This window comes from Labrus mixtus, chromosome 3 (genome assembly GCF_963584025.1).
Source record: "Labrus mixtus chromosome 3, fLabMix1.1, whole genome shotgun sequence".
In the NCBI taxonomy this organism is placed as follows: domain Eukaryota; kingdom Metazoa; phylum Chordata; class Actinopteri; order Labriformes; family Labridae; genus Labrus; species Labrus mixtus.
Genome location: NC_083614.1, coordinates 25,793,656 through 25,865,744, shown reverse-complemented (window position 1 = coordinate 25,865,744; position 72,089 = coordinate 25,793,656). Strand labels below are relative to the sequence as shown.

The following is a 72,089-nucleotide window of genomic DNA, read 5'->3' as shown; positions in this document are numbered from 1 at the left end:
TGGCTTTTGTTTGTCATAATTAGGTTGTTTATGCTATCGTTAATCAGGCATTGTGATGAAGACTATTTTCAAAGGGCATTCCCTGGGTGCACACTTGTGGATTTGTATTGTTGTAAAAGCAGGTAATCTATCACCTGACATTCTAGTATTTAAAGCGCTGTTTAAGGAGTGCATCCTCTGTTTACTGATGAGAAGACGCTCTGTGTTCCCACACACAGAGTGAAAGGGATCAGGCTGCAGGGGTGCCAGAAGACCTCACTTGCTATTCCCGTAATGTAACATGAGTGCAGATTATCTCTGAAGATTTGGCCCTCGCTCCATTTTATTTGTCATTTGCATCCTCCCACTCCTCCGTTGGACCTCCATGCAAGCACGCACACTTCCCATACTGCCAAATTATTTTAATATATGTTTTCTTTTTGTTATAAAACGTGATGAAGTACACTCAACTGTCCAGAATTCGACTGTCCAGACTGCTGGTTTCCTGTGTTGCCACTTTAAGAGATTCTGCGGCGACAAAAATAAATAAATGAAGACCATACAGGGATGAGTGTGGTCTTCTGGTCCGGTGTCAAACACAGGAAAGTAGCCCTCTATTAATCCTCTTTGTTTCTGAGCTCTATTGTATTAGCTCTTATATTTCCATCCTGTCATTTATGTTCCATATTTGTCTGTTCTTTGAAGTTTTTTCAGCGCCGAGCAGAAAGTTTGAAGACAAAGAGGGAATGCAAGACGAGAAATTTCCAACAAGGAACATCAAGAAGACGCGGTGAGAATGTGCATTTCCACTTTATTTTCATCAATCCGTCGAACTGTTTCTAGTCGTACTCGATATGATAACAGTTCATTCACCAAGTTAAACCAAACCTATTAGCCCAACGCTGTTCAGCTGGCGGGACAAAGTCATTTGCATCTTTCATTTTTTTTATTTGTTCCGCACATGTAAAAACACACAACCTTCACAGAAAATTATTCAAATTTTTTTTTTTTTTTTTATCCCAATCCATGTTCAGAAAGCGCTGGCTGTACACTCGGGAGTGTTTGCATGAAGCGTTGTGTGCTGAAAAGAAAAAGCGCTGCACATCCGTCCTGTCTCTATGACAACAGTCTGTTCACAACGGCCGCTGTATGACCGACCCTACTCTGTTACTTTTTACTGAATGTTTTTTTTATCTGAGATCGTTTTTTAGCCCAAGAGACACGGAGCAAAGAGGATGTGGGTACAAGACACGATCGGTAGGCGGCAAACCTACGGGGAATATCAAACTAACATTTTGAAAAGAGCTCCGGTGACGTCAACAGCGCCTTTCTGAAAAATTTGTATTTTCAACTTCAGTGGTCAGAGCGGCCGCACAAAACAGGCAGAGCGCTGGAAAGAAAAAAGGGTGCTGGGCGCTGTGCTTTTTCTCCAGGCTGCTGCTTTCTTCTGCGAACGCTCTCTCCTCATTGAAAACTATTTTTAAAAGAAAAAAAAAAACTCTAGGTGGAGACGGGGCCTAAGACCACAATGGAGGAATAATGATGCTTTGATGAGATTGTTCTCTATCTCTACCATGCTAAGACAGCTGAAAGAAAGGTGGTCAAATGTGAAGCTTATTGGTTGTCATTTACACTTTTGAGGTCTCCAGTTTTGATCTGATGCCAAAAAAAAGCATTTTTTAAATAATGTGTGAGCATGATCAGAGTCAAATGAGGCAAGAAACATTGCATCCGACAATAGGACAAGCAGCACAATCAAACATTGTAATTTAAACTTCAGAAAACACCTGCACAAATACGTTGTTACTAATCATTTCCGCATCCTAAATTAATTAATCAAACTGTTTAAATGGAAAAACGTCTCATGTTTTATGACGTCATTAAACTGCTGTTGTCTAACGTTATAACCTGAATACATCGGCAGGCTTTTTAATCGTCCAACAATCATCTTAGCCACAGATATTTAAAGCACACCTCAGCAACGTCATGTTGATGCCACGCTGATGGCTCCACGGCGAGATCCGATTGGCTGCTATTAAAAGAGTATTATCCTTATAAAATGGTTTTATGTGTCATTATCCAATATGAAGCTGTGTTTCGGCTCTGTGGACTGAAATGGTTAATTTTGTGCATTCAAAGTTAAAATCATGGGGCGCCCATAGCCTAGCGGTGATGACGCGTGCCCCATATATGGAGTCTGTAGTCCTCATCGCTGTGACTGTGGGTTCAAATCCCACCTCTGCCCTTTGCTGAACTCCTTCCACCCAACACTTCCTGTCTCTCTCAAGCTGTCCTATCTTAAAGTAAGTCTGTAAATTTTCATGGATGTTGACAGAAAACATTTTAGGGACTACTTTTTAATTCACTCTAACACATTTTGCCAATTCTCAACTTACTGCTTGTTTTTTTTTTGTTGACATCTCTCTGTTCCCAGATCTCAGAATTGCCCTCAGTGAGTACAGCGCACAGATATAAATTACACTCAAAACCCTCAAATATAAGACCCAATTTGTAATGAACTAAAAGGATCCATTATTTCCAAATGAAATCCAAGCTGAGACTTTGATTTGAGTCTCCTCGCACGCTGTGAAGACACATTAGTGACATTAGTGAGTCAAGTCTAAACAACATAATCTCATTAAGTTATTATTTTTTGATCACACGCACAGTGATTGACATGAACTGGGCTCCTTTGCACCGTACTGCACATGTGAAAAGACACGCGAGGCCCCACACACACACGCAAACAGCAGATTGCTGCAGGCTCCCGGTCCGCTGTCTGCCAGGTGGTGGGAGGATCAAAGTTCAGATTTTGAATGCTCTGTAAAGGAACAGAGACGGAAGAACAGACAGATATATAGATAGAGAGACAAAGCATTGATAAAGCCCATCAGGGTTTATATTAGCCGGAAAAAGAAGAGGAGGGGGAGTTTACAGAAAGGCGTGGGGGGGGGGAGGTTACGACGAGTTTGGCAGCGGGAGCATCGAGACATGAAAATGATCTGTGTAATTTATTGCATTCACACGGCAGCTGTTCCCTCTGATGCACCACTATCCTGTTATGTCGTAAAATATGTTGCAAGAGTATGGAGGGAATTCTATATATAGAGAGAGAGGATAGAAGGGGATATAAGGTGAGCGTCTGGATCGGAAGTAGAACCAGCGACCAGTGTGGCAAGGACTGTCACCAATTGAGCTAAACCAGCTCCCAAGTTTGAAAACTTTGATTCTACTAAATCATAATGTATTACACTGTTAGACCGTACGTTTAGCTTTTTAAGCTGTAACATGACCATTAGCTTGGAATTTACTCGTTAACATCGTTTGTGCTGGACTACTTAAAACATGGACGTAGTCACAGTGACGACACTCTTCGGTTTCTGAAGCCAAACTATGGCGGTTGCCATATTGGAAATGTTATCTCCACCTTTCTATCGACAAATTTGGAACAAAGAGGTGGAGTTGAGGCAGGGATTCAAAACAGACATCAGGGTGGGATCATCCACCCATCATTTTCACCTCTCATGTTGTCAGTCTGTGAAACCTAAAGAGGAGCTTTGAATGATTTGCAGCTCAAAAACCTCCTGATTTATCTGATACTGGCGTCAGTAAAACACTCATTTCAGCCTCTGCCTGAAATGGTTAATTTCAGCTGCTGTCTCTTTAAGCCTCCCTACAGGGCAGAACACTGTAGGGCTGCCAGGAGAGGGCTGCTCTCGAGTGTTGGGAGAAGAGAGTCTATGTAAGGGTTTCAGCGGCTTACGTAGAGGCTTGAATTCCTCTTGAGATTCTTGGTTTCATATCGGGGAATTATTGTGTTAACAAGCCCTCTGCAGACTTATCCTGGGATTACTCCAACAAATGTTTACCTCGTGATATTAAAACTTTGCCCACGTTTAGTATGAGCATCCAGCTTTGTAAAACGATATGTGAGTTTTAAAACGGGGATCAGCAAAAGAGGTAAACTTTATGGTTCCTCGCAAATATAGCTCCAACACTACCTGTCAGTCATCTGTCAGCCAGGCCCCTAATTATGCAAATTAACTATTAACTCTTAACTCTTAACGCTTAGCCTCACTATGATCAAAATGGATAAGTTATATATATAAAACAAATTCACCCCCTGGACAGTTTTTACCATCAACTTAACTAGCCTTTTAGGCCAAAATCTTGAATTCTATTAGGCTGTGAACATGTTTATTTCTGCTGCAAAAACTTGGGACCTAATGGGGATTACTTGGCTTCATCAGGCAGCCCCAAGTGGACACTCAAGGAACTGCAGTTCTTTGCACATCCACATTTGCTTCATTTTTTAAGACCAAAGATTGCTGCTTGCAAGCTTGTGTACCTTTATCATACTCTAATGTTAGAATTATGTTATTTTTGGCTAAGAAGGTGGTTGAAAGCTAACTTTAGCAGGCGTCTATAGGTAGCTTGTGATTTTCAGATTTGGTATTTCAACATGAAATCTGTCCCGTTGTGCCTCAGGATTTTTAACGCCTCTTTGTTCCAGTTGGCGATGTACCTTGAAGCTGTGAGATGATTAAGATTTGTCCGATTTCCTACATTCAAAGGACTTACAGCATGGGACAATAAGTATGACATGAGAGTAAAATGACCCTCATGTGAACATGGTCAATAGAGGAAACAGTTTTCTGCTGCATCCAGCCGCATTAGTCAGGTAGAAATCAGATGTCCTCCCCCTCTCTCTCCTCCCTTTTCCTCCCTCCTTGGCGAGGGAAGCAGGATGTCTTTCATCCAGTTCAGCTGAGGGATCAAAGCTAGAAAGGCTACTTGGCTGAAACTGACCTCAATTTGCACCGCTGCGCACTCCGCACCTCTCCAACATACACAATCCTATAGTTCTCCTTACATCCCCTCCGCTGCCTCCCACTGAACCACACACAGGCTGCTTCCCTTCCTGTACGCCGCACTACCTCATCCACTTAACACGGGAAATCTCTCGCCACCTCCAGCCCATTAATAGTACAATTTATAGCCGCCACGCCTTCAATCTGCTCTAATTATTTTATATAAAACTACATCATCACATCAGATGTGCAGATCCTTACATATGTCTGAGCGTACCATGGTGGTGTTTGTGTTGGTTAAATAACCTGCTCACAATAGCTTTACCCTGCTCTGTACTTCAAAGAGCAGCCTGTGTTTAGCTTCCTCTCTGTGTCTTCTTTCTCCCTGTTTTCACTACAAACAGCCTCTCTGTCTCAACTCCCCACACACACACACACACACACACACACACGCACGCACACACACACGCACACACACACACGCACACTGTCATGTATACACGTACAGTTTATGTGTACACATACACACGTCCTGGTATTTAATGGTGCCAAAATAAGTCAGAAATCCGATTGCACTTTACTCAGCTTTTCCTCTTTGAGTGTTTGCGTCAGTCCTAAAACCTGAACACACACACACACACACACACACACACACACACACACACACACCACACACATGTACCTGCTTTATGCACTGTCTGTGATATCTCTTTTCGGTCACACGCTCATGTAACAAAACAATCCAGTACAGCACTGCAGGACAATAAATCTACCTCTTTGTTTTGATTGGGTCTGTGTCAGAGAGAGGTGTGGTTGTTGTCAGCTTTGTGTAATTATTTGACCTTTTACGTGACCTTCTCGTCGTAGCACATCTCTGCCCTGCTTTTATTTCATTGTGTCTGGATTCTTGTATTCTATATCTTTGACTTTTTCTTCAATGATCGTCTTTAAATATGACCGTATATCGTTTATCTTTATTTTCCCTTTCAAAAGATTGTCAAGAGCTTCATTAACAGAATTATGGAAATTATGAGGACTGGATAGGTCTAAGGTTTTTGTTTTGTTTGTTTTTTAATTTGAATTGTAATACTTTTGGCACCTTCAAAAAATGATGTCTAAGCACTGAAACCAAGAAATGTTCACGTGTGCTTATGTTGAAGGTAATGTCAAGTTTGGCTTCTGACAATTTTGACATCTTTTCCTATTATTGAAATGTTGGCGTCTTTAAGCAGAACAGATTCCTGATCAGTCACAGGATGCCCACATACAGGATATTTTAATTAGACTTTTATTTTAATGTCTTGTTTTTGTTTAATTTTTACATCCCTCTCCTTCTTTTCTTTCTTAATGTCTTATTTTTGCTGGATATCATATTTCTTCTCCTGCTCTTCTTCATGTTTTTAATGTTTATTTTTTTAACTCTGTGAAGCGCTTAGAAGAACGGTGCTCCCTAAATAAACTTTCCTGGCCTGGCCTATTGGAAATAAAGAGCATTGTAGGATTTCTTTTGAATATTTCTACCTAATTATTGCTCATATTTAAAATCTGATTTGTGTTTTTGAATGATGTTAAAGTGAGAAATGTGCCAAAAATCCAATGTCAAGGTGGACCCTCTTAAATCATTTTGGGCTTTTTTTCTTGATGCTTACTTACTCCTTTCATGCTGCAATGTTATCTTATTATTTACATCTGAAGGTTTCTGTTGCAGGAAAAAAATATGTGTAAAGAGGCTTGATCAGTGGGGTCCTTCTGAGTTAACTCTTCTTGAATTTGTATCACCTTAAAAATGTTTCTGAAACTTTCTGAATTCATCTTACGACCTCTCATCTACTGAACATCCATAAGCTCTTCTCCTCCTCCGCAAACAGGACCGCAGAGGAGAGGCCCAGTTCAGAAATGTCATTCTTGGGCGCCCCCTCCTGGCCTGTAGTCACACTTTCGTTGCAGGATTTATGTTGGAGCGGCACAAAAAAAAGAGGGAAAATCTGAGGACAGACGTGGAGAGAGAGGCTTCCCGCCAAAGCCTGAATCCTCACTCATTGATTTAACAAAGGAAATGAAGACATATTATTAGATCATTTGCGAGCCAATATGCTGCACATAAAGTCCAGTTAATATTCACTGAGGCCATTTGAGTTCCTCCTGAGTGTGTTGTATCCCTGCAGACTGATCCATGGGATAAAGAAACCTCCATATGCAGCATTAGAGTTAAGACCCTCTCTTCCTTTCACACAGTGGAAAATAAGTATCATTTTATTTTTGGGTTGTCTTGTGGTATTTTGTTTGAATCCCTGCAGGTCTTATTTTATCCTCTTTATTTTTAAATGTGCTCCCTTATTTTCAACTGAGCTTTTTGTTTGGTTTACTTCAAGTTTTTTTTAAACATAATTTTTAAGCATTTCTTTGGTAATTTTAATTAAAAAGCATGCATGTCTTTCTCCTCCTAACAGCCTTAAATCCCATTTTAGATCACCTCATTCAACCACACACTGCAGCTAGCATGCTAAATATCTCTGCATTTAAGTTATCATATTAAAACATAACAAGAAAGACTTTCAAAACAGAGTGGCTCATCATATTCAGTTTAAAAAAAATCTGTAATTCATATCCTTGTTTGGGATTAATTAGTGTCCTAAATAAAACCATAACCTCTCTTATGAAAGTTTGTCAGTGTCCGTCCAATAACTCAAATCAAAATAGCGACCCAGGGCGTATAACATCAGCCGGATGGGTGTATCACTTTATTTTGCTCCCCTCTTGATTGCGATTGGCACGGCCTCGTCCAGCACACAAATAACCCCCAGCTGTAACCAAGTCCACCTGTTTATAAACACAAACAGTTATGAACACACTCGGACATGTCACAACTCGTCAAAAGCCAGAACACACACACACACACACCGCGGCATGCATGGATGGCTTCAGCTGGCCTCTGCGGATGAAAGCTGTTTCCGCTCAAAGCAGGGATGAACATGTAACAGTAAAATGAGAGGCGCTGTTACACAACAACCACTTGGTCAGTCACACAGGCTCTCTGCGTTTCACCATTGTGGATTTTTCATTTCGCTCTCCAGAGTTTTCCCAGAGAGTGTTTCTCCTCTCCAGTTCTCAGGGCCGATCCTGGCCGTGCCTCCTGAGACACAGTAGCCTGTTGTCTGGCCTGGGGGGGGGGGGGGGGGGGGCTGAAGGGGGGGTGTTATGAGAAGGCGAGGAACATGTTATGTTAACCTGGGTGGTAAAAGCCTGAACATATTTGGGGAAAATGCCCCTTTATACCCTTTCACACCCACTACTTTTCTTTGGATTCTTGTGCCTAAGTGTGGGAATTCCTCAAAATCTTCCCTTAAGGGCTTCTCACCAAAGCTGCACAATGAAACTTGGTTTAATAAATGTAGTTTAATCATCTTAAAATGAAAGATTGTTTGATAGAATGGATCAGAGAGGTGTCTTTCCCTGTCACTGATTGGGTAATCTGCAGTCTGAGGCCATCCTGTTTCCACCAACAACCAAACTTTCCAAAGATACTTCATCTTTAAAGTTCAATACTTTATAATACTTAAATTATCATCTCATTATTAAATCGTACAACATTCTCAATACAAGTGTCCAGTATTGTTTGTTACCCCATCCAATCAGCATGCTAGGATCAGTGGCGCTTCTAGAGTCTGTTGGGGTCCTAGGCAAAAATTGACAGGGGGTCAGGAGGTCTCCCGGGGTAAGACATGACTTAAAAATAAGACGTGGAAGTAGCGGACAGAGCACCAGAGTCCGCTATACGAGGCTAAAATGACAATATTATATCAATGCCACATGTAGCTCAACAGAATCACAATATCAACAAAAGATCGACACGGACAGTCAATGCACTGACTCCACTCAGAGTATAAAAACTTCACTCCCCCCTCTCATTGGCTCGAGGTGAATTCTCCGGATAATATCTTGCTGCATTCTCACATCAGACCACTCCGATTGCTGATGAAAAAATACTAGGAATCTGGCTGGAGAAAAGTCTGAGTGAAAATTGGGCTGTTTGGATCAGGAGTGTTTCAGGAGTTTTTTGCAAGTGTGAAAGCGCTAATACATATAAAGGAGAGTAAAGCCCTTCATTTCCCCAGTCGACTTTCATTGACAAACTTTGGTTTTCACAGCAATAATGCATACAACACTTGACAGTGCAACAAGAGTGAGAGCTGTGAGAATGAGTCACTTTAGGGGGGTTTCCTACTGTCATTGACAGCTTTCCTGGGGGGCCCCTTCTGGCCTCGGACCCCAAACTCCAAAGTAGAGGAGAACAAGTGATACGGGAAAGGTGCAGCACTATGAATCACTCCTTTTTAAATTACACACATGCACATATAACAGTATACCTCAAAGTCATTTTATGCATTGTTGTATGAAAACATGAATTGGTGTTGTGTCATCAGTGAAACTCGTCGTGGTTCTGGCCAGACTTTGCTTTAAGTAGCTTTCATTGGAAACTCTTTCAACTGAATAAATGGCTTTCTGGAAACCCTCGACACTGCGTTCTGTTAATTATCCAGAGTAATGAGGGAACACTACAATCACCAGGGGCATGGCTTTGTGGACGAGGATGTTTGTCCGGTGGTTTCAGCTGATCAAATACCTGCTGTACAGATCACATTCTCATCAGCCTTGGGAATGTTTTTTTTTTAGTGCTGCTAAGCTAATGTTAGCATGTAACTTGTTCATTTAACTCTATAAAGCCAAATTATTTTTTTTTGAGACCTCTGCATCCTCAGTGAGATTAATTTTCTTTAAAAAAAACCTGATGAATACAACCGGATACATGAAGCGCACAGATAATTTACAAGGGGACACAGTGGAGATTCCAGAGTCTGTTGGGGCCCTACTGTCACGACCCTCTTCCTCTATCTTATTTTACTGCCAGACAGATAACTCCTCCTCAATTTCCTCATGACAAACTTTGGTTTTCAAAAGGAATAATACACGAGATGCTAAGCAAGGCAATGGATGTGAGTGCTGTCACCAACAGATGACGACTACACTCCTCCTGCGCTTTCTAGCAGAGGCGGTAAAAAAGCTCTTCACAAAATGCCTTCACTAAAGCTGGTGATTGGTTTGTCCTTCCTGGGCTACTGTAGAAACATGGTGGTACAACATGGCAGCTCAACAGAAGAGGACACACTCCCTCTGAAGAGATTAAGAGCTCATGTTTAAGTCACAAAAACACAGGTGATTCTACACGATTGAAAACATACTTATGAGTAGAATTTCTGAGTGTCTGCCAGCTGATCCCTCTTAATCTTGCACACTGGTCCTTTAAGGTCATGGGGGAGATATAATCAGAGGTGTATCAGATTGTTTTTCACCACCTTGCTGTAAAATCATTCCTGTCTTGTGCGTATAATCCATCCACTGTATATCAAGCAATGTGTCAGCAGTCAGACTGAAAGGCTCTCTGTTCCCCTTAACTCTCCCTCGCTCGTTGTGTTCATCGGGATGCTTTTCCAAGCTAAGCCTGGCACAGGCCTGGATTTCCGGAACCCAAAATATGAGCCCAGGAGAACCGGACTCCTCCGGGAAAGGGGAGCAGCAGGAGACGGAGCGCCACTCAGAAGAAAAACAAACTCAAATATCAGGGGTTTATTTAAAAATCTCCCCGTCTTATATTAACAGCATAGCTACAGGCTAGTGATTAGCCACTCATGGGTCAGGGGTGGTTGAGCCTCCCTTAATTTCCCCTGGAATCCATATTTTGTGTTTTTTTACGTGATGCAAAATACAGACGGGGATTGGCTTCATACCTTGAATTAATTGAATATTTTGTGCTTCATGTACGGTTAAAGAGCCTGTTTTGAAAGCAGCTATAGAAGAAGGTAAGGTTGGCATTAAGCGAGGAGAAAACAGAAGTATACTGAACTGGTTTATTTCAGTTTTCTTTGTCATATATGTAGATTTAATGTTATTTTAATGTGCCTCACAAAGAGAGCCCAGAGACCTGCCCAGGTTATTGTAAAGTCAACACTGAGCACATGATCTCACCGCAGCGATCTTTGACATTGAGGGATTCATACGTGTTTGATGTCGTACAGTTGAAGTGCCCTGCGCAGGAAGGAAGTGCTCACCCACTGGTCGCCTGTTCCATCTTCAGGAGCTCCATGGGAGGGAGGGAGGATTTCAGCGCAATATTTACAGTGACCTTTTCCTCTCACTGGCCAGGGGCCCATGGGAAAAAACTGGAGAAGACAAACAATGAACAATAGGGTTCAGGGATGAGCAATGGTGCCAGCGCAGCATGTGCCATTACGGGATGTGGATTACGGAGGGTTCAGGGGTCACAGCAAGGATCAAGGCGGCAGTGGGGTCCCTCAGGAGCACACCTGGGACACCTGCTCAGAGAGCCTGTGCTATTTAAAAAACACAACATGCAGTCACGCGCCATGAGCTCTATGAGGGTTTCATCAGCAGAGGGTATTGTTTGAAGGAAAATGTTTGACGTTTTGTGGGATGGGATGATCCAGTCTCCAATTTTTCAGCTAAAAACATTTTTTCCATCTTAGTTCTTAAAGGCCGACACAAGTATTCAACATCCGCTTTGTAACATTACTGTCTGATGGTGTGACACAATATGAAGAAAGGTCTGAATCTCTGAAGGTATTTTAGGTAAATAGGGCTGAATGCCGCAGTGAGCTGTTGTCTTACAGCAGGGAATGGTAACCTTGGTTACAAAGAGGGTCGTATTAATCTTCTTCTCAATGATGCCATGGCCACAAATTGTAGGATATCTACTCTAGATTCTATATATATATATATATATATATATATATACATATATATTATATGCATGCTTTAAATTGTTTATCATACAAATATGTATTTTTTACAACTCAAATGTAGATAGTGATGCTGAATTTACTGAGCTGAAAACAGAATTAAAACCAAATTTTGTTACTTTTTCAATGCAATATCCAGAGTCCACCTGTTACTAAAATATATTTGACCTTAATTCATTTTTTTTCCAAATGCATTGAGTAATGCTTCATGAAAGATTATTATAGAAATATGTCTTTCTCTTTCTGTCTTTCTTTCTGTCTGTCTGTCTTTCTTTCGCTCTCTCTCTCATCGTCTAATGCATTGTGCATGGTGTTCTATTTATTTATTTATACATTTATTGGCAGCTGGAGTTGAAATCCTTCATGACAGATTTTGTCCTGTTTTTCTAATGTTTATAATTTATTGATGTTTGAATTTAATAAACTTCGTCAACCTGAAACCAGGGCTGGAAAGAAACAAATAGCATTTTCAGTAGATTTTAAAATCACTAATCTTACTTACGAATCATTTAGAGGGATGATATTTTACTTTGCTACATTTGACATAGCATCTGTCACCCAATTAAAAAAAATAATTGCAAAAAGAGGAGGCCCAAACTTCCCGTCAACAATGTGAAGCTGGCCTGTTTTTTTTTTATATGCTTCCACATGACAAGAGAATGATTCCACATTACATCCAATGTTCTGTTGCACTGCAGTTTATAATAAAGGTGCACCTTTGATTAAACAACCTGGTTGGAGATTCATATTCTATTGTTTTTGCACTGCACACAGAGGAAAGATACTGTTTTACTTTGCACCCTCCCATCCCCAGAGTAACTAATCAGTACTCTGTACTTTGTGTAAACTCTAAATTATTTATCTTTTTATTTGACCTGAGTAAGGAGAAGAAGTAGAAGAAGAAGATTAATTTATTAGGAGAGTAGATTTAAAGACTAGTAATTCTGCTTCTCCTTCTTCTTAAGTCAATTTTTAACACACTATAATTATACTTGAGTGCATTACTCTTGTACTCTTTCCACCTCTTCCCGAAACATACAAGTACAACTTCATACCCGCTTGAGCTTCTAACTCTGAGTGTAACATCAGAGGGAAGTGGCTTCTTTGTGAGTTTGGTGAAAACCATTTCTTGAATTGTCCAGCTGCAGCCGGCAACCAGAGATGACCCAAATTAGGCTGCTCATACGTCTTTCATTTTAAACACTTTATATTTTCGCACAGATTTCTGCAAAAAAGAGGATTCTGGAGATTAGATTGGTATCATGGTCTAATCCTACTCTTGACAATAAAGTCAATAAGTTTATTTCACAATAAGTCAGACTATTCCTCAAACTAAAAATCAAAGCAAGTGGCTCTTGTGCTGTAAATTCTTGTAAATATTTCTTGTACCTATAATTGAAATCTTACTTACATTCCTATTCTATTTGATTAATATTTTTATTGCTATATTTCTACTGCTATATTGTATATTTTGGAGCAACTGTAACGATCGAATTTCCCTCTGGGATTAATAAAGTATTTCTGATTCTGATTCTGAAAATGTCTTCATGGGTAAATATATCAGAGAACATCTCTAAAGAAGTGAGTAATGCATCATTGATGAACTGATAACCCTTTGATTTGTCAGCTCAACACTCTTATGTTTGATATGAGGTTGATCTTCTCGTTCATTGGCGAGGGCAGTGCCACTGAGACCGAGATCTAAATCTTGCAGCGTCATTGCTTTGGTGTTTATGTAGACAAACAGCCCCTGTGTTGTATCAGCATCCCTGCAAACTCCCAAGTCACAGTTTGATCCCTCAATTATCAGATTAGCCCGTCTAATTGGACAATATGGTTTCCCCGGGGACTGGGCCTTGCCTTATCACCAAAATACTTTCTGCCCTGCACAATTTGGTGAGATAAATGTAATGGTATCAGTGTTGTAGTGTGTGCCTGGGTGGTCTCTGTTGCATTTCTAATGATGCTGCGCCTTTCCCAGAACAAGTGGAAATACCTCAGTGATGCACCGTGAAAAGAGAGACGAGGAGAGAAGCAGAGCTCTCTCATGGGCCACAGAAATCTCACACAAAGGACATTGAACGCTTCAGAGGAACAGGCTGGCTAATAATATCGTTTTAAATCTTACATTCACTCTGGGCTGAGCAGGTGACTAAAAGATCAAAAATGGTGATCAGGTATCCCTATAGCACAGTGCTTCTTATCACAAACAGGTTTGTCTATGGTTACACTGTAAAGTGACTATGACTGTAAGAACCATGGTTAAGTAAATGTTATTTTCTCTACTGCTATGAAACTGGACAGAATGACAGAATGAAGTGAATGAGAAAAAAGTTGCACATATAAAGTTCCCAAATGTTTTTTCATGATCACAAGTCAAATGTTTGCTAAAAGCAAATTTAGAGCTGTAAACGATTGCTGTATTTTAAATGTCTGTTTCTTATCAGTTAAAATGTATGCATATGTGAAGGTATCTAAGTAAGTGTGTACAGTACATAACTGTGTTGTCAAAAAAATAATAAAAACAAAAACTGTACAATTGTTACCCATTGATTTACTTTTTCCGTGTTCTTTTTCCTCCTGCACCTTTTTTATTATTTGTAAAGGCAAAAAAAATGAAGTATTTCTCTACATTGTATGGCTTAAAAGGAATGAAATAAAAACATTAAATGAAATGAAAAGGATGTATTTTATTATTGTGGTATATGAATTCTATTGAACCCTCATACATGTAGTGTTATGTGGTTTTAAGTTGCTCAATGTTGCATATTTTTACACAATGTGCTCAAAGGACCAACTAGGGACAAGAGTTGGAAATTAGTTTTAGCAATAAAATCTGTAAGTAGCAGTAGCTCAGTATGTAGGGACTTGGGTTAGTAGCTGGAGGGTGGCGGGGTTTAAGTCCCGGTGTGGACCAGATGTGGAAATTTGTCTGGCAGCTGGAGAGGTTCAAGTTCACTTACTTAGCTCTGCTGAAGTACCCTCGAGCAAGACAACCCAACTGCTTGGGCGCTCTTCCATGTACAACCCCCTTACTCTGCCATCTCTCCATAAGCGCATGTCCATAAGACCCTGTTTGTGCATGTGTGTGTATTTCAGCCTATGCATGTAACATGTCTCAACCACAGAGTGTAAAACTGAATTTCCTCTTGAGGGATTAATACAAATATATCTTCCTCAGTTTTAAGCTCTGTATAGAAAGTATGTTAAACTGCTCTGTTCCTATCATATAAAATCAATTCTATTCATTTTTTCTTTATAAAAACATATTGTAAGTCATACAAATATGTAAGTTAAGCTGTATCACAGAATATGCATTTTTTTTAATCTATTGATTAAGTGGGTAATTTTCAGCAGGAACATGATATGTTTTGTTCTAATTAAAAGGTGAATGGTAAATTAGTATAGATTGTAAGTATTAAGAAAATTACAGTACATGCGTATTTAATTTATTTTATTTTCATTTTATGTTGTATTTGCATATGTATTTAGAGCCCTCATGTACACCATAGACTGATGTACACTCAAAACAATTTAGTCTCAGTACTGTATTTTCAAAATAAACTATTGATTTTAACTTTAAAATCACAAGTTCACTTTACATAATTTTTTGAGGCAACGAGCTTCCATATATAAATATATTAAACGCAAACACAACTTCGTAGATTTTACAGTCTTGTCTTAATTGACTGTATTCATATTTTTGTTACCTTTTGTCATGTCATGTGTTTTATTCTGAAAGCCGTGGCTATGCTCAGACACCGGATGTAGTCACGTGACACAGGAAACGGTCGCTGCAGTCGTCCTGCTGTAACCTGTAAGTTCCAATCTTCTTTAACATATTTCTAACACAACTGAGGGTTTATACGACGTTATTATGGTATGAAACGTCACAATTTAACCTGTTTTAAAGACGTTAAAGAACACAAATGACAGTCACTCCGTAGTCTTCCGGGGAGAGCAAGCTAACGATTCCAGTTTAGCCTCTGAGCTAACGGAAGCTCTATGTCAAATTTGTAAACAAATCTGTTTCTCTGAGAATCTTTAATGTTATGTTGAGTTTTTTATTTAACGCTGTGTGGTTTGTTGCATGTAATATAAAACACTAAACAGATGTGGATACTGTAATGATCTTATTTCGTCTTAACGGTGATAAAATTATCCAAACCAAAATGACAAATCTGTCAGCTAAATGTAAGGTAGCGTTTCGTGTGAAATGAATTTGTCTTCTTGATATTTCTCCATGTTCGTCTTACAAAGAGCAGTTTTGTATTGTCTTACTTTGCTTTTTTCTTCTTGTGACCACTGGTTCTGTTGTTGCATTGTGTCTGTCTTTATTCAAACGTAGTGTAGATATATCAACATCTTTTATCTCTATAATTTGCTTGTGTAAAAGTGGTAAATCGTTTTAATTTATGATGGCTTATGTCATGATTACTCGATTCATTAAATGGAAAACTTCACAAAAAAATCACAAAACTTCATCCCTCATTCACTTTACTGTCCTCCAATTAGTGTTAGAGACATATTTGATATCAAATTAAGAAATTGCAAAGGTGTTATAGTAATAACACGTCTGTCATGCTGTGTCGAGCTTCATTATATTACATTATTATATTATGTCAATTACATTTAGAAATTAATTATGATCTTGCTTTTCTTAGGATGGACCTTATAGGGTAGAAGTAAACAGAAGCATATGACGATCATAATTCATGTACAACAACTTCCCAACTTTCTATCAATTAGCAGGAATAAGGAGGGGAAACTCTTAGTTAATGACCTATTAGCTATGGTCATGTAGAGCGCGTATAAAGTACTTATAAGCACTTAATAATGACAAATAAGCAGCCAGTATGCTACCAATTAGCATGCTGATAAGTAACTAGTAAATGGTGACTATTGTGCATTAAAAATGTTTGGCTATTACAAAAACATCTCCCTGAATCTTATAAACATGGCATCATCATGTTTCTTTACTATATGCTCAATTGCTACAATTCAAATAATAACCAAAAATATTTACAATACTAGCTGTCAGGTAAACCAGAACTTTTTATTTTGAAATTGCTTTGAAATTGCACACACACAAACACACACATAGCCCGTTTATTTAGTGGATGTGTCTGCACTTGCTGCAGTGGGCGGGGCGGGAGCTTCTTCTCTGGTCATTTTCAATTCAACATCAGACTCTGCCATGATGGCTGCTGCTCAGTCTTTGTACATACTGATATTGCGAGACAGCTTTTACATCGATGAGTAATATCGTAACATTTTAATATCGCCAGCTCTCATAGCACGAGATCTCACACACCCAGTGTTTCCCCTAGGTTTACAGCGTTGGGGGGGTGGGGACAAGCCGACATGCCGATATGGCGACACGACGACACAAACACTTGAAGGAATCTTGGCGTTCATGTGTTACTTTTAATGACAGCTGTCCTTTTCTATCGGAAAGGTATCCTTAATTGACTTATTTCCCTGATTTCCGACTCTATCCACTATCATATTATAATAATCATATAATAATAATATATAATATATATATATATATATATATTTTTTTTTTTACTTGACCTTCAGGGGGGGCGGGGGGGCCCCCAATATAATGGTAGGGGAAACACTGCACACCCCTGCTATTTAGAGAAGATATTGCGGCATCACTCAGCTGCAGAATTTTAGAATTTACTGGTGAAAACTGGGAGTAGATTTGTGGTTTAAACACCTGCACATACTTTTAATCTGTTGAGATTAAAGTTTGCTCCAAAGGTGCTTCTTCATGGAAACCAAATAATGTTGCAGTGTCTGTCAGCTATGATTGCACTTGCAGTTGTTTTCTTTTAAGTCAAGATAAATATATTTCTCACTTAAGAAACCTTAAGTCCTCCTTGTTGTGATATGGACCCGCCTCTCTCAGCTCAGCCTCATTAAGTGGAATGTTTTCAAACTGAACAATCTGAGTTTCTATAATCTCTACTCCTGTGTACTTTTGTCAAATATTGGTATAACACACTTCGTTTTAATAGGCTTTCTCAAGAGCAACGGTACCTAACCATGTGTGTTTGTTCAACTGATTGATTATATGTGGGAGGGAATAGGAGTAATTGATTGACAGGTCGATTGCTGGCAGGCGCCCTGTCGCAGGACTAGTTTTCATTGAGCTTCTCCGTCATTCATGTCGACATACATGCCAGCGAGTCTTCAGCCTTTCAGTGAGAGCCCTCTGTGGAGCTCCTTCTCTTCCCCAGAAGTCAGCACTACTTTGGGGGCGGCCGAGGGAATGCTACACTGATCCATTTCCTGCCCCCCTCCTTGTGCTCTAATTGAAAAATTTGGGTGGCCCTGCTTGTTTGTTTTGGTGGAATGTGGTGGGTTGTGTTTTTTTGAGGCTCTCCTCAGTGCCGCTGCTCCGTGGACCTCGGGGTTGAGTTGAGCGACGGGGGTCATGCCGAGCCTTGTTTTTTGAAGCGGCACTTCTCTCTCACCCCTGTCTTCTCTCCTCGGTCTGCCCCCACCTGGTAGCCTCCTCCCTGCTGACAGGCTTGCTGGGCCACTGGTTTTCACAGTATGGTTTCTGTGACCCAGTCAGACCTGGACAGACAGAAAGAGGAGCTTTGGGCTGGGAAAACAGCTCAGAGCACAGCTCAAAGAGACAAACTCACTAATAGCTGAGTCAGCTTTTGAATTGAGTGTTGCAGGATTCAGACTTATTAAAACAATGCATTTAAGAATGTACAAAAAGTAATGTGTAATTAGGGAACTACAGAACTAATCTAAATATTATAGAAATCAAAATAAGGCCAAATAATGTGAAACCGACCTGAAGAAGAGAATATGTTTACAGACGAGCTAATATATCCGAGTATAATTTACATGACGTTTTTATCACAGCTGCACATACAGCAACAGTACGGCAGCTTTCAGTAGCAGCTCACACTTCCTTATGCAGCGGTCTTTGATGTAACATGTTTCCACGGCAACAATAAACATTTAGTCTCTGTCATGGCGGCCTCCATGACAAGCCATGTCCTGTGAAAACTATAAAATGACTGATTTCTCTGTCTTTGATTACTGTTTGAAATATCTGAGGTAAGTACTCAACAAAAATAAATATATAAATCATAGGTTTAGTCAATTTTTTAAAATTTAGATATTTTGATGTTGACATTCTAATAAAATTCTAAGTATTATATGTTGAAGTTAGTTTTCCTTTACACCAACATTATTACACATCATCTTCATCATTTTAATCTTTTGCACAGTGAAAATAAAACTACTGATGCATAGTATCTGTCTACATTGTGCAGGTTGTCTGTTATTAATAATATTTAAAGTCATGTTTCCATAATTGTCCGTGGTTTCAGCTTCTTAATTCTAAGGACATGATGCTTTTTTCCGTCTCATATTGACCTGATCATTCAGGATTTTTTAGTCTGTTGGTCAGGCAGAAACATAATTTAAGGATAAAATTAGATTGCTCTACTGTAGGAGAGGTAATTTGGCCAATTTTTTACCAAATAAACATCTGATTATTATAATAACGTGAGTGTCTTGAAACATATCTGAACCAAAACTTTAAGAATTCATTATGTCCTGCAGTTATTAAAATTGCTGAATGTCTGCTGGTTCCAGTTTCTCATAAAAACATGAACTGCAAAATTTAAAGACATTGCATTTCTACTTTTGCAATTAAGAAAAACACATTTTTAAATGTATTACCAAATCTTTTCTCACCTCCTGTTTTTGCCATTTTGTATTTTTTAAGAGCTGAACTGAGGTTGTTCCATTTGGACATGGCAGTAAAGAATTTGTTTAACACAAACGTTCATATCACATAGAATCAGAAAACAATCTGAACAGATTATTCTGCAGTTGTCTGCAGTGTTCGTGTGGTTGCAGGATGGGACAGTGAGGATGGTTCTCACGCTGGCGATGTGTGTTTTATGCAAAGCAGCCGGGGCAGCAGTGGCTCCTGAAGGTTCAAATCTCTCCATTTGGCCATGTCACCGGGCAAAGCCGCCTGTCTCCAGTCCCTTAATCCTCTGAAAACATCTCCCTGCATTTGCGGGCCTATACTTCATATTTCTGTTTATTGTTCCAGGGTTTTTATATGGGAAATTGGGGACTTGACTTCGTTAAAGCTGACTCTGAAAAGCACTTGAGACTGACAAACAAACAAACAGACAGCCCCTAAAGATAACAAAGCCTGTGGGCAGACAGATCGTGATGGTCGGATAGTGAACCAGAGGCACACATCTGATCACTCTGTCCTCGTTCTCTGTCACGAAACGCTCGCCCAGGAGAGGCTGAGTCATTGTGGGAGAGCTCGCTGACCTGAACTGTTTTCAAACAGAACCTGCACTGTTCTTATTTATGATCCATTTATTTGAAATATGATCCAGTCGACACACACTATGGTCAATTTTACTGACTATCAGCTTCATCGCCCTCTCCACATCTTAGAGGCATGTGGCGGGCCGGGTGTGAGTGAATACTGTGGGAGACTGTCCAGAGCTTCACCCAGTCTGTGTGATCAGAGCTCTCATCTCAGGGTGGGTGATGTTTGGACCGCTCTGTCCATTCAGACGCGTCTTTGAGGGGGGGGGGGGGGGGGGTCTTTGAAGGAATCTGGTGTTTGTGTAATGTTGGGGAGAACGGACTAAAATGGTGTTAGTGTGGGGGGTTTCTGACGGCGGATAGCGAGCACGTTGCTGTGATGGGAGACGGAGGGGCTGAGGGCGATGAACTGTCTAAATGGGTCCCTTTGTGCCCCTAAAACCCATTACACACTCTCTCTCTTACACACTCACACACACACTTGCCAATCATTGCCATTTGCAAGTCACCTTGAAGCATGGCGTGCCTTGATCTGAAGCATGAACGCAGTATTCATGAGATAGTTACACATTAGTTTTTGTGCTGCTGTGGCGTGTTGGTCAACAGATTTTCATGTCTGTGATTCTGCAGAGAGTTTGTCATGTTTTTGAACTTGTGCAGATTAAGTTTGGAGGACGTGGATGTGAGCTCAGCGGAGGTTTAAACCCCCCGACGGTTGATTTGGTTTCATAATAATATTAATATTATTGTTATCCCATTCCTATTAGAGATATGTGTTGAATCTTCCAGCTGTTCTCTTAATGCGATGGTACGATGTTTAGACGTACAACAATTTAAAAAAGAGAACAAAGAAGACTATTTCTTGCAACAAAGCCCCCTGATTTTAACCACTGATATCGCAAATACCAGACTTAATTTATGATTGAGTGATTTATTTAGATCTCCGTCTACTTGTTATTATGGTTTATGAGTCATCCATGAAATTGTTCTAGCATTACAATTCTCTAAAATAGCTTACTGAATCTTTAAACGTGCAGAAATTCCTGTGATTAAAAGTGCAAAATAATTGTGATTTTTACTGTCGGTGTAAATTTGTATGTGTGTGAACCACCAACCTGCCGAGGGACTACAGATGGAAATTACAATCTGGCATATTTACATGTTTATGTTCATCAACGTGCACTGTCCCTATTTTAAATAAATAACTTAAATAAATATATTTAAAAGAATCCCTGAATACTTTCTTGACAGAGGAAGAGCCGAGGTCATGACACAAAGACACTTGTTTATTTTTAAAATACGACGATATAATACACTTTATTGTCCCCTTGGGGAAATTTGTCTTGGACTCAAATGATAAAAGACTCTAAAAAGGACTATCATTGGTAACTTCTCTTTGTATCTGTATTTGAAAACATATTTATATTTTCATTTCATTGTACAGTGTTCCCCTTTGTTATTTTTTTGTATTATATCTTTGCTCTAATACAGTGTATAACTTCTGTACAGTTTATTTTAAATCACTTAGCTTTTACTACAACTTGTTTATTTTTACTTTTATTTGTACTTTTCTACTCTTTTTTTCTTATAATGCTAGTCTATTTTATATATAATTTTAACTTTTTTTTGTAGAAGCTGACTCAGGGAGAAACGCACAAGAATTCCAATGTACCTGTACTGTCCTGTACCTGTGCAAAAGGCAATAAACATCTATTCTATCTATTCTATTCTATCAAATGTTTGAGAAATCACCTTCAGTATTTTCCCTGATAGAAAATGGAATAAAGTGACTTTCACAAGAACCGCATCTTGTTCTTAAGAATATTTCTGCGCAATACAAACTAAAGGCGTTTGGACTGCAGGAACTTTTTCATAGCTTTAGGTCATCAATTTACGCTGCTTTCGTTTAGCTAGATGATTATGCAAAACTTGAGATGTATAAAAAAGGAACCTTTGTTGTATCAGATTTTATTTGTAAAGCCTGACTGAACAGAACACACTGTTTAAGACTGAACAGTGACAGAAGCCTGCAATTGAATGTTATGAAATGTTGAAGTAAACCACTACAACTGAATCTCTGGTGTCTTATAAACCCATGAGGGTTGGGCACTTTGTGTGCATGACACCAAAATAAATTCAATCAATCAATCTAGGAACTTTAAAGAGCTCTCCCCAATTTCTATTGATTCCTCACTGCAAGGACTATGCACTATTTTAGTTTCTAAATCCCTGTTTAGAGGAACCTTTTTTGCTCCTGCGTCGGATTAGGTGCCATGGCGGAGACAGAAAAATGAAAGTCCCCATGGTGTGTCACTCTCAGGATAGTCTCAGGATAGTTTCCTGAAAGTGAAAAAAATTACTATATAAATAAAATAAATATAAATAAATCTATAAACGTGCAGAAAGTTGTGTGATTAAAAGTGCATATAGTCTGTGATTTTTACTGTAGATGGATAGACTTGGACAGTTCTGATATTTTAATTTATTGAAAATATTCGAACATGTCCTTCAAAATATCTTCATCTCAGTTAGTCCTACAACGTAATTAAAAAGTACATTTCATGAAAGCACTGACCAACTGTTTTATATTTAGTTGCAGCAAAAACGTAACCATCTGATTCTTTACAACTTAGAAACAGTTTGAGACGATAAAATCTTACATGAATTATGTTTTTTGTTAATGAATGTCATGTGGAAGAGTGGCAAATTAAATAAGATTATTCTTTCTCTCTGCTCCTTTTCATTCAAGATTTGAGATTTTTATGTTTGTATTTAATTGGATTGTTTGGGCGATGAATTAAATAAACATACATAAATAAATAAATGTGATTGGCTGATCAGGGCATGCTTGAAGAAAAACGACAGCCATGATGTCAGACTGAATACCCCTGAATACAGGAAACACTTTTTTTAGAGCGTACAGTTTCACAAGCGTGAATAGTTCTTCTTCTGTGATTATAAAGAACTTATTTTTCAGTGTTATTCTTTAAACCCTGATATTAACTTCAGCCACAGAGGAAAGCTAAGAAAATGTTTTTTCAAATATCTACTTGAATCTGGTCACCAAAGAGACGAGAGGGACTGAACTTTGTCTCCCTTTTGGTTTGAAAAAGAAATCCAGCGCTGCCATCTAGCCTCGACCCCTTGAACACAGCATATTTGGGGCACACCGCGGCATGTGGAAATGAAACGGTTTCATGTGGCATAAAGATTTGTTTAGAGTTTTAAATGAGAAGTCTTTCCTTTGTGTCCACGTATGCTCCAGCGCGGTGCCAAGGTAGGGGTTGCCACTTTATTAGCAGGGCTGGAAGAGGATCCAGAGCCCTCAGACTTCCTCATCGCTACCACACAGGTCAGAGCCAAACCTGCTGTTTGTTAGTCAGCCTCCAAGGAAAACAAACCTGCCTCTTTAGCCCTGTTACCACAGAGAGAGGCTGGGGTAGGGAGGGGTGGGTGGGGGGCTGTACGGCATCACGGCTGGAGGAGAATCAAGCGAGAGAAAAGGGGCTACATCTAGTTGTGTGTTGTCATTGATTAGATTCAGCCTTTACAGTACGACATGACTTGACACATGTTGGAATAAAGTCGGCTTAATTTTTTTTTTGTGGGGGGGCCCTCTGACGCCCCCTAGAGGTTGATGCCTACCTCAGAAGTTTCCAGTTGGAGATTTAAAACATCTTCTTTTGTTTTCCTCTTTCGCTACTTACAGGAAAAAAATCAGTTAGTCTGTATAGAGTTATAGTTTCTATTACCAAGTTTACAGCGTAGTTGTGATGGTGTGTGACATGAGACTTGTGCAAGAGTCCCCCCTTTCGTTTCTGCGTGACTTGCTGTATGTGTGTGTGTGTGTGTGTATGTGTGTGTGTGTGCGCGTGCACTGGTGTTACAGAGCGGGGTCTGGGCAGTGTTCCCGTGTCCATGCACAGCCCCCAGAGTAAAGTAAACACAGCGGCTCTTTTCTCATCCTAGCCGTCAGCAGGCTCTCCCCAGGCCCGCGCCAGAGACCACACACCCAGACCACACACACACACATACACACACATGTATATACACACACACTGCCCAGACCTCTCCGCAGATCCATCCACATACTCGCATACACACAGACCACACAACACCAGCTCGGGCCCCTCGCACGCAAACCTAGCTGAGCTGTCATTCTGCCCAGCGTGTATATATGTGTGTGTAAGTGTGTGTGTATGTGTGGGCTGTCTGTGTGTTTGTGCACGTGTATTTCTAAGACAAGGGAAGGGAGGGAGGCGGGGGGGCTTGAAACAGTCCTGGAAGAGGAATCAGAATTGCACAAAATAGAGATCCCAGTCCTCTGCCCCCTCGCCCTCCCACTCTAAACATATGGGATTGATGAAGGATATACCGAGCTCTTGTTTTAGGCCTGTTAACCTCTTATCTTCTGCATGTCAGATCCGTAGCCCCTCCATTTCCTCTGACAAGCATGGGGCGGCAGCATCAACATGAGGTAAATCCCATCTGAGTTTTCTCGTTAACTCTGCGATGTCAGGGCAACGGGGGGGAAACCCTGCAGGAGAAAAGTATCCCGAGAAAGGTCGCAAGAACCTGAACTCTTACTCTGTTTTGTGCCACATGATATACCTCTCAGTACAAACAGTCCAATAAAAGACCAGCATGAAATCAGCGATAAAATAGTGTTAAAATAAAAAGCATAAATAAAAACTTAAGTGAGTCTTTACTGAAGAAAAGTTGCATGAGATTGTACAGGTGTAGCATGAACTCATTATAGTGTGAGATATGAATGTTTGTACGTTCGGCTGCTGCCTGAATCTAGAGGGGTTAATGTATGCAACTCTGCAGAATACTTTGTGGTATGCAGTCTTATGAAATAGAGGTTGCAACTGATTAATATTTTTTTTATTATAGAGAAAGAAATTAATCAGCAGGTATCTGTTTGAAATGTAAGAAAATAATCTTCTTTAGCCAGACAAACTAAGAGAAAACCCAAAATGTGCAACAAAGGAGAAAATCCTCAGTGATGAAATCCAAACCATGTTTTGTGTCTAAAATGTTTAAGCATCGGTACTTAAGAAACTTAATGAATTGATTGATGAACGACTGATTTAATGTTTAGTTTTATGACTATGATGGGATGGGACGGATCTGATGTAATAACAGCATAGTGTCCCATATTGATGTAATTTACATACAGATATCAGACTGACAATGCCGATCAGGAAAGATCGTTGGGCCTTTTAAACATCCTCAACTCGCACTTTGAAGACTGCAAAGAAGTGTCCTCAAATCGTCTCCATGACGACGGTCAGATGAGATGAGACACCTCCCACCATCTGATCAAAAGTTCAATTCTTACACTTCAGTTTAGCCAGCACAAAGTTCAGATACATATCTTTGGAATATTCTTTAATTGTATGCATTTATATATATATATATATATATATATATATATATATATGTATATATATATATATATATATATTGTGTAGCCTTACAAATTGAATCAGTGCATCTCTATTTAGGACTGTTTTATGAACTTTCTTTGATTAAAATAAAGGACAGCTCAAAAAAAAAATCTAATTCCCTGATATTTATCTAATGAGATCGTTTAAAATGTTTTAATCTGCTGCATGCTTTAACATTTTTAAATACATAAAGGGGATCTCAACATGTCGTGGAACACTATTCAGAAAATGTAACTGAAAATGTGCTTAATTAAGAAATTACAATACATAGGAATTTGGCAACATACTGTATGTCATGAAGTTTTTAAATGTCGGATATGAATCAATCAATCTTATCTTGATGTTGCAGAAATTGTCATGTGACTCCGCTTGCACATCCCGGGGGTTTTCTTGACCCCAAAGTAGGGAAAGGATCAACTATTGTTTAAGTAGTTAATCATTCAAAGGGCCAAACACATTTTTCTTAGCTTGTTAAACGTGAAGTTTGTTAGTTTTTTCTTCTGTTTTTGTCTGATTCTTTCCTTGAGTGTGTTTGATTTTTAGCAACTAGTCACACTTCTGCAGCTTTAAAGATTTATCTCTGGGAAAATGGTGTTTGAATTTGCACATTTTTAGCCACTTAATAGACAAATAATCTCTAGATTTAGTCATTTAGAATAAGATTACTTGATAAATATAAGGGTATTAAATGTCCGCCCTGGTTTAGATGCCTGCAGTTGCTAATGCATGAGTTGATTTTCCTCCTACAGGAAAGTCTCTTTCTCAAGTTGACTAATCAGCGTAGTGCTCTGTCAGGTTTGATTTCCTTTCATATCGTCGCCCTTTTGGCTCTTGGAAGCCGTCTTCCCCTCACTTGTACACCTACACCTTATTAGCGTCTGTGTAACTGTGCAGAAGGCTGACCACCCTGAACTCGTCTCAGGTCCGGTCCGTGTGAACTCGTTGCATTGTTTGTGCAGAACGTGTTTTGGCTGCGGAGCAAAAGGGCGGAAGCCCCGCTGAAGAGTGTCTGGATTGGTCGGCCCTTTTGGAGAGCTGGCAGTAATTTATTAGCAAACATCTGTGCTGCTGAAATACATCCTTTCATATTTTCATTTGGAGTCTTTTCCCCCCTCGTCCTCCGCTCAGCCCCAACATGAACTGATTTGCATGGGTGCTCCTTCGTTGGTACCGTAATCTGCGCTGCATTGTGTGGGCTTATGTGGAATGATTGGGGAGGCCAGGTTTATTTATCCTTCGCTGTGAGGTTTACATTCTTCCTTTCCTCCCTGCTCTCTGTCTGCTCCTTCGTTCTTGGCTGCCTTCTCTATTTTTCCTATTATCTCAGAGATAACTGCTGCAGTGCATACATTGTTTGGGAGACCTACAGGGTGGGAAATGAACGCGAGCTGCCAGCCTATTCTGCCTGCTCTCTGTCGTCCCGGGTCAATATTAAAAACATTGATATCCAAACTTTTTCACAGGAAAAAAACACAAACAGCTTGTGACCTTAAAAAAATAATAAAGTGTCTTATTACGAAAAGTTTGTGCTTCAATGTTAATAATTTTATTTCCCCTTTTCAAATCATCAGTTGTTCACTTCCTGTACGGTTCGGTGTTATTTAAAATACTTTTTTTCATCCTTATCCTTCAGCTTTTAGAACAAAAAGAAAAGGTGGATTATTTAAAAATAATTTCATGAATTAACTTAACAATAAATAACTTTTCATGTATGATCAGAATCTTAATGTGGCTTATTGCACGATGAAAATTAAGACAGGGAAACACAAATCAACATTGTGATGAAATGCTGTCGTCCTTCAGAGACACACTGGCCTTCAAATAGTCTGTAAGAAAATCATTAATCATATTTGTAAATTATTTAAAGGTAGGATCTTTCTCCTTGAAGGTAAAACATATTACATCATGATATCAAACAGATTGCAATGTGCCTTTCTCTGTTTCCTTTTCTTTTTTTTGCAGCTCTGATTATTTTAGCGCAGGGGTGACCCCCAAAATAAGGTGATAGGAACTGGGGACCCCCACTGTCCCTGGAGGTGGTGTAACATTTATCCAGTCTAAACACTGTCATATTATTTTAGTCATTTATTGTATAAAAAAAAAAAAAAAAAAAAAAAAAAAAACCTGAGAAGGAGAACACAAGTCATCTCTTGAATTACTTTTTTAAAATATATATTTTCACAATAATGGGTAAAATCTTGAAACCCCCTCTAAGTGTCTTGTGACCCCCAGGGATGGACCGACCCCCGCTTTGGGAACCCTTGTTTTAGCACCTAAAGTGTCATTACATGTTGACGATGGTGTGAACTGAACTTTTTTTTACCCTGTTTAGTTACTCACCATGTCCTCATGTGTGTGTCTGTTTCCATGCCCAGGAGCTGCTGATTGAGCGTGAGTTCCTGTCTGCCTCGGGCCACCATGTCTCGTTCCCGTCAGCCCCCGCTGGTCACGGGCATCTCGCCCAAGGAGGGCGCGGCCTGGACCAAGGTCACCATCCGTGGAGAGAACCTGGGCACGGGCTCGACCGACCTCATCGGTAATACTTTCAACCTCACACGAGCCACTCTGTCCTGGAAAGAATGTGTCTCTTCTGTGTTTGTTTGATTTTCTAAAATGAATTTCTGCTTCACAAAATTCTCAGCAGGAATGAAGACCCCCGTAATCATCCTGTACAAACCTCTTCATTATAATTTCATGTGACTCTCTTGTTTCTGAATGAGAAGTCAAGATTGAATGAACATTAGAAGATAAATAAACATAATGTAGACATTTATTTACACACGTGCTGCTGATTGACCCACACATAAATAAGACATAATCACATTTTAATTAACATTTATTTGATTTAACTAATTAAAAACCTCTTCATTTGTTGTTGTTTATATCTCGACGATTGTCTTGAGAAGAGGGGCATTAAAAAAGGAGTAAAAGTGTCTCTTTGGTGTTAGTTTCGCTGCGGTTTGTCGAGGATTTTAGTAACTTATAAGTGTATTAACTGATTTCATGAAGTCATCCGTCATCAAACCACAGCAGCCCGCTGTTTAAAACAGGCTGGTGTGGAGTTTATTATTGTTTATATGATATGTAAGTGGACAGGACGACGCCTGAATGTTGTCCACATTAATAATAATTTCATCACTTTTTGACTATTTATGTTTCACTTTTAGGACAATTGAGTAAAAAATACAATTTCTAAATTCAACAGGAAAATAAAAGAAACATTTAAAAATGTTTTTACAGCAGCCACATTTCACTTAATATATCTAAACTGCTCATCATCAGTGCTTTATTTCTTAAAGTTCTTAAAACATTTTTTTTACTAAAGTTTCAAGCTACTCAAAGCAAATAAATGTGATTTTTTTAAAATTTATTTATTTAATTTTGCAATCTCTTATTATGAAATTATTTTTGGCCTTTTTGACTTTAATTAGAGAGGACAGCTTGAAGAGAGACAGGAAGCGTTGGGAGGAGAGAGAGTGGGGGGATGACATGCAGCAAAGAGCCGAGGTCGGCGACAGGGAATTCAGCCTCCAAACAGAGGCAGTGTGACATAACCAGGAAGCTATCAGTGCCCCTAATTTTGCAATCTTAGCATAAAAACATCTTTTGTTTTTTGGCTTGTAAAGTTTCAAGTGCTCTTTAAAGGTTTGACATAAATCAAAAAAATCCCTCTGTCTTGTTAACCACATCAGCCTCTTTACAGTTAGAGTAGAAAATATGAACACAAATCTTCTGCTAATAAAAACAGGTTATTATTCTCCTACTGTGTCACATTCACATTTTCTACTTCAGCTGAAGTTTGTCCAGCTCCCTCTGTAGAGCTGGATTTCCTGGCACAACTTTACCATCTATCAAGGTGCATGAAGAGTGAAAGGCTAGGACAGATCAAAATGCTCCAGCAACACTTGACCACAAATCAGAGCGACGCATTTCGGCTTGTGGCGTTCATCAGGGCCACAAGCGGAAACGGATCAGACACAAAACATGACCTGTAGTTGAAGTAAATATTTAGATTTCTGAATGCCTTGTTTGAGAAAATCAAGAGTTCATCAACAACAACAAAACAAAGACGTTTTATTAACGTGTCGTCATGATTTTAAAGAGCATCCACCTTGTTCTCATTATGTGTTTGAACGTCACACTTTGCCTATATTTCCCCTCATGTTTGCCAATTTCTCCTCTTCCGTACTTCTCTAGTTTAAAGGGGAGGTAAGGGGAAACTTGGGGAGGGGTGGTGGTGGTGGTGGTGGTGGTGGTGGGTGGGGGGGGGTGGTCCAGAGGACTCACACACCACTCCACGCTTGGCCTGCGATGTTAGGCCAGTAATGCAGCTCTATTTCTGACCATGAATGTCCCTGGGGCCTGTTATTAGACAATTAGATATGCACAAATGTGTGCAAGTGCTTATGTATTCAAACAAAGTGGGCAGCAGAGAACAGAGGCAGGAAATGGGACTCTAATGGGCATATTATTCACGCTTTTATGGGCTATTTGTTGATCAGCTTTCACAGCCTTTGAGGATGTTTGACTACACACACGTGAAGCTTTTTTTTTTAGAATCCCCCTCTGCTGGAAACGTCTGAGTAATCCCTGCGTCTGTCCTCGAGTGTCCAATGAGTTTTAAAGAGGACGACAGATGTACACATTGTGCCAGTAATGGTCCACTTAGCACTGAAGTGACACCCGTTAGCTTAAAGGAGCTGAGTGAGAGGAAGCAAGGTCAAGGCCACCCACACCCATCCTGACCCCAACTTGAGCTTTAACCCCTGCTGACAGTCTGACTAAACCCGCTGATAGACGCCTATTCTGTGCGAGTGAGCGCCTCTTGTTTTAGATTGTTCCGAGTGTGTGTCGGTGCTACATTTTGTTTATTTATGCTGTCACTGTTTGCCTGTATCGCTCACCCCCCCCCCCCCCCCCCCCCCTTCTCTCTCTCTCTTCCCGTCTCAGCTCTGTCGATATGCGGCCACAACTGCCTGCTGACAGCCGAGTGGATGTCAGCCAGTAAGATAGTGTGCCGCGTGGGGCCTGCCAAAGACGACAAGGGAGAAATCATCGTCACCACCAAGTCCGGAGGTCTCGGCACCTCCACGGTCTCTTTCAAGCTGATCAGACCGGAGAGGATTGGTAAGAGGATTTGGAGGAAACATTTATTTCACAAATTTTACAAATTATTTACAAAAATGCAATTTCACTTTATTTTCTGACACCGCAAAGACTGAACAGAAATGAATCTTCATAGTGTTTGTTTATTTCAAACCAACAACTCAAATACACCCTTTTGACAGTGACACAAAACAGACACAAACAGGGGTTCCTCAAATGTTAAGAGTTAAGAGTGAAAACAGGCTTCATAAGTCACAGTCTGAGGAAGTCACAGTCACTTAATAAATCCTTCAAACGGGAGCTTCTTGGTGTGATATCTTGTTTTGCTTTCTTTCAGAAGCAGTGACAAAAAATCCAATGATTTGATTCTCAAAGAGCTGCTGATAATTGTCCTTTCAGCACCAAATCATTCATCTATCCAAAAAGAATCTGTAATAGTCCTGTGTCCTATAAACTCTTGGTTTAGTCTGCTTAAAGTGAAGAGAATTTAAAAAACAAAACAACGATGATGCTTTAAAGAAAAGGATGTGGAAATAAGAAGAGCAAGGAGAAATCCCTCCTGAGGGTAGATCTCTTCGCTCTACAACTTCAGAACAAACAAACATTGAAATAGAAGAAACAAAAAATTACTCAAAAGCAAAATAATTTTCACAACTTTGAGAACCAAACAAAAAAAGCTGACTGATAGACCCCTTTGTGGGATCTGATAAACACACAGGGATGTTTTGCACCAGCTATTAACGAAATATAAGAAGTGGACGCAGCCACCAGGACTTCACTTTTTGTTTGTAGACTCAAGATTTGAACCCCTCGAGTGTAGTGGTACCAACACCCAGACATCCAAAACACACAACAGCTTTTTGCTCAAATTAATTTGTCTCCAATCATGTGGGAGATTTTCTACTGTGTTGCCAGTAAACATTCATCTCTGACCACATTAAGGCTTTTTGGTGTGTATTATTGTGGACAGAGGAAGAAAGGCTGAGATTACATTTCTGCACAATGAAATTCAGACAGACTGAGACTCTGCAAGTTTCTTGTTGTTGCCTTAGCTACGGCCCGCAGTAGCCTGTGTTCAATACATTTTTATTATACAATATATTTATTATTTATCAATAAATACAATCCAAGACGACCCCAAGGTTGGGATAGCTTGCTCTAGTGGGTTCGCATCTCTAAACATCTATCCTCACTGACAGGTCGTCACGGTAACAACATCAAAAGGTAGCCACACTGAACAGCAGACCCTACGTACTTCTTTATTTCCCTCTAAATGGGACTTTACTTTACAAAATGAAAACATCACGCTGCATTGAAGAAGACTTATAAACTAGTGTTTCACAGAGGTAATAAAACAAGCGGGAAGGAGAGTATTTTTTAATAAACTTCATGACATGAATTTTGAAAGAGATGCAGGTTAAAGTTTCCTTCTTTGTTGGCCTCCAAGAGGCTACGTCCGCTTTATATATACAGCCTATAAATAGGTTCCATATGTACAGAACAGAGAGCGCCGATTAGACAGAATTTGCACCAGTTTTGTAACCGTACAGAGGAACATGTTTGAATATGAATAAATAGGTTGTCATGCAGCATGAATTCATTAGTTGATGTCAGAGGGTGCAAGTGCACATCTGATGTGTATCTAAGTGTAGTGACGCGTGTCATGCTTCTGCTGTCCCTTCCGTTCCTGCAGGTATCCTGGACCAGTCTGCAGTGTGGGTGGACGAGATGAACTACTACGACATGAGGACTGACCGCAACAAAGGCATCTCCCCGCTCTCCCTGAGACCCAGCAATCCACTGGGCATCGACATAGACAAGTACGGGCCGAGAACACCCGAATACACACGAGTCGCTCAGCACAATCACACCGCCATAAACACACACACTCTTCTCATTGAGTCATGGTTTACATCCCCAAAACAGAAACAAACTCTCCCCATATGCAGGCGTTTGAAATATTTTGCCAACACAGCAATGGCTGGGCAGCCTTTAACCGCCGCTCACGGGGAGTGGAAACACAATAATTGTGTATAAAACAGAGAGGACGACGGTAGAGAGGGTTATTGGAAAGAGCCAAAGCTGTGTCCCACACACATGTTTTTGTTGCTGCCTCGGAGCGGGCGGCGTGGTGCTGCCTCCCACGCGCCTGGCAGGGAGTGCAGAAGTTGTAATATATAGTTTGTGTTGTCAGGTTCTGGCATTTCTAGCTGAGTGTTTGTTTGCTTAAGAGGGGCCGGGGGCAAGTGACCGCTTGTGGCCAGAGATGAGACCCCCATAAAAACAGGCCGTACCATTCACTGGTCTGCCAGGGTCGCTCTAAACATCCAGTCTGCACAATAATCTTTAACCTCATATATGAAAACACTTTAGTTATATGTTGACGTGATAATGGAAGGTTTTTCAAAATAAAACACCCCTTTGAGCTTCTGATCCGAGAAGCATTTTGTAAGTGTAGCATCACTCCTGTGCACATTGCATCGTGATGTTCCTAAGTAATGAGGAAGTAGAGATGGAAACGTTTGAAACACAGATGTAACTATTGATTTCTGAACTACAAGGTGTAACGTTTGAGCTGCCGGCTTAGCCAGCTGAAAAAAACACAAGTGTGCTACAAAAACACAACGTATCACCCAGTTTAAGTCAGTCAAGGGTATTAGACCACATGTTTTCCCTCCAAATTTAAAAGTATGTTTAAAATAAAAGAGAGAGAATAAAAGAGAACTGTGGGTGAAAATTTTACAGAACAAGGTCTATCTTATGCAACATGTGTTAGATTCTCCCCTCACTCGGAACTTCATGCAAACACTGTATCTCCCCTTGTATGCTAATAATGATAATCTAGGAAGTGCAAAAACCTTTAACCAGATTATACTTACATTTGCTGCAGGGTCTTCAGAGTTCATAATGTTGAATGCTCAATGAAGGCACAACATTGAGAGGTGGAGCGACTGAGGACTGGAGAGGAAACTGTCTTACTTTTTACATTTGTCATATCAAGCAACATTTCTTACATTATTAATACACCTGGCAAAAAGCATGTGAGACTGAGGTACAAACTGGGGTCATTGATTGATCTGGAAATCAAGGCCTGATTTCTAACACCTCACTTTCAAAATGCATTGATTGTGGAATAAAAGTCTACACACCCTTAATATCTCACCCAGTATTTTTCATACCGTTTTCTTTTAAAAAAATCTATCATGTAACACCCACACGTCTTGAATAACAAAGGGTAATAACCGTTCTTCTTTGTGTTTTCTGCAAACTGAACATATACAAGAGACTGTGACTAACAGGAGCAAAGTAATGATGCTTTTAACTCGAGGATTGCCCCACCCCCTAGATACCCTCATTTGCTTTTATCCTAACAAATCTTGAGTAGGTGCATAGAGATCTTAATTGTCGTTAAATGTGACATTGCAGTGGCACCGGGAGCGTAGTTGTTAGTGTGAGCGCCCCATATACGGAGGCTCTGGTTCCCCAAGCAAGCGGCCCGGGTTCAAATCTGTCCTGTGGTTCGTCATTCCTCACTCTCTCTCTCTCCCTCCCAGATGTCTTACTCTATCTACTGTCCCATCTCTAAATTAAGGCATAAAATAAAGAAGAGCTGTTAGAGGATTGTCCTCTGTGAGCGTCTATATGTGGTAACTTCTTAGTCGTCATGACGACAAGGTTTGAAAACACTTGCAGAAAGTGTGACCTATGTTAGTGTAACCTCTACACTCACCTGCAGAAATAATATGCAGCACACAGTAAATGTATTTTTCCAAAAACAATTTGTGTTTTTTACTCAGAATTGAAGATGAATCATACACCATTACTCTGGTGATACATGGTGTCAAATTGGACCATTTCTACAAGTCTAGAAATGTTGAATTAAATGTTGAATGTTGAAGAGCGTACTACTACAGGCTACTGCTTTTGTGAGTGCACTCCTGATATAGTCCGTTTGTGTCTGTTTATATGTTGTGTCTATTTTATTTATCCCAGTTCTTATTCTATAATACTGTACTGCCGGTGTGTTGGTTTTTCTATGTTTATATATACATATACGTGTGTGTGTGTGTGTGTGTGTGTGTGTGTGTGTGTAGCTGCATAGTGGGTGGTGGAGGTGGGGGGGGGGGTTCGGTTTGTGTAGGCCACGGGTCATTAGTAGAGATCAAGCTTCCCTAATGAGTGCTGGGTCCTCCAGGGGAACCCAGGCGTCACACACTGCACTTCCCACGCCAAGCTCTCTCAGCCTGGCTACTTTTGGCTGCACACTGCCCCCTGCTGGAAAATGTTGGTAGTAAATATTGTGCCACCAAGCAGAGCCTCCTCTCTCATAAAGTATCTCAAACGAACGTATACATTATTTTTTAATTTATTTTAGAGTCATTGCCGTTTGTAGTCGTGTTTTTCTACTTTTTTTTTTTCTGTGTTAATGTTTGTTTATCTTCCTTCTCCCAGAGGTAAATTCCCTCAGAAAGACATGGAGCTGACATTTCCCGGAATGAGCGGAGACTTCACCAGTGAGAACTTCTCTGCCACCTGGTACCTCATAGAGAACCATGCAGGATCCAGGTAACTCCTTAGACATCAAATATCTCTAGTGATCATTCCTCAAAATGGACGATTGACAGTGACATCCGACCCTTTAACACAAGCTCTTGAGAAAGCAGAGCAAGTTTTTAATTACTGTAGATGCATGAGAAGTTGCGGTTGCATCTTTTTTTTTTTTTTTTTTTACTAGAGAAGTGACACATGAGACAGGAGGTCTACAGGGTGGTGCAGGTGCAAAGCTCAGGTCTGCGATAACTCCCTCTGGCACCTCAACAAACAAAAAGTGAAATATATGGAAGGTTGTTTTCATTGTGCTAGAAGCTCGTACTTGTTTGTCAAGGTTATTTTTCAGCTTTACAGGACCTGCATTGTTCAGGATACACTCATACAACAGATGAGGAGATGATTAGGACTCAGTTAAAAGACCAAAAATACGTCCATGTTGAGGATGTAGTTTCTAAGTTATGTATTTTCCTTGATCGTCTCGTGCTTCAGGAACTGCTCAGTTTGTAGACGAGGCCGGCGGCTGACCCAGAAGCCCTGAGCCCAGTTGACTGTCATGTCAGGGCAGAGGAGAGTTATTTTGGACTCTCCTGGCTTCCTCTCCCCCCGTGCTTAGCCTTCCAGTAACCCAGACCCCCAGGATCCAGCATGACCAGGGGCCTCTGTTTGGACCTCGCTGGGTGGCTGTTTCTTCCTGCGGAGGAAACCTCACTCAGGAGGCTGACACACGTACGCACATCAGCCCAGAACGCGTGTGTGTGATTGTGTTTCTTAGAGGCGGGATTGTAGGTGCACATGTGTCTTAAAAAAACAGGAAAGTAATTTTAATCATTAATTAATTTGTATAAATGCAGTCATCTTAAGATTCATGAAATCAGATTATTGAGGGAGAAAATAGATTTGTCAGGAGAGCTCAGGAGAACTGGTCTCTGCTCAAGTTTAGGAGATAAATGAAAAACAAACTGACTTAAATCAAGGGTGAAAAATAGATCAACGAGAAAAAAACCTAGTGTGTGCACATCCAAGCAAAATGCATACAGGTGCAGGGTTCGGTGCCTTGCTGAAGGGCACCTTGGCGGTACTCGGGAAGTGACCTGGCACCTCTCCAGCTACCAGACCAACTTCCGTATTATTGGTCTTGAACCGGCGACCCTCCGGTTCCAACCCAAGTCCCTACAGACTGAGCTACTGCCGCCCCCGTTAATAATCTGTGAATTGTCATTAAATCAAAATGCCAACCATTTGTTGCCTCTCCCTGTTTGACATCAGAAGTTGGACTGTATATATTACATTTCTTGGTCAATGACAGAATAACAAATTGCACACCTGATTTAACGGAGTGAACTTTTTATGTTTTTGTTTCCTCAGTTTTGAGCAGCTGAAGTTTGCATCCAGTAATCTGAAGAAGCAGGCTACGAAGAAGAACGAGGGGAGTCTGGCCTACGTGAAAGGAGGCCTCAGTACCTTCTTTGAGGCCCAGGACGCTCTGGCAGGTGAGAGGGATTAACACTTTTTTTTTTTTTTTTTTCTTTTAATGCGATGTGAAACAGCACCAAATGGTCTACAATTAATACGAAAACTTCCCAATCATCACTCTCCATCTCTGCTCAGAAAAGAACTCTTGATTTTTCTGGAAAGTGTGCAAGTTTAGTCGTGTCTTGGGAATTTTTGCTCCCCCTTCCTCAAAATGCGGTTTTTGCAGCGGTTGATTAAAGAGGCTCATTTGGCGGCCGTGTGAAAACCCTCTGCTCTCTGCTGCAGCTACACCGGCCAACCTCAACACGGCTAATTCTCCTTCATCAAAATGAGATCAGCTCTCACCTGTCACACACGGCCTCACTTGAGTCTCCCTGGAGCCTCGAAGTGGACACACGCTCACACTTGTACTTAGTCACTGACACACACACACACACACACACACACACACACACACACACACACACACACACACACACACACACACACACGCACTCACTCACAATCATCCTTTAAATGCCAGAAAGATTTCAAGGTAGCAGAGACGGACTGCTGTCGCTCTGCCAGGTACTCCAAATCAATTGTTTGCTTCATCATTCATACTTTTGTCTGTTTACTCTCTCCTCCCGCCGTAGCCGCTCAGTTACTTCCCCTTACTATTTATACGTACACTTTTCTGCCTCCATCATTATTATTATTGCTTTCTGAATGTTTGTGCCCCGGTTGGGAGAGAGGCGATGTTTTCATTGTTAGTGGCTGAATCTAAATAAACGGAGCAGCCCAACACAATGCAGGCCAGAGTATTAGGACTGATAGTGCCGATAACAGACCCAATATGACCAACGTGAACAATACACAGTCATTCTCACGTTCAGACTGAGCGTGCCTACTGTGTGCCCGCTGCCCCAATGGGAAATGTACAGATGGAGGAAGCGATGCAGCATAGATGGACTCGATTGACCTGTGAGCCAAGAGGACTTCATGCTGCTTTTATGACCGGTGGGACAGGATGGGATTTACTGTATATGTCCGATTACTCTTCATGAGTGCTTACAAAGATTTTAGAGAAAAAGAAACCTGTTGAATTAAACAGGGAACGCTGACAAAGCAAAGAAACAATTAGTCAATATCTCAATGATCATCAACCAAGCAAGAGTAGTGAAGTGGTCTCCTGTTGTCTTATTTGGAGGATTGTCAACATGAACATTTGGAAGATTTGTTGTGATTTTCAAAGATTTTTACCTCGACAGCTTTGTTGCATGACAAATGCTCTGCAACAGATTTCCAATAGTAATACTAATATTTTAAATATAATAGGAACAGCTCCTGTTTCCCTTAATAAAGGTGTCACCACTTTTTGAAAGTTTTGGTCTGGTCTCGGAATCTAAAGCATTTTAACTCTGTCTTGTCTTGGTCTCAGGCTGGGCGGACACAGGATTTTAAATCAAGACCTGTCAAGTCCACCACTGATCGGCTATTTTTCCACGTCATTACTTTGATTAGAAAGAAACGCCTCCTTCTAAAAGAACCAATTACTTCAATTCATTTGTAGTTTGATTTTTATCCTCCGGTTAAGACCAGAAACCTTCCCGGTGTTACCCACCCACTGAACACAGGTTGATGATTTTTCAGTGATGTCTCTTGGTCTTTTCTCGCCCTGCCTTGGTCTTTCTTGGTCTTGACTTGTTCTCAATCCCTTCATGTCTTGGTCTTGTCTCAGTCTCGTAGCACTCTGGTCTCAGGTATGTCTTGGTCTGGGTTAGTCTGGTCTTGACTACAACACTAGTAGTGGCGGATTATCACCCCCATTTCCAACAACAGGCGGCTGTTCTTGTCAAATCAAATTTGTTTGTAAAGCAAATCAGAATTTTCCTGCAGGCACTGCACATTGTGTACAATACAACCCCACAGTTTGTCCTCAGAAAACTGCCTAAAAACACACTTTATCAAACAAACGAAAAATTCAGGAAGAGGAGGGAGGGTACTTCGCTCTCTTTTGGCCAAGAGACAGGCAATAAATTGTGTGTATACAGATTAGACAAACAAAACATCACAGCATATAGAGGATATGATGACCCTATTACAGACACATCTACATGAGGCATACGTGTTCAATATGAAAGCTTTAAAAACTATTCTCAACATTATCCACCTGCAGCATCGAGCAGAAGGAGTTAGCTACATGTAAGGGAACATTCAGTGGGCTAATCCAAACTGAGACACAGCATCACTCTGTGACCAATGAGCCTGCTCGTCTTTATTCAGAGAGTTGTAAATGTGTGAATGTCTTCACCTTGAATATCATTTAACTCCCATTTTTCAAACGTGATTCCCCGAAGAAGAAAAAGAACCCTGTAATATTTGAAGAATTACTTTTACTTCCTGTCTTATTCCTTCTCTCCCTGACTCATTACAGCACTCAAACATCCTCTCTCTGCCAATATTTAGCTCTCAGTCATAAAAAAAAGTGAAGTGGTGTTTCAGAATTGATAGCTTTAGTGGAGATATTCTGTATACTATGCACGGTCAGCCAAACCGACATACCAGCCTGCACGCTCTCGGCGGTGGAGCCAGCTCGGGAAGGCTCTGCAGCAGCTCACTGCCAGGCCTCGTTAGCACAGCTGTCCGAGCGACTGTGAATCCTTTCTTTGTCTCCCAGCAGCGTTTGGCATGTTCCCTGTTGTTCCTAGTCATTCCAAATGACTCTTACCTAAAATGTAGACGTGAATGTGTAAAAGAAATTAGCAACACAAAAAAAATACTTGTGTGCTTTCCTTGTTCAGAATTTGATGTGTGAGAAGTTGTTGTAGTGCTCCCAGCCCTCTCAATCACCATCAAGTCATTTCTGTCTCCTCGACTGTTTATTTTCACTTTTGCTTGCATGTGAGATTTTTATTGATGACCATAATAGACGTCTGGAGTTATTTCATAATGCGAGCGTCCTGCTGCCAGCAAGGTGGAAACAAAGAAAAGAAGCCAATTCTGGGAAAAGAAATGAGGCAGATAGAAAATATTTACAGAAAACAGCTGGACTCTGGCTTTAATATCCGAGGCAGTTTGTCCTTCCCTCCTTTGTTCTTTTCTTCTCAGACTGCTCACCTGTGCAGCTGACCATCTCCGGCATAAACAGAAAAACTAAAGTCCTAGATCTCATTTAAATGAACTCTGTGCACAGTTTAGGCTTCTGCATCTGCAAACCACACATCTGTTAAATATGCTGATGGGGTTAGTCAGATAAATAAAGATGACTTCTGGATAATCGAGAATAAGACTGAGAGCTTTGAAGGCCAGCAGTGCTCAGGTTGTATTCATGAAGGGCGGATCAAAAGTGCATGATCAAGTTTTATAACCTTCAAAGATTTTTGGGGCGCCAGCAGCCTAATGGTTAGTGCTCCTGAATAATGTACAGAGGCTGAGGTTCTCGAGAGTTGGCGGCCATATTCAAATTGTGGCTCCTTTCCCGCATGTCATTCCCCACTCACTCTCTCTCAGTCTCAGTCTCACAGTGTCTGCCAACGAAGCTTTAAGCGCCAAAGTAATGGATCTTCTTCATGCTAATGTGAATAGAAATACACATTGTTAGGTCCCCCAGATTGCTAGGGGATGCGTGGAACAACAATTACTATTTCCATTTAATAAGACAGATGCGTAGGAGAGCGATGTGTCTGTCCAAAACTTAAAGGTGAACCCCCGCACACTGCCTAACTTTCAAAACAAACATTTGAATAAAATAAAAGATGTGGTAAAAATATTTTTAATTTGTGTCTTTTAGGTATTAAATCATAAATCTCTATCAGCACAAGTTGTTGCACCTCATTTAAATTAAGAGAAGAAATGTAACAGAGGCATCCCACATTGCAAAGAAAAAATTGCAATAACGACAAACACAAATCTCTACAATTCTACAATTCATTTAGCAGACGCTTTTATCCAAAGCAACGCACATCAGAGAGTTACTTATCTCATTTCATAATAGCTTCAAAGTATACCCATTATCTGAGATTTCCAGTTCTATTTGCATGTCAACAGTATTAACTGATTAAGACTTCAAAAGTAACAGCAGGACCAAATCAACATTTCTGCAACCAACACTTGAACCCTGGAATTACAGTAAAATCGCAAAGTTACAAAAAGCAGCAAAAGACACTTTTTAAAATCCATAAAAGATTATTTTAATTTGACATTTGTGCTTGAAACTTCCCCAAAAAGATTCATGGTTCATTAACGAATTTACTGATTCATAGTTTCAGCTCATAGACATTTAATTAAATCATTTTGTTCCGAGCCCCTTTGTGTTTAACGTGCAGTTTCACGTTGTATATCAAAACATCTGTCCTTGTTCGGGGCTCCGATTGCGTTTTGTAGTGACCTGATTTTTATGCCAGTTTCCAGAAAACTCATCGAGTCAGTGTTTGCTCTCAGTGTTAGCAGACATTTTGTTTGATGTAATATTTGACTTGTTTTGCAGAAAGGAATTTTTTTTGCAGTGAGAAACTTAGTGGTCCCGTAAACACTCCATGTGAACCGCCACAGAGCGCTGAAAGAAATGGAAGGTTTTCAGGGGATTGTGACTTTTTTTTCTTTCTCTTTCGTTGGCGACAAATAGAACCATGTCTCTTGAGCTCGAGCTGCTCTTGGCTGATTGACCGGACTGACAGACTGTCGGAGAGTCCAGGGTTGTTTCTACTAAAATGTTGAAATTTGAGGTTTTTCATTGTTGTGTGAAAAGGAAGTCTCCCAGTGATGCAGGAAACGGAACAGCTACCGTGGTCCAAAAATGCCAGATTCCCAGGGCCTATTCCCTGAGCCCCCAGCCCCGGCAGGAGTCAAAACATCATCCAGCTTTAGAATCCAGGGACGCTGTATTTTTATTCTTATTCATTTCTTTTTTTTTCCCTGGACGGTTCCAGGAAGTGAAGTGGGAGCTGTGGCTCTTCCTCAGGTCCTGGCTTCGTGTGTTATCCGGACTGTGGCCTGATGTTTAGGTTAGCCGTGACGTCAGGAGCACTTCAGTGTGTGACAGATGCAGAGGACACACAGCTGGCAGCAGGGCAGGAGTGGTGGGGGGGTGAGCATGGAGACGTAAACCAGATCTGCAGCGTGTGTGTCTTCCATCCTGTGCTCTCCGTCGTCCCAACCTGTATTTTCCTGCAGTGTTTTCTGCCGTTCAGTGAGTAGTGCGAGGTCCAGGAAAGGGCCTGCAACGTCCGAACCGATTAGGCAGTGGCATGTTTGAACAGTGGGCTCTAGGAATACCTCGGTCTCTGCCTTGAGGCTTCTGTCTGTCAGAGTGGACCCACATATTTATTTACAGAACTCTCCCCCCTTCACTTTGCCTCCCACTCCCTCCGCTGTCTCCAACCTCTGCTAACAGCAAATATCAGTTACTTTTAACTAGAACGAGAATGAAAGAATTTATCAGCTGACCTTCCCCGGCTCCTAGTGTCGTTAAAGTTTGATTTAAAAGACCTTTACATTTGCAAATATCACTGAATGTTTGATAATCCATCACGGCCTTTTAGATCCTCGAAATACAAACTGAGACCCGACCAAAGGCCATAAGAGGTTCACTCTCTGTTATCATTTTATACTACAATTTATTCAACCACACCTTTAAAAACACTTGATCTCCCCTCTTTTGATTTTTTTTACAGTTTCTCCCCTTCATTGTAAAGCACTTCAAAATGATCACCCCTGTATGAAATATGCTCCACTAAAATATTGTTTTAAAATAGTTTCTATAAATGTTGGACGGACAAGGGAGGCAGTGAAGTGAAAAGATTCTTTCTCACTCTCTCTGTCTCTGAACTTCATTCTTGAGATGTCTGCTTGTCACATATTTGAAATGCTCCACATCCATGTATGAGAAGGTCTCCTAAGCCTTCTCCAACTCTCCTCCTCTCTGTCAATAAACCAACACCACGGCTCTCAGCACCCAGCTGCCCACTACTGCACACCATTTATTTATCCATCGGGGCAGCCACACCACTCACTCTGCCTCTGCCTCTCTCTCTCTCTCTCTCTCTCTCTCTCTCTCTCTCTCTCTCTCTCTCTCTTTCTCTCTCTCTCTTTCTCTCTGTTTTCTCCCCCTCCCTCACCTTGTTTTTAATCTCCCTCTCTCTCCCGTGTACAGTAAAGCTCTACATGCTAAGTGATGGCTTCAAGCCATCAGAGGGTTCCTCCCTCCACCCTCGACTTGAAACATTTTAGATTGGTATTACCTCCGGGTCAGAGGGCTCCAAATGTCCCAGGACCACAGAGCGCTGCCGTTAATGACTCTGCTGAGGTGAATTGATCCAGTACAGTAACCACTGGAACAAGGTCGGGTCATGTTGCGTGGGAACAGGCACAAGGGGAGGCGGGGGTGGAGATCGGTGAGGTTATCTCCCATCAACCACGGGGGCAGGGCCTGTTTATTGTTTTACCTTCAGTTCCTGAAATTGAAAATGTTCCTGTCGTACAGCGTAGCAGACCGTTTCCAGCTCTTTTCCTGCCAATATTTATTATTTCTCTGATTTTAATTGAGTCTGTTTCACTGTATTCTGTCCCTCCTAACCATTTATTACACAAATAAATACAAACTTTTGTGTTGCAGCGATCCACCAGAGGCTGGAGTCTGATGGGACGGAGAGAGTGGAGGGATCGATGACCCAGCGTCTGGAAAACATCCTCAACAGTAAGCAACAATTAATCAAACAAAGTGCAGACGAAGTGCAGATCGTGTTTATATATTGCCCCCCTTACGCTGCTGTGCAGATTCAATATTATTTCTATTATTATTATTCTATCTATACGCTCTCTGCATGTCAAGGCCCAATTTCATGTGTCTTTTCTTGCATTAAATTCAATGACTATCACATGCGTATCAGGTGCATGACTAGCTATGTCTGGATAAAGACTTATAGTCTTCAAGGGTACATTTGGCATACAGCTGTGAACACTTCATACAATTAACAAGTGATCACACACACTCATGGAAATGTTCACCTGGCGGGCATGAAAGGCGTTCTACTGCTACACACTGTGGAGAAGTTATCAGTCTCAGTTGCCATCTACTTGTTTTACTAATTTTTACATTTTAATGAAAGACAGCTGTTATTAAAGTGGACAAACTAACCGGACGAGAAGACAAGCCAGAGTTGTTGGACTTCTACAGAATTTAATCTGAGAATGAAAACCCAGAGAAGAGGAGGTTGTGGATAAATGCTTACTGATGCCCCACTGTGTCTCATCGTGCGATAAACCATTGTGTTAAGTTTTTCAAAATATTCCTGCCTCTTTACTAACTTTACTGCCCCACAAGAGTGACTGAAAGTGATCCTGATATTCTTGTTAGGTAACATTAACTAGCTAATATTAGGTAGTTAGCACTGACTCACTGAAGTTTTGACGAGGAATTTCTTGCCCTTCACTTCCCAGACGATTACATTATTGACCCAGCCACATCGAAGATACGGAAAGCTGTCCCTATTTATGTAGACTTTTATCCTGCAGCAGTTTAACAGACAGGACTCTGCACTCAAATTCATCCCAACGTTATGTCCCGCCTTCTATCTTGGGATTGGTTCTTTCCTGTTTCAGTTGGAAATACGTCACAACAGTTAGATACTATCGAAGTTCTGTTTCATGGGGACTTTAAGGGACCTTTAGTTGAGATCATTCAGTCACACATTAGTCAAGGTCTTAAGGTCAAAGTCAAGGTTGTCTATCTTATCCATGTGAGAGGGCAATTTGTTTTTCAGTCAGCAGTAAAAAAAAAAAAAAACCTGACATACATACAGCCAGCAATCAGCATAAGAGGGACACTAAGAAGTAAAAAGTCCAATAAATATTTCGGGACAAATGAGTTCCTCAGTTTCTTTGTCTTTACTGTACATGTAGCTGCTGTGAGTTAAGTATGTAAAAAAACAAAACAGCTGACAACACAAAAGTTAAAATGAAAGCAGACGGATGCTCCTCCTGTCCGGCTTCACCCTCCACCAGTTAACACACACTTATCCTTCAGTATGTCCCCGTTTTCCCACCCCCTCAGCTCATACATGATAATGTGCCTCCTTTAATGGAGGGTCAATAAGCGGGTCCTTTTCCCGGAGTCCAGAGTAAATAAACCCCCCAGCCGGACATAGCTTTCATCCCCACAGCCCACACTCGCTGGCTTGTTACCCAGTGGGGCCAGGCCACCGTTCACCCACAAAGAAGCATGCGTCAGACACACAGCACCAATCAGCCAATCACGCGTCAGAACGTTAGCTTCTCGACAACTCAGACCGTCTAGTGAAAAAATGTGAAGTATTCCTCTGTTCAGTCCCATGCTATTTTTTCTTCAGGGATTTGTTTTGGGGTTGGGAGGGGTTTTGTTTTGATGAGGAGATTTTTTTTTCTTTCTGTTTGACGGCACATCTGAGACCACCCAGGAAGCCGGCTAGTCGTGCGAAGCTTGCGCTAAGCTGTCAGCCTAAAGAGATAGCTGTCACTTTCCTCTCAAAGCTTGCTCTGCTGTGTCAGAGAGAGAGAGAGAGAGAAGAGAGCAGGAAGAAAACCAGAGGCCGACATTAAAAGGGAAATGTGGTATCGACATTTATTTTTACAGTATCCTGGTTTCTCGTTCTCTCCTTCCCTCTTCCACTCTCTCACTCCTTCCCTCGCTCTCTTTTTCTCGTAGGAGCGAGTGATACCGCAGATACTCTCTTCCAGGAGGTGCTGGGGCGGAAAGACAAAGCTGACTCCACACGCAATGCTCTCAACGTCCTGCAACGTTTCAAGTTTCTCTTCAACCTGCCACTCAACATTGAACGCAATATCCAAAAGGTACCGTCCGTCCACAAACACAAACTGTTTATATGTAATAAGAAAAGAGACACCAGCACATGTCTACTTCTTCAAAACCAAATAATTAAATAACTCAAAGCTTCCCTTTGTCAACAACCAGTACACTTATAATTCTGCCTTTTAGATCCAGGCCTGTGTGCACTGTACTTAAATATTGTGATAATTCAGCTCGCTGGTTGATAGAGGAGATGGAAATCTAAAATCAGAACTTCCCTATACAAAGTTAGTACTGGTCCATTTTAAGGCTGTTCTCATCTGAGTACTATTAGGACTAGTCCTGACATTCTGTGTCATCTCTAAATATGGAAACACAAAAATGTTCTAGTTCTGTGTTTTCAGATTTGTCTCTCATCATAGCACAATGGTGAGAAACCAGATAACCTAATACATCTCAATAAAGCATCTATACTGTATACATATATATATATATTTATATACTATTTAAACACTACATTACAATGTCATGTCACAATTGTGCTCTGAAAAAATATCTACTCACAATAAAATCCCAAACATTATCAAGTGGGGTCATGTCATCCAGAGGGTGGAGCTTAAAAGGGATCAAATACACAAAGGGGATCATGATTGATAACTAAAGAAAGAAGCTGGGATTATATCATTAACACGACTTGTTTTTTTGCTCTTAGGGTGATTATGATGTTGTGATCAACGACTACGAGAAAGCCAAATCTCTCTTTGGCAACACCGAGGTCCCCGTTTTCAAAAAAGGTAAACACATTTATTATCAACAAATGAATGAAACAAATTAATTAAGACCCTTTCTCACTTTACGGTCACTGTCTGCACCCTGCTGCTTGCTGGTTTTATAACTAAAGTTTTTTTAAACTAGTTTTTTTTATTATTTCTGAAATGTGTATTTGTGTGCTGTCTCTCTTATTGTCCTTTTTTTTGTAATTACTGCAATGACGATATTCTCTCTCCATCCAGCTATCGTATTATCTCTGTTTAGAGTCTTTAAATCCTGCGTGAATTGGTTTTCCTGTTCCTCTGTTGCAGTGTACGCCGAGGTGGAGACGAGGATCACAGCTCTGAGGAGCCTCTTATTGGAGAAACTGCTGCAGACTCCGTCAACACTGCACGACCAGAAGAGATACATCAGGTCTCTTTTTTATCCGTCTGTATTTCTCCCAGTCTTCATGTTTTGGTCTTACACATCTCATCCTGTTGATGAGTTTGTACATAACTCGCCTCCTTCATCCTGCCGTGACAGTTTTTCATTTCTCCATCCGTTAACGTGTCACCCCGTCTCTCCACACTGCAAACAGTCTGTGAAACTGTCTCGACACATGTAGTCATTCATTACCTTGCTTTGGCCTCTTTGATGTCTGCCTGTGTCATCGTTTACCAGAACTCCATCCTCTCACTTTTCTCTCTCAACGTTCAATATTCTTCTCAGCCTTTTGTTGTCACTCTCTTTGATTCTGTTTCTATCCCCCCTCTCCCTGCCTTTCTTCCCCTTCTTTCCCCCCCCCTCCATCTTTCTGTCCATTCCATACTTGTGGTCTCTCCAAATTTATTATTGTTAAGACCAACCTGTCAGGATCACAGAGACCAGTTCTCGACCACACGGCAACATCTTTCATCCTGCTGCATTAGGCACGGCTCTGAACGCCCACTCGGCTCCTGTTTACTCTTGCCATGGACGGTGGGAGCTGTGTGTGTGCATGTGCGTGTGTGTGTGTGTGCCTGTGTGCCTGTGCTGTAACTTTTGAAAGATGCCACCTAATGAGAAACAACTGAGCAGTTGGTTCACAAGATGACAGTAGAGGGAGCCAGGCCGCAGCTCAGAGAATGAGTCATCTGACGGCCCACAGGTCTCTGAATGATGCCCACAACATAAACTCCTGGGAGAGGGCTGCTTGTGGGTGAACAGATGAAGGAGACAGAGAAGCTTTTGTGGGATTTGGGCAAAAGAAAAACAATTCTTTGTATTTCTGATTATGAAGTCATACGTGTTCTCTGTATACGTTTATGCAGAGAGAAAAAAAAACAACACTTTTTTCGACTGTAGCTGCTTTGCTTTAGAATGACGTGTGTTTTTTGCTGGTTTTGGCCTCTTGAAGGCAGGGTTGGTAATTTCCTAAAGGTACACTTTTTAAGATTGTGGTTGAAATTGTTTTTAGGTCCTGACAGAAATTAATAACTCATGTGCTCTGAAAAAGGAACAAAGAAAATCTGTCATGTGTAGCAGTTGTAAGCCTGTAAAAACTTCAACCAATGTCTGCCACGAGGTACCAATCTGATGAACCAATCACGCCTCCCCGTCTCCCTGCTCATTCTCTCCCCCTTGCCCACACTCAAAGCGAGTCACCAATGACAGAGTTTATACTGTGAGTTTACTCACCGCTGAATGAGACATGAGACGATGTAATCTCTACACAATGCAAGAGATGAGATGAGGTCCGCTTCTGGAGCAACTGTGCTCGTGCATGTAAGTGAGGGGGCGTGGCTTTTGAGGGAGCACAGAGGGGAGGGGTGGGTGTAGACGGAGCACTGAGCGGATGCTACTTTCAAAATCATGCTAGTTTTCTAAAACAATTACCAACCCTGCCTTTTGATGTTAATTTGATGCTTTTATTTTGAAGGATGAAATATTTCCAATAATAACTCTCATCCTCTCTAAACTCATTCAGGTACCTGTCTGACCTGCACGCTCCAGGCGACCCGGCATGGCAGTGCATCTACGCTCAGCACAAGTGGATCCTGCAGCTCATGCAAAGCTGCAGAGATGAGTTCATCAGTGGCCAGAGAGGTAAGTTCAAACATGCTGGATCACTCTACACAGCGCTCAGATGAGGCTCTGTTCAGCCCGGCTGCCTCTCAGCTGTACCCGCTCTCTGCCTGCATTCCCCGCTCCGTCACCACCCCTCCCCTGCCTGCTCTCCTCGAGGCCCGCGTGTTTATTTTTACATGAACGTATGAATAAGATGAAAGTGAGGGAGCATTGGTTTTGGAATTTGGGTTTCTGGGGCTTGACGTGTTACTGCACACGCACACACCGTTTCTTTCTCACTCACACACTGCTTCACAGATGGATTGGAACAATTAACCCCAATTAAGCTGTTCCTCTGTTAAATCAGCCGACAGAAAATATGTGAATGTGAAACCGTCCGCTCAGGAAGAACAGTGATTCAACAACCATACTTAGAAACACACACACACACACACACACACACACACACACACACACACACACACTCCTACACCCTTCCTCGCACAAAGACACCCATACAAATACATTGTGAGTGGGTGGCTGCTTCACATAGTGCAGCTGGAACATAAACATGTCTAATGCTAAGGGTAACAGTGGTTTCCGGGGCTCGGGCTTGATGGATCTGGGGGGTAGGTTTGCTCCCTCCCTCTCCACAGTTAAATATCATCTTGATCATCGTGTCAGGGATGGCCCCTTCCTCGTCCACGCATGCATTCCTCAGCAGAGGAACACGTAGCAGGGAGAGTCACCAGCGCTCACATTTTTTACTTTTGAAAACATTTTTTATCTGTTTACACAAACAAATAAATGTCCTTCCACACATTTGAGGGGATTGAAAATTGTGACATGCGGGAAGAAAGCCACAGGTTGGACCCGAACCCAGGCCACTGCTTGGAGCCTCCTTACATGGGGCGCTACCTAGCCGTCAAGCCATCAGCGCCCGTAAAGGTCCCTTTTAAGGAAAATGTAAATGTAGTTTTATTTGTAATAATAATAATACCAATATATATTGTGCTTTTCTAGATACTTGTAAAGGTGTCCTAGTGAGTAATTTACTCAAAACTTAACACAATTCTGCTCACTTATAGACTGCATAGAAGAAAGAAAAAAACAACTTCAGATTATTTATTGTTCTTCTTTTTTTTGTCCCTCCCTCTCTCTCTGTTTGAGTCTTGAATGTATCTAGAAAAGTGAACCCCAGTTTTTTTTTTGCTCTTGAGCAGAGAGTACATCTTCCATCTTTTTGTCCACACACACCATGCCTCGTAGAGTTCTTGTCAGTCTGACACTCGACACATGGATGTTGGAACCTTTTGAGATGTTATTTGACCTCGCTGATAAACACATAAGACATTCTATGTTGTAAAAAAAAACATGAATTTGCTTGTGTAGCAGCTGTTTACAAAGGAGAGGAGAGTCTTTCTTGGGGCGCGTGGTTGTAATGAGGCCTGTAGATCTTACTACAGAAACAAAAAGCATTAGAGTCCAGTGCTGTTCCAGAGGGCGTGGTTTTGGTGCTCGTATACAAAAACAACGAGGATCCCATCTGAACAGTTTAATGACTAGACTCAAACCCAACAAGGTTTCCGAAAAGTAAACTGCCAACCCTTTCTGCTGAAGACTGTCCGCACATACTGAGGTGGAAAGGCAAAGACAGAAAGATGTGCACCGTCTTCCTGTTGTTTTCTGTCATTTGTTGCCACAGCAGCAGCAGCTGTCTCCTGTCCCCTCTCCTGCCACACAGACAAGCCCCTCCATCTCCATTATTTCCCCACACACACACACACACACACACCTGGTAGCTATTTACCATCCCCGCTCTTTGCTGCTCACCTCTCGCCCAAGTTCGAAACCCCATGCCTCTTGAAACATCCCTCCACCCCTGAACAACCACCATCATAAAACCACATCCACTGCATTCCCCTGACCCCGCTCTTCCTCCCCTCCCTCCCTTACCCCACCTCTCAAATTGCCAGAATCCCCCTCACTGGTGCCTCACGGCTTACCCTCTCCGCTTGCAGCCTCCTCTTCCTCCTCCTATCACATCTACCAGCTCAGTGTTGTTTATACTTCATCTTTTAGGCTGTTGTCAGCATCGCACGTGGCGGGATTATTCCTCTGTGCCATGAAACATCATCATTACTCGTCATTTTCACCGTCTCTTGTGTTTCTCACTCCACAATATGAGAGCAGAGGCCATTCTGGTGTATTATGATTTCATTCATTATTCTGTAAATTGCCTTAAAAGTGAAATAGACCCATCCATCTCTGTAAAAAAAGCAGCCTATTTTCCTGCGAGGAGGAGAAAGTTGCTTCCGTATGTCTAAACACTCCCATCGTTCCCCCGCTCGGTGCAATCTGACTCTGCCCGATTCAATTATAAAGTGCAGTAACTCTTCACTTCCTGAGCAGCGCTTCTTCTGCCAATATCAATACAATTAGCAGGACGTTTTGTTCGTAGGAAAATAGGTTTGTCAGGGAACATTTGTCTGGGAAACGGGGGGCGTGATTTCAGGCTTAAGTCTGAACCAGTGTAGAAAAAGGTGTTAACCATCTTACTCTCTAATCATGTGTTGGCATCACTGTGACATTAACTTTTACTTTTAACCCCCAAAGTAAAAACAAGAACTTTACTTTGTTTTGCTTCTTATCAGTTAAAACTTGGGAGGCTGTTGGTTAAAAAAGAAACAAATTAAAAGATAGTTTAGTTTTATTTTCTCTTTTTATGTCTTTAAAAGATTCTGAAGCTCCTTTTAGTTACATCCCTTCGAGCCATCCAGGCTTTCTAAAGGGATTACAAAAGCATCCTGATTTGGTAGTCATGATTCAGCGACTGTAAAACTTCAAATAAAAGACCATCCCAACTTAAGTCCTTATCCCTTTATTAGCTAGTAGCTGCAGGTTTTTGACAAACAAAGACAGCTCTCAATCAGACGCCCCTCTGCATTTAGTGCTGATTACGATTGCAATTCCTTAAATTTATTTAACAAATATAGAAGAACATTTGGCATGCATATGTACATGCATTCTGAGAAGGTCTTATAACCTCTGAGAAACTCACAACACCCAGCTGAAATCACTGCTTTTTAACTTCTATTTTTATTGCTATTGTGTATTTCTGTTTACATGTAAGCATGTAGAGAATCTTTTTTATTAAAGGAGACGCCCAACAAATTTTCTTCACACCCTCCGATGACAATAAAGGAATTATTTTCCCCCTGTACTCTATAAATGTAATGAAACGCTCCGTGCATAAAGCAGACTTTTTATACACCACCAGATGCCTTTACTGGAATCAGACCTGCACTCACAGTAGCTGAACCATCCAGCGTCACGGCTCTACTCCATTCAAAGCTTCTCTGCAGTACCAACATGAATACAGAAAGTGATAATTAAGTTGAGCTTTATAGATTATCATAAAACCTAATATCACAGTACTCGACTGAATCAATATTTTGTTACACCCCTTGTTGTAAATAAACAACGTTCAAACAGGAGTCAGTAAGGTGTGTGCGTGTGTTTGGAGAGAGAGCAGGCGTGTGTGTGGTCGGGGTCGGAGACCTCTCGGGGAACAGGAACTCATCCGAGCTGCAGAGAAGCTCCAGACCCCGATGAGGAAGTGAGCAGAGGTGACACACATTGTTTGACTGTCTTCAGCACACACATGCGTGCACAGCGGAGCCAAGGGGAAAAAAAAAAAAACATAGCGGCAGAGAGAAGAGCGCTTACACACACTCGCACCTAAACCGTCTTGTTTCTTGTGCATTCAGAGGAAGGCTGACACCTGGATCAACAGCAGCTCTTCTCCCTTTAAAGAAGAGTCCTGCTCAGATTCAGAAGGCGTGTGTGTGTGTGTGTGTCAGCGTGTGTGCGTGTAAGTGCAATGTGAGAAAGCTTCGAGTGTTTACATATAATCTGACTCAATTGAGAATTTCCTTACATTTTCTAGACTGGATGTCTGTGATGTGTGCACGGCCAGCTCAACCGCATTTGCTCCTTTTGCTCGGGGATTTCTCAATACTTACACACTACATTCAGCCTGTGACTCACCAGTGCACTTCTTCTCTCTGTGTGTGTGTGTGTGTGTGTGTGTGTGTGTGTGTGTGTGTGTGTGTGTGTGTGTGTGTGTGTGTGTGTGTGTGTGTGTGTGTGTGTGTGTGTGTGTGTGTGTGTGTGTGTGTGTGTGTGTGTGTGTGTGTGTGTGTGTGTGTGTGTGTGTGTGTGTGTGTGTCAGACTCAAAGAGTTTTGGAAATGTGGCCGGTCTGCTCCCCTTCGTTTAGACAAACTGCATGTAGGCGTTTTGCAGCGTCGCACAGAGTTTCATTTTCATAGTTTGCTCCCCTTTACGACGCCGTGATGTTTCACTTTCATTCCTTTTTTTGGTCAACTTTCACCTCTTCTTATTTTATTCTGGAGTAATCTGGTAGATTTGTGGAAGTGTTCTTATCTCATCGGCCGAGATAGGAGTGTGTGGTTGCAGGGGGGGAGACTTTCTAAATGGGTTGCAATCTCAAAGCTTTCTGTTGCCATCTAGTGGAGCTCTCTCCCTCTCTCTCTGTCTCTCTCTCTCTCTGGCCTTCATGATCAGACGTGAGTGAGCCCAGAGTGGCCGACGTAAACCCACTTCACCCCGCTGCTCACAAAGCCCACCGCTCTGTTTCCTCACCCTGGAAACAACGGGACATTCTCTCAGCTGTGGGCCACGGCAGAGACGGATCAGAACACAAATAAAGAAAAGCCGAGAGGGGCGAGGGAGGATTGTTTGGTGTGAAAGCCCGCTGAGCTTATTGAGGAATGTGGAATTATGAAAATGGCTTATTTGATTATTTGATATCTGAAGTATGTGTTTCTCTTTCCTCTGAGTTCATTTCTGCTCTCTCTTCTCTCCCCCCCCCGTCCCCCCGTCCCCCGTCCCTCCCCTCCTCTCCCCCTTTCTTTTTGTCTGTCAGAAGGTATCGGAGCCTCAGGCCTGGAGGGGGATACCCGTCCGTCAGCCCTCAGCAGACTCGGGCACACGGCTTCTCTGAAGAGAGGGGGCAGCCTGCGAACACCACGACCCAGCAGTGAGCACCGCAATCACATCACAACACACCCACACACACACACACACACACGGTGTTCAGGAGGGGCTTCCTTGTCTGAGGTTGAGCCACACTCCGAGGGTGTCATAGTTTGTTTGTGTGTAACACTTTCTTGAATGTATAGTGCTTACGGGAATCACAGTATGTCAGCATCATGCAGCGTAACAGAACTGCATCGATAAAAACACTTGCTACAAGGTGTGCCTGGAAGTTAAATACACTGTTCCATTTATGATTATTTGAATTACAGAAGTCCCCCAATGACATTCTAGTACAGTGGAGGCAAAATTGTCAGTCTGTGAGTTAGTTTTTGATACGCTGTGTGTGTGTGTGTGTGTGTGTGTGTGTGTGTGTGTGTGTGTGTGTGTGTGTGTGTGTGTGTGTGTGTGTGTGTGTGTGTGTGTGTGTGTGTGTGTGTGTGTGTGTGTGTGTGTGTGTGTGTGTGTGTGTGTGTGTGTGTGTGTGTGTGTGTGTGTGTCGTTTGCAGCCTGGCGGTTCGAGACCCCGCAGCAGGTGCAGTTTGTGGAGAAGCTGTCCGACGTGGTGATCGGTCAGCTGCCAAACTTCTGGAAGCTCTGGATCTCTTATGTCAATGGAAGTCTGTTCAGTGAGGTAAATTCCTTGAAAACGGAGAAGTTATAAATGTATAACAGCAAAGGAAAAAGGAGGTAGTTATTCGCACATCGTTTTGATGCAGGGCAGTGCAAAATCCGCAGACTGAGGAGGAAGAGAGGCCCACACACTCGCTCAAATGACACAAAAATTTAAAATTGATCACAACGTTTCTTCAGGTAATAATTTTTGAGCAACCTCTGCTCAAAACGTTGAGACATTTTTTCATTTTGTTCATTGTCATTTAGTTCCGCTACACTACGCATACTATAATCTTAGCGAGTGTGTGTCATCATAAATTATCTCGTTACACGTAATATAAGCCACCATCTCCTGACAGATCCAGATAAACATCATATTTCACTTTTCTTAAAATGAGATGTCATGTTTTATTTCAAGAAATGTAACAAGTAAATGTTCCTCGCTTTACTGACAGATTTTATTTATTTTTTTGACTCCTAACAAGAAACTCAGGCCTTGATTCCTTTTGCTTGTAGTAGTTTTATCTGGATCTGTCCGGTGAACAGTGTGTTTAAGTGTAATGAGATATTTATGACCAGAAATTAGACAAACAAACTCGGTTAGATTTGAGTTCTTGCTGGGTAATACTCTTTCCCCCTTGTTTGGAGCTGATAGTGGGTTCATCTGAGGTGCCCAGTATTTGGAAGAAAGAAAAAAAAAACAGCAAGTGAGCAGTCTTCAAGTCCCTTCAGACAATCTCATGAACATGGTGTGAATACAAATATTACCTGTAGAGATCGGTAACAGTTATGGAGGAGGTTTTGTTTGGTCTCGTTCTTTAGATTTATGATTTAAACCGACTATCTTGAAAAGCGTGGTCACAGTAAAACAAATTTAAATAAGCTAATTAGATTCTATTTTGGGGATTTTTCCAGTGACCCTGTTTGGTTAGATTTCAATTAGGGTTTCAAAGGGGTGGAAAATTTCCGGTAAATTTTCAGGAAAACTTTCCATGGGAAGTTAAGCTGGGGAATTTTGGAAATATTCCAAATCGGAAACTTTCCATGGGAATTTATGGGAATTTATGGGAATTAACTGGAAATTGAGGGTAATTCAATTGAACTGTATCATATCCAAACATAATTATAAACATTTTGTTTTGTCATAAGCAGACATCCATGCAAAATAATACAATTAAAAAACATTTGAAGATGTATTTGTAGAAGTAGAACTTCTATCAAGTTTTAATTATTTTATTGAACAAGCAATTCTTTCATTGAAGAACAAAAACATGAATGTTGAGTTGAATATTACTCATACCCCCCCACCCCAACCATTCAAAAATTAGGTAAAGTGCAACCCCCCCTTCCAAAAAGTCCCATTTAAAAAAAGTGAATGTAGGGGGCGTGGCCTCAATAGCCCAGCATTGTGCTTTGTGCATGTGATTGAGGAATAGCATAGATATTAGAATATTAGAAGTGTATTTGCATGAAATCTGGTTGTTTTAGTCAAGATTATGCTAAAATATATGTTCCCCTACTATATTTAAGTTCCCTGTTAAGGGCCAACCTTCAGTTTTGTTAAATTCCGGGTTTATTCCCGTTTATTCCCATAAATTCCCGTTAATTCCCATGTAAAGTTTCCAACTTTGAAAATTAACAGAATTTTGCAACCCTAATTTCTATCAATCTTTATTTATATGAATATGAATTAATGAAAGGTGATGCTTTTCTAGCATTGAAAACAAAAGATAAACAAGAACGGAAAAGGTGTCGGCTGAAGCCTAAGCTCCTCTTCTGTTTCCTCGTCTACCTCGACATGTTGTCCCCCAAAGAAAGAAAGAAGCCAATGAAGGAAACTTAAAAATCTTGTAGTTATTGACCAATCAATGCAATGTCCCTGAATGATCTGCTCCAGTCACATGATGATATGAAGCATTTCTGTTTCTTGCTTTTTTTTCTGCAGACTGGAGAGAAATCTGGACAGGTCGAAAAATCCAAGAAGAATGCCCGACAGAGACAGAACGACTTTAAAGTATGTGTCACTGAGACTGTTTACACTGAAGCTTTATTTTGAGACGACTCACCACAGCTGTTTTAGGAATAAACACCAACTGCAGTAAACCTGTTTTATAGAAAATGATTGAGGAGATGACCCATCGGCTGGTGAAGCTGGTGCGTGGGGCCCTGCTCCCCTCCACCCTGCCACAGGGGGAGCTGAATCTGTACGGAGGCTGGGAGAACAAGACCGAGCTCACTGGAAACTGGCTGACGCAAATCATCCACACCGTCAGGTTCTCACGCCCATTGTTTGAACTTGTGTCTTTTTGAATTCATGCAGCTCTCACATCGTAATATACAGGTTTCCAAATATCCTCCTTCTCTTTCTGTAATGTTTTCCTCCTCTGCCTCATGCTCAGGGCTTGTCACGAGGCTCTGTCTGCTCTGGAGATCCCTAACGATTTGCTGCAGGTAATCCAGGATCTGCTGCTGGATCTGAGGGTCCACACCCTCATGGTGACTCTGCTGCACACGACAGAAGGTGAGCAGGAACAGAAAGGGGGTGACAGCATCTTTCAGTGCAAGAGAGGTAGAGCTACTAGGTAATCAATTTATCAAGAAGTGGCAAAAAGTGTCAGATTCAAGCTTCTTAAATGTGAACATGTTCTGCTTTTCTCTCCTCCTCTAAAACAAAAAAAACTATCTGACAATCTTTGGGAAAGAAAGAAGCAATAATACACACACATACTGTCTCATTTTAATAACTGTAGTCGCAGCACTAGTCATGAGACAACTGTAAGTTTAAGCATCGTTGAGGTGAAGTGAGAGAAGAATGGACTCCTGCTCCTCCTCTTAAAGAAAGGAAAGTCTTACAAAGAAGTCTGACTATAAATGTGAGTCAGTAGAAGCACCAGAGGTTGGAAAAGAAATAGCTAATCAGTCACTCCATGCTAAGTGCTAATGCTAGCTCTTTAACTCAGTAGAATGCCAAATGGAGCAGCAAGAAATTAAGCCAGTCTCACAGATCACTGGAGTAGATCCTGAAGTACATCCTAATTCAAAAATAGACTTTGAATCCATGAATCCAGAATTGTTTTGAAGTGAAAATAGATTCTGAATCAAATATTGACCCCATGAATTGGAATCGAATCGTGAGACACCCAAAGATTCCCAGCCCTAATAAGCACAGTGTTGGATTCTGAGCGTTCTGCCTCTGGGCACGTTAACTGTTGAAGTGGCATGTGAGGCTGAGAAGGACAGGAGGGTGGTATGTTGTCGTCTTTCTCTTGCCAAACTTAATCAAGCTTTAGGTGTCTGAATTTAGAAAATAAGTTCATTACACTGACAGCAGTAAATGGCAGCTGTGGCTCAGTGGGAGAGTAGGTCGTCTCTTTAACGGAAGGTCTACACTTAACCCCTAGTTGCTCCCGCTGCTTCATCTGCGGCGTAGGTATGTGTATGAAAAGGATGAGTTACTTCTGATGGTCAATTTACATAGCAGCCTCTTCCATCAGTGTGTGAATGTGGAGGTGTGACCTGCGCTGTTGACTAGAATCGTACTGTACAAGCTCAAGTCTTTTTTACCATATATACAGTAAAAGAAAAGTGTGCATGGTTCCTTTAAATGCTTATGATATATGACAACACATTTATAAAAATCAGCACCGTCAAAAATAAAATAAAATGGGTACAACGTTTTTAAAAACACACGTAGCCGTCTTCTGTTAAGTTTCTTGTGTAATTATTGGAAACATAGCATTTTGGGGCGGCAGTAGCTCAGTCTCTAGGGATTCGGGTTGGGAACTGGAGGGTCGTCGGTTCAAGTCCCGGTGTGGAAAAAAGTATAGAAGTTGGTGAGGTGCCAGGTCTCTTCCTGAGTACTGCCGAGGCACCCTTAAGCAAGGCACTGAACCCCCAACCGCTCTGGCATGCTCCCCACTCTAACATTTCTCCACTGATGAATGTCCACAGTTCCTGGTTGTGCATGTGTGTGTATTTCAGGCCTATGTGTGTGAGAAGCATGTCTCTTAATAACAGTATAAAACCAGAATTCCCCCTCAGGGATTAATAAAGTCTGTAAAATTAGAAAAAGGTGCATACAAGAAGCATGTTGTAAGGACTAGTACCTCAGTAAGAAGACTACATTTAAGACACCATGTTGTTGTTGTTTATTCTGCGCTCCTCCATCGAGCTCTTTGGGCGATCTCTGTCCTCTACTGTCGTCCTTTCTGCTCTCACAGCTTCCAGGGTAGAAATGAGGAAAGTGTAACGAGACTAATAGCAGAAGTACTCAGTTTCATTTGTGGTATTCATGGTCATTTTGAGAAGAGTGACTGGTTTTCACTTAACATTCCCCACACTCACACCGACAGAGTTACCATTATATATTATGTTGTGGTTTTCCTTCAGAAATGTTATTTCAATATGTTCATATTTGTTTTCTGTTCTTGTGTATTTACCTATTTAGGGTATTTTTTTGCTATTTTATGACTTAATGTGAGTGAATGTTTGTGACTGCGCCTCAACAAAAGGTCATTTTCTGTCACTATGTGATAGACAATAAAGTTTGTTGAATCTTGAATCTTTTCATCTGTAATACAAGTTTAAACCGTAGAGACGTTTGAAGTGTTTTTTTTTTGCTCTCAGATGTCAAGAGGCTGGCAGAGAAGGAGGACTGGGTCGTAGATAATGAAGGCATCACCAGTTTGGTAAGGATGTGTTATTTACCAGTCTGATAGACATCAGCAAATGGTCACTAACACGTCACGTGCTCTCTAAGATAAACATTGTGGTAACACAGTGGTACTTTAAATGAACATTTTTCACTTTCTTGTTGTCAGCAAGATTGACCTTTACTTATTTATTTGCAATATGCATTAAGGATCACAATGATTCAAGCCTGTGCCAGCACCTCAGGAAGAGCCCGATTGGGCTTGCGTTCTATATTTTACTCTTTCCATCATCTGTCCAGGGACTACAGATAGAAATCAGCTAGTTAGCTCTGGTACAAAGCGTCTTTTCTCTTGTAAGACTAATGTTACTGTGTACACTGTCCCTGATTCAAATAAACTAAACTATATAAAGTAGTTTATCTTTGGAAGCCATAGTGTTGCGAGTCTAGTTGTTTTTTACGTCTCAGCAACTGAATAAGTCATGTGTGTGTTAGCTGACCTTTGCTGACCTTGTCTGACCTTTGCTTTTGCCCAAAAAGTGTCATTTAAAAAAATGCAGCACTGATATTTTTGTGTTTTCCATACCATTAAAAATCCAGGAAATGTTCAATTATCTTATTTTTTTGTCATTTCATTCCTGTGCAATGTGTTTCCAACTCTTACAGGTTGCATGCTGACCCCATATGATGCTGTCACACGCTGCACGATATTTTCAGGATCCTCTTTTAATAATCTTTGTGCTCTTGTTTCTGTCTCTCACTCGCAGCCTGCACAGTTTGAACAGTGTATGATCCAGATGCTGCAGTCACTCAAAGAGCCGCTGGAAATCAAAGCCGGAGAAATCAATGTGAGGAAATTCTGTCACTCAGAAAATATCGAAGTTATCACATGATCCTATCATTCATGAAAACTGTCTCCTACTGACAAAAGCAGTCCTGATACTGAGATGAGCCTCTGTTTCAGTGATTTCATATAAAACTGTGCTCACTCAAAGAAAACATCCATGATGCTGCTTTTACTTGGGATGAATTCATGAACAAACTTCATCCTAAAATGGATCAAAAGTAGAAAGAAATATGAGCCCAGATACACAACTCCTCATGTCAAGATGAAACATAAAAAACCTGACCTGATGTAAGGTAACCCTGAACAGGACCATACAGCTGTTCTGATGTTGTGTGTCACTGTCTCCTCCGTCAGGTGCTGCAGTTGGACCAGGTCCAGGACCAAGCTACAGAGCTCAGCGTGGGCATCATGAAGGTACGATTTCAACAAAACACACAAACGATGGAGAGCAGTGTTTAACTCACTTGGTGCAAAATTCAAGAAGCTAATTGTTTTTGATTCACAGGTTTGACAACCAAAGACAGACTGCTTTGAAATGTAGTCTCTCAGATAGAGATTTCACACTTTCAGAAAACTCCTGAAGAACTCCTGATATTTCCCTCTGGAGCAGTCCTCCTGAAATTATCTAGATTTTTTCAGGAGTGCATATGTGAAAACAGCTCATGTAATGAAAGATGAAAAAAAGAACACATTTACTTTGAACTTTGCAGACTCAGCATGCCACATTTTTTTGTTTTCTCTGGCCACAACAAGTCCACACACCTCAAACTTCACATTTCTTGATGGATAGAAGTGTCGGCTCTGTCGAGAGAATATATATTTGTAAATGTTTTATAAACAAGGCAGCGGCTTGGGCTGTTGACGTGTCTCTTGTGGCCTCTGTTTCTCTACAACATCTCACAGTTTAATCCCATCATTCAGTTTGGCACAGACTGCAACTAAGAATTAATTTCTTCCGTTACACTCATGCAACAAATGTCCTCAATAACAAGAATCAAATAGGAGGGATCTTGTTGGTGTTTTTCACATTGTAACTGACTCATTTGTCCGTTTTCTTCCATCAGGTTTTCATCAACTGTCTGGAGCAGCTGAGCAACAAGACAGACAGAGACGTTGACACATCTCTGTGAGTGTGTGGTTCAGTTTTTTTTTTAATCTCTGATCACTGAGCGCTTCACTGTGAGACTCAAAAATACTTCTTCTGTGTGCAGCAACATGTCGGTGGACCTGTCCTCTCCGGATCGGTTTCCTGGGGTTCAAGAAGGCTTCAGTCCGACATCTGTGAGCGTGATGTCTTTTCTTATGTATTATTATTTCCTTGAAACAGTTTGGGGTTAATACACCTGAAATACCACATCTGGCTACTGCCAGCGTTACCAGAGCGTGGGCCCTCTCCTCCACACAACCACACAAACACATGTGTCACTCATTCAAACCACCAAATGTTATCGGGCTGTTTCCTGGTTATGGACAAGAAGCAGATACGTCCTCATTTCCTGTAACTTGTTTGAGATGCTAGTGAAGGAGGCAAAGTGCAGGGGAGGGGGGAAGAGGAGGACGAGGTGTAGGAAGAAAAGGGTGTAGAGAGCTTCTGGTAAAGGGAAATGGAGCAAGGTGCAGACGGGGTTTCCCCCGCTCGAATATGTATAGCAGGGTTCAGGCAGACAAACATGAAGGAGCGCAGATGACCAGAGTTAAAATTGTTTTTTCTCATCGTATTGACTAAAGTGTTGGGCGAGTTTTAGAACTTCAAAAACCAAAGAAAACAGTCCCCGGCCGGCATCGATCGATTGTTATTTGTAGCCCGCTGGAGTGTCTTATCTTGTCTGTGTGGTCGTATCAAGGGTGAAAAACAAAACGCTGCCCATATCGACATCAATCACGGACATCAAAATGTAGGCTAACCTTCCTGTCACCTTCCACCATCAGTCTTTGTGTTGCTCGCGTTCATTTGAAGGCGGACTCGTGTTCTTTGTACTGTTTTGTTTGTGAGTGCCAATTTGAGTAACACATCTTTTGAAGCCTTCAGAAGTTGGAAGTTTTAGAAGATTAGAAATGTGTTATGTTTTTTGATATGTGAGAAACTGAAGGTATCTGATGGTGTGAGATGTTAGGCAGTGAAGGTGTTCTTACAGAGTGAGCGGCTTTTTCCAATGAAGAGCTTTTTGAAAAGTGAGAGGGTTAGGCCGTGTTCACACTTGACTTCTTTTTTCAACTGCCAGCTCCTTTTTTACATACAAGCCTATGGAAAAAGGAAAAAGGATGATGCCTTTTCAAAAAGCTGCGTGTCCGCTCCTGTCCGTTACGGGTCCGTGCACCCTCATCCGTCAACACCCACCGGCTATGTTCTCAGTCTACAGCATGGAGAGCACAGCCGGACAGCTGGAGTACGGAGACAAAGGAATTTCCGCGGTAATGTTACAGATTCACTCGCGACAGCACAAGATAATACGATGTTCGTGGTATAAAACTCAATACAAACCTTATAAACATGTAAACAAACACACAAACGGTCGTTTTTCTGAACCGGAGTGTTTTATTCTGAAAATAAACCGGATGTTTTAATGTTGTATCGGTGTCTGACTTTCCGTCCCGTTTGTTCTTTTCTGTGCCCAATTGATGCGTCGTGGTCCGGCCGGCTCTGGCACGGTTGCACCGCAGACTAGATCCCGTTGTTAAGGTTACAGAACACTCGCACATAAGCGCTCAAAAGGCGCTGAAAGCAGCGCTTTTTTCTGAAAGAAAGAAGTCCAGTGTAAACACGGCCTTAAATTGTGTGGACTATGTAGCTGGATAGTGAGCAGAGGTGCTGTTTGTCAATAGGAAAGGCATGCAGCTGCTTGGGGCCCCAGGCAAGGAGGGGGCCCACAAGGGCTGACACACTTTTAAACCACAGCAGTGATTCAGAATGTGCAAATTTTGCAATGACAGTAGGATACCTCCCTAAGGGGACCCCATCTGACAGCACTCCCTCTCATTGCCCTGCTAAGCTTAGTATGCATTTTAAAAAAACCAACATTTGTCAGTGAAAGTGACTGAAGGAAAATGAAGAGGAATTATCTGTCTGGGAATGAAAAAAGAAAGAGAGAAAGAGGAAGACGAGTAAGCGATGTGAAACTCTTGATGAACGCTGGTTGGAGGGGTCCCCAATCAATATTCTGCCTAGGGCCCCTATAATTGTCACTGATAGTGAGTTCACTGGCGTTTCCAGGAGACATAAAGACATAAAAGTGCTTTTTAAGGTTAGATTTACAAACAGGCAGTGTGGGGGACAGATGAACATGTGGAGGTGAAGCGTTCCAAGCTCCGGAAAAGGCTCGGTCGCTCCTTGACCTCGGGACAGTCAGAAGCAATTGATCGGTCGAGTGTCTGTGATGAAAGATGTTTTTTTTTTTTTTTAAAGGTCCAAGAAGAAGCCAGCAGGTTTAAGTCAGTGATAAGATCTAAAACGCACAGGGAGGGAAGCTCAAGTAAGGGAGAGTCGCTCTTATTTGCGTTCAACTGTTAACCCATTTAGAGCCGATGCAGAAGCTGGTGCATATTGTTGTTTTTTTGTTGTTATTTAATGATGATTTTAAAAAGGAATGATCTTTAGTGCAAAGGCAATGAGTTAAAGAAGCCAATGGTTTATGCTCTCAAATTATTTTAATTGTATGTCTCTATCTGCTGCAGAGGTTGAGAAATAAAGATTTTAGTAAATGATGCAATTCTGCAAAGTTTTTTTCTGAAATTCCCTCAGGTTTTGGGATATGGTTTTCAAACAATACAGAGGTTTTAGAGGTTGTTTTTTGAGGCGGCATTAGGCCTAAACAGACGAACTGCTGGGTTTTTGAAAATAAGGACATTTTTCTGGGCCAATCAGCTTCTAAGGGTTGTTTGAATGTGAAGACATTAAGTGTTAAGAACATGTATTTGTGTGTGTACAGGAGCAGCGCTTACTCATCATCCTCAGTAACTGCCAATACCTGGAGAGACACACCTTCCTCAACCTGGCCGATCACTTTGAGAAACACAACCTCACGGGCACCGAGAAGATCACACGGGTCAGTACAACGCTCTTCTTAAAAAAGCTCTGTGTTAAGATTTCTTTTTTTTTTTAAACTCAGCTCTGTCTCGCAATGCTGATGAGAAATGTGTCATTAAAAAAAAACAAAAAAACAAAGTTGATGACAAATGTCCCTCGCTGTCTTCTGAGCAGAGATATGACTCTTAGCTTTAGAAAGAAAAAAAGTAAAGGTCATTGTCTTTAAGGCTCAGCTCCCCATCAACCTCCTTTCTCTTCTTCACACACACACACACACACACACACACAGCCTCTGATGCACACAATGACTAAAGGCTGAATCACAATCGCAGTGTTCGTTGGTTTTCCAGTAAAAACATGTTACTTCCTCTGAAAGATTAATAACCTTATCTTGACCTTTTGAGAGATCAATATCTGAGTGACAGCTCGTCTAGATTTAATACACTCAGATATCTATCAGCAATGACGAGAAATAGTCAAGTAGATGTAGGGAAAAATGTATATTTTATCGTTTCATTAAGTATCGATATTTCTATTATATTAATACGAAATATGCTTTTTTTAGTTTTTAATTGCTTAAGGGGTTACACAATTCATTTTGAACAAGATGCGATGTTAAAACTTCCTGCTTTAGTTCAGTCGTCCGTACTTGTTTGTGTTCAGTTTAGTTCGATTAGGCTGAAATACTAACAGTTCAGATTGAGAGGTGCATGCAGCCTCTTAAAGGGTTTTACTTTGATCACAGTGTTGGTCAGTCTGTGTGCTCGACTCTGATTGTGTATAAACAAAAAGACTGAAGAGACTGAGGATGTTTTCTTATTTGACAAAACAGTTCCTGATTTAGTTTAATTTTGTGGACATAATATGCAGTGAAAAAGTTACCGTAAAATCCTGTATATAAGACGCACCTTGTTTTTGAAGGTCTCTCAGAGAGAAAAAAAAACCGTTAAACTGTCTTCCTGCGTGACAGTATGTATCGTGTTCAGTAATGTCAACAACCGGCAGATTCTGTGCAACTAGTCGATGATCCATAATGCTGCTCCCCAACATGGAAGAGCTTTGAGAAACTTTGCACTGAGCACATGAGCAGAGCTTCAAGGTCTGCCTCAAACGGAGACTGTAGTGTCCCTCGATGTGGCTCGGCTTTTGCACGATCTGCTTTTTCTTTTAAAGCCATTAAAGAACCGAATAATCTCACAACTAATCTGAAACTTTGCGCAGACTTTCACACTTTCTCCCATGAAGTCAAAAAAATTGATTTTAAGGAGCCAGTCTCGTCAACATGAATTTGTCATCTCCACAACTTTTCTGAAATGTATTTTTAGAGGTGTAATGTTTGTGCATATGTACAAATTTCTATTACATATGTCGACGTGTGTCTTTACCGTTCCAGGTGAGTGTGGACGCCGTGCGAGAGCTGGACAGACAGCTGTTTGACGCCTACATCGAGCAACGAGCCGACCCCATCGCAGGCTCTCTGGAGCCCGGGATCTACGCCGGCTACTTTGACTGGAGGGACTGTCAGACGCCAACAGGTACTGCATGGCACAAGATGAGTGCACTGAGATGCACTGTGAGCGTGCTCAGCGAAAAGTCCTCAGTCGGTCTACAGGGGAAACTACCTGTGGCAACCACTAACTGACCCGAGTAATATCAGAATGTAGCCCCAACTGTCTTGTGGGATCCGAGCTGACATGTCTGGTGTGATCTGTGTTGTTGTGGTTCTCCTCTGCCGTGTGTGAAGTACAGCTCTTTGAAGACTTATTGTAAACACCACAGAGGAGGTTCTATTAGTCCCCCTAAAAGTGCCCTGGCCTTTGCGTTCAGCTGTGGGTGTGCAACATGTGTAAGCTGTGACTTTATGCTCGCCAGATGCAAAGCCAGGTGAATCTTGTATGCTCGTGTGGTTTACCTTAGCACAGGATGTGAAGCAACATGTCAGAGTGAATACGAGAGCCCTGGGTGACTCCTCACATTGGCACTGGCTCATTACTCACTTTACTTGTAAAGATGTATTGATCAGAAATCCTGCCTTCTTTTGGTTTTGCTCCTGCCGCTGTGAGTTTGTGTGTCTTGGCTGCATGTGAAACAGGAACACTTTGGACACTAAACCACAGATCTAGGATCTGATACTTTCACTTGTCGCACCCTTTGTTGGTGTGTGGGCGCTGCAAGACATTTAAGATCCAGTTTCACTACTTTCACTCTGTCGCTGTCTCTGTTTTTCACCTTTTTAGTTTGATTTAAAGTCAAACTTCCATCATGAGGTCACTTTTCTCCTTACAGTACAGTGTGATGTCCAAATAGTAGTGTTTAATAAAAAAGTCTTACACAGCCACCCTTTCCAGCTCTATCTAGTGACATTATTCCATCTTCTGATAATGCATGAAGTCTTGTCTCTGAGTGAACTTTCAATCCCTAATGACAGCAGTTCAGATAAACTGTTGATCATGAAATAAAAGTAGATCAAACACTTAAATTAACACTCCCTGTTCAGCTTTCTTTAACACAACATTATCACACTGCTGTGTCGATTAAGACCAAGCGGCAAACCTCTGGTGTTGAAATTTAAGCTGATGCAGAAGTGCAAAATCCTGCAGTTCCCTGAGTGTCCACTAGAGGCTGGCTGCAGAAGCACAGGAAGTCACTTACACACCCATTAAAAAAAGCAGTTTTTACAGCAGAAATTAACATTTTTCCAGCCTGGTACAAAAAAAACAAATAGGTCTGATTAGTTATTGTCATCACTGGCACACACTGACTTTTTATAAATGGCTCTGTTTTGATTTTGAAAACGATCCGTGTTAACCATAGTTAGCCACACAGCTGACATGATTGACAGGTGGGCGTGATGTTACGGTTCATCAAGAGGTTTAAAACCCACCTCAGCTCCAGCTCTCAGTCTGTCGTTAGGTTGACTGAAAGTTAGTCTGAGACAGGATTTCCAGCATGGCGGCTGCTGCTGATGAGCCTCTGGAGCCCCCTGCAGGAACAGATGGCTGACTCAGGCTTCGTCTTTCAGTCTTTCATGGAGACCTTCAAAATGTAACTCATTATTAATAACCTCAGCGTGGAGGTGGGGTGACACCTAAAGAATCAATGCTGAGGTGAACTGAAGCTGTTACTGCAGCGAGGAGTGAATCTGTGTTAGTTTGTTGTTTTCTGTGAGCGGCCATATGTTACCTTTCTTTAAAGATTTAATCCTGAAATATAAAGATGTGAAAGGGAATTTCTGGAGAGAGAGAGAGAGAGAGACAGTGGGGAATGACATGCTCGAGAGGAGCTACAGGTTGGATTTGAACCCGGGCTGCTTGCCTTGAGGACCACAGCCTCCATGCATGTGGCGCGCTTACTAACCACTAGGGTACTGGTGCCCCATCCCCTCTTTTTTAAAATCATATCACAAATGATGCAGCTGGTGATAGATCATTTCAAATAGATCTCATCATCTCTTCATCTCATCATGGCCCCTCTTCTAACTGAATCTTGTCTTCTTTTTCCCCAGGTGTGAGGAACTACCTGAAGGAAGCTCTGGTCAACATCATCACAGTTCATGCTGAGGTACAAATATGCAAACACAAAATGTGTCCCTTTTTGAAACGCTGCATAAACCAGATTTCTCTTTTTGTCTGCTCGGCCTCTTTTTTTTTTTTAACTCTTTTGATCTGCTACATTTCTGTATCAGGTCTTCACGGTCTCCAAGGACCTGGTTCCTCGGGTTTTGTCTAGAATTGTGGAGGCAGTTGCGGATGAGATGTGTCGTCTTATGCAATGTGTGTCCTCCTTCAGCAAAAACGGAGCCCTGCAGGTACACACACACACACACACACACACACACACACTCATAGTAAGACCCTGACTCATAACAACCCCCAACACTTGTCGGGGTTTTACCTTAATTTCTGATAAAACCCTATTTCTGCTCGAGCTGCCAACTGCTGACAGTTTATGAAGTCGAGCTGATTTCATCTTCGCTTTAACCCTTTTTTTTCACACACACACACACCCCCCCCCCAACCCCGTCCTCAGGCTCGACTTGAACTTTGTGCCCTGAGAGACGCCATAGCTGCATTCCTGAGCACTGAAAGCAAGTGAGTGCAACACACACACACACACACACACACACACACACACACACACACACACACACACACACACACACACACAGGAACTCACATAGTGAATATGCCCAGTGATTTATGACAGCGAGTGTCACAAACATAAATCTTTGCAGTCGCACATCCCTCACTACAATCCCTATTTATGTTACTTGGTGGTTCTGGAAAGGAAGTGAAAGTAATCTGGTTCTGCTGTGTACACCGACTGTGGTGTGTGTGTGTGTGTGTGTGTGTGTGTGTGTGTGTGTGTGTGTGTGTCTGTGTCTGTGTCTGTGTCTGTGTGTGTGTGTGTGTGTGTGTGTGTGTGTGTGTGTGTGTGTGTGTGTGTGTTCATGTAGAGGTCAGTGTACATGCTAAGTAGATACACACACAAACTGAACTGTATTTCCTGGTTTTCAAAGCACAGAGAAATGTGTCTTTAACATAAATGTTAAAATCACGTCTTGTCTCGTAGCGCCAGCTTCAAACTGGCGTTGGAGGGCCTTCCTCAGCTGCACAGCGGAGCCGATAAAAAGTGAGTCCCACCGACCCATCTCATCAAAAACAGTGTTTTCAATGAACTTGTCTTCCCCTTACAGGTCATTCTGTCAGGTATAGAGTGTGGTTCTACTTTAAGATGTTTTAGGGCGTTTGTACAAAAAGTTTAAGAATCGCTCCAGTTGATTGTTTCAGTCTGCAGCTGCTGAAAGACGCTGCAATGAATACAATATAATCCTATGGTGAAAAAGCCTCTGATCCAAGTGTGTGTTATTAGAAGACTCTGACAACCTCATGAAAATAATCCCAATTGATACATTTTTATAAAGAGTAAAATGCTTCTTTAGAAATCGTAGTTACTTAGACATTATTCCACTCTCTCAAAGGCAACAGACTCCATTGAGGAAAACACAGATTTAACCTTTCAGAACGTGGGAGGTGATAGTCTACTGCTCCCTCAATGTGGTAGAATATTGTTGTTACTTTGTGTAGCATAATCTGAATGAACCATTTAAAACACCAAAGTGACACAATCGCACAAACAAAGTGATTAAGGCCTCACTAGACTTTCAACTCCTGTGTTTCATGATGTATGATTACTGTTTCTGTCAATGGTGTCTGGTGCCATGTTACTGAAGGATCGCTTCCTGTTTCTTCTCCTGTGTTATTTTGTCAGATGCTTTAAATAACCTGTCTTCAGATGGCACCACTTCTATAGGACGCACTGTGATAGTGATAGCAATAGTGAGCATTTGCACCCAGGCACTGAGTAGCCGCCATTACGTCCCGCCTCCTGTCTGCTCAATGAGATAATATTGGAGAAGTTCTAAAACTTTTTGGACCTCTTCAGCCTGGATTATACGTCTGCGGCTAAACTACGCCATCGTGAGCACTACATACTTGTGCGTCCGTGTGTAATGCGTTCCTGTACTAGTTATATCTCCACATTCTCTGCTGTTTGTGTACAGGAAACCTCGGCGACTGAAACCGAGTGTATTATGTTGAAGTTAGAGCTAATGAGCATTAAGGCAAGGCAAGACAAGTTTATTTATATAGCACATTTCAACAACAAGGCAATTCAAAGTGCTTCACACAAGACATCAAAAGCATCATGACAGAGGAAAGAAAAGAAACATTAAAACATTTAAAAATCACTGAGATTATTAAATCTGAAAATATGTTCGAATAAAAACAATTAAAATGAAATTAATTGAAATAAATAAAGTAAAAATATAAAAAGTGAAAAGTTTCAGTGCAGAGTTAAAGTTTAAAATCTTATTAAAGCTGTTTAATGAAAGGCAGCTGTAAACAGGTGAGTCTTCAACCTCCATTTAAAGAGCTGAGAGTTTCAGTACACCTGCAGTTTTCTGGGAGTTTGTTCCAGATATAAGGAGCATAGAAACTGAACGCTGCTTCTCCGTGTTTGGTTCTGACTCTGGGGACAGACAGCAGACCTGTCCCAGACGACCTGAGCGGTCTGGATGGTTCGTAATTAATCAGGAAGTCACTAATTTATTTTGGCCCGAAACCATTCAGCATTCATATAAACCAGCAGCAGGATTTTAAAATCTATTCTCTGACAGACTGGGAGCCACTGTACAGACCTCAGAACTGGACTGGTGTGATCCAGTGTCTTGGTTTTGGTGAGGACTCTAGCAGCAGCGTTCTGGATCAGCTGCAGTTGTCTGACTGATGTTTTAGGCAGACCTGTAAAGACATTAAAATTAAGGGATACTGGACATGTTGTTGATGCTATCCAGCGGACTAATCAGAGGGCTCATGGTCTACTTCGTTTCAACATGTAGTTACATTTTTGAGGAGGTGAACGTCAGGCGACGCACAAAGGCGTCTGCGTAGGTACACGGCTACAACCTGCGGTGTATGCTACACTGTAGATTCAACGCAGAAATCTAAATCAGGCTTTAGACATTTAGCGCAAAAAAAAGAAGCCACTTAAAACACCATGAGTCCCCTCATAGGTTAATTAAACTTTTGTTTCATCCCCGCAGGTTGTTGGAGGAGCTGCTGAACAAGTTTAAAAGCAGCATGCAGCTCCAGCTCACCTGCTTCCAGCCGTCCTGCATCCAGCCTGTTAAGAGATAAACTCACCCTCCTATATCTACTACTACTACTCTCTCTCTCTCTCTCTCTCTCTCTCTCTGTGCAACCTCATCTGCATCTTCATCTCTTATCACTGCATTGTTCACTCATCATTTTTTTTGTGTCACTTTCAATTTCTGCCTCACTGGCTAAGACACAAATCTTATCTGATCTGAAAGAATCTGAATGAGTGGATTTCATTGTTACTGTGTAGGACAGTCCCAGTGGTGTGGGTTATGCTAATGACATGCAGCCACTCATGCAGCTAACAGACCGTTATTAAACAGCTAACAGGCTTCTGGGTCAGCATTGTGATCCACTCTTTCTGCTCAGACTGAACCCAGTCACATTAGTACGTATTGAACATTTAAAGTTGCTGTTCCTGTTTTGTACTCCATCTCTAACGCTAAATAAAGTGAGAAAGTTACATGCTCTACGTTCACATTTTTTTATGGAAAAGTTGTTTTTGGTGCTTTTCACACATCACGTTTTCTTCATCATCAAATTGTGTTTCCTTGTGTGTTTTTAAATATAAATGTTTTTTATAGTTTTGCCCCGACTAGGGCAGACCAAGACACAACATGAAAAAAGACCAAAAGCCCTCAAGTCCCAAGCAGCCACGGAGACTAAGTTTTTGCCAAAAGATCATTTATTTACTACAATCCTCTGATTGGTCCACTGACTCACTAATCAGAGAGCTCCCTCTCATAGCAACCGTTGCTGGGCTGCTTTTTGTCAGACAAACTTTCGCCTGGGTTAAGTCTTTTCAGTGCGACTCGTGGAAACTGTGACCTTATTTTGGTTACTACACATGGTCTAAAAGTGTGTTAAAGAGGACATATTATCCCCCTTTTCCACCTTTTCAAACAGTCCGCTGTGGTCTACATGAAACATATGTGCTGTGCTTTGGTCAAATTATAACACGAATCAAGCACCAGAGGAGGTTTGTGACCCTGTATAAACCAGCTCTCTCAGAACGCTCCGTTTTGGTGTGTGTGTCTCTTTAAATGCAATGAGCCCCCCCTGAGTTTTCCTGGTAGACATCACTCCTCTGTACCGAGAATTAAAATGGCGGACCTGCGCTAAAGTTTTGTTCTAGGCTGGGGGTGGAGTCCATGGGTGGAGATACCAGGGGAGGGAAGGTTTTGTTTTTTTTACCAGAATCCCACTGTGACATCACAAGCAGAGCACATTTGAAACAGAGCATTTTTCTCTGTGTTGTAAGACTTATGCAGACCACAAACAAAGGACTGGATGGGTTTATTTCACATTTTGTGGCTCAGTAGACACTCAGGTTACCCAAACATATGTTCAAAAACACTGAAAAAAGTGGATTTATCATAATATATCTCCTTTAAGGGTGCCTGCAAGAGTAAGAGATCCATGATCCCAGCGTTGATCATTTAGCACAAACTGATGTTGGTGCAATTGTCAAATTGTGCACATAACTCTCAGCTGCGTCTTGAAGGCCCTGTTGCAGACATTCAGAGGATATTTCAGACACCCAGCTCCAGAAATGTGCACAGTCGCTGACAAGGACAAACTCACTAAAAACCCCAAAAGATCCCAAACAAATCACACAACTGAAACTTCCTGTAAAAGGAAAAAAAAAAAGCTGCAGAAATACAGAACAAATATGTGAACTGCAAACTACTTGCAAATGAAAAAACTGCAAATTTAAAAACACACAAACCAAGAAAATTAATGCAGCAGAAACATATATGCATATCCAATCATCAAGGTTAAATATGGTTTCAACTGAAGCTCTAAATGTCAAACCCAGGTTTCCCTCTTTGCATATCAGAGGGCAGTTAGTCTGCGTGCATGTTGGTTTAAACCAGCAGCTTACACCATTCATCTCTGGAACTCCAGAGCTCTCTCATGACTTTTTTTTTAACACACACACACACACACACACACACACACACACAGAGCTCTCTCGTGCTGTTTGTCACATCAGTGTCTAGACCTCTGGGAGGACGAGGGCGGGTGCAGGGCGTGCTGGTTCAGGGTGGGGAAGGGTGTAGTGCCGTTATTCGGAGTGCAGCACACAGGAGGAGGAGGCTGTGAATGGATCCTAGAGGAAGATGGCGACAACAGAAAGTGTGA

The 72,089-nt window shown here is 41.4% G+C and overlaps 1 protein-coding gene across 2 annotated transcripts; it reads left to right on the top strand.

Annotated features, from left to right (window-relative positions):
• Positions 1–15,346: 15,346 nt before the first annotated feature.
• On the top strand, positions 15,347–70,407 carry exoc2 (exocyst complex component 2). Of its 2 annotated transcripts, none has more exons than XM_061034267.1 (28): positions 15,347–15,422; positions 27,771–27,931; positions 30,346–30,522; positions 32,195–32,321; positions 34,954–35,067; positions 36,418–36,542; positions 43,121–43,201; positions 45,188–45,333; positions 46,002–46,083; positions 46,372–46,474; positions 48,009–48,127; positions 53,042–53,152; positions 53,658–53,782; positions 55,709–55,777; positions 55,879–56,036; positions 56,163–56,284; positions 58,390–58,451; positions 59,182–59,262; positions 59,616–59,675; positions 60,326–60,387; positions 60,473–60,542; positions 63,188–63,304; positions 64,679–64,820; positions 66,791–66,846; positions 66,971–67,093; positions 67,315–67,376; positions 67,858–67,917; positions 69,890–70,407. In XM_061034267.1, exons 2-28 carry the CDS (start codon positions 27,814–27,816, stop codon positions 69,981–69,983), a joined length of 2,766 nt encoding a protein of 921 aa, XP_060890250.1. In that variant the 5' UTR covers positions 15,347–15,422; positions 27,771–27,813; the 3' UTR covers positions 69,984–70,407. The 2 variants fall into 2 exon arrangements, with proteins under 2 accessions (XP_060890250.1, XP_060890248.1); XM_061034265.1 differs by having other exon boundaries at positions 53,039–53,152.
• The last annotated feature ends 1,682 nt before the right edge of the window (positions 70,408–72,089 follow it).

What these genes read in the sequence shown, in the direction of transcription:
- exoc2 (XM_061034265.1), top strand. Translation starts at nt 27,814, where the DNA reads ATGTCTCGTTCCCGTCAGCCCCCGCTGGTCACGGGCATCTCGCCCAAG. An exon ending in GGCCCAGGACGCTCTGGCAG is followed by an intron (nt 36,543 to 43,120) that starts GTGAGAGGGATT and finishes TTTGTGTTGCAG; the next exon opens with CGATCCACCAGAGGCTGGAG. An exon ending in AAGGCTTCAGTCCGACATCT is followed by an intron (nt 60,543 to 63,187) that starts GTGAGCGTGATG and finishes GTGTGTGTACAG; the next exon opens with GAGCAGCGCTTACTCATCAT.